Source organism: Balaenoptera borealis, assembly GCF_965194805.1.
Source record: "Balaenoptera borealis genome assembly, contig: HAP1_SCAFFOLD_2136, whole genome shotgun sequence".
Lineage (NCBI taxonomy): Eukaryota > Metazoa > Chordata > Mammalia > Artiodactyla > Balaenopteridae > Balaenoptera > Balaenoptera borealis.
The window spans coordinates 1-55,241 of NW_028122140.1; the positions used below are offsets into that span (position 1 = coordinate 1).

Genomic DNA, 55,241 nt, shown 5'->3' on the forward strand with positions numbered 1-55,241 from the left:
GCTAATGATCTATGTGTGAGGTAAGCTGGTTTGAGGGAGGAAATCTATGGACCTAGTCATTTTCCTTGGTGGTAAGCTTTCAGGGGTGCAGAGATGGATCTTCCTGGGGCCTTTTCTGGTCCCAGGAAGATATCGCATAGATGGGACCTCCCAAGACACACATTGAATCTTTAGGCCTGTTTTTCCTATTATGAGGTACGAACGAGTTTCTTCACTGATGGGGATGATGCTTATCTGAGAAGAAATTGTGAAAGGTGGTGTAGTGTAGAGGTGTGGCTTAAGCTTTTAAGTTTTCCTCCAGGTTTTTCCCCTAAGCTTCCTACTTCGGACGGCCTACTTACATGATACTAGTAGGTGATGTCCGGCTAACAGCTTCCTAAATATACCTGCAAGCCAGATCAGTGTCTCTTTTCTCTGTATTCCCATGGAAATCAAGAGTCCCGCCGAATTTTCCATCGAAACAGTTGATTTGTGTTGTCTCTAGGAATTCTAAAGGGCGTACCGTTGCTTCCTAACCGGTGTCATTTGGGAGATCCGCCTCTGTACGTTCAAATGATTAATTTTGAGACTTTGCTCATGTGTGCAGTAAACCCTTGAATTCCCTAAGACCTTCCTTTCCTCCATCTCCTACCCCATTAAGCCCGCTTCAGTTCATCTCCTGAATTTCTTTGGAATCTGTCAGCCAGCTCTTCCTCAACTTCCTAATACTGAACTTGCCTGTCTGTTGCGATTAGGTCCTAACTAGTGTCCATATATCTTGTTTCCTTCCAATCCACTCTTCACACAAGAAACCTTCAAAGCAAGTTGGAACGTTGCTCATAAACATCGCTCACAAACATTGTTTTGAGAATAGAAAACACACTGTTGGCCTTTAAGACTCTGCGTGGTCTAGAATCCTCTCTGCTTCTCTAGCCCCATCTTGTGCCACTTTTGCCCTCACTTTCTATGCTTCAGATACACTGAATTAACCTTAGTTCTCACTCATCTGACAGAAGTCAGTTCAGATACTATTTTTCACTGTGATTCCTAGCATTAAGGAATTTGATTATCAGGTTTTGTATGAGGACTATTTCATCAGGGGTACAGAAGTTCTGGCCATCTCTGGTTTTGGATATCCCTTATTTGTTGAGACCTTTGCGTTGTTTGGTTGCCTTTTGTCTGTTTTCCAGATGGGAAAACAGGAACAAGGGAAGTATAGGTTATTACTAGGTGGGGTTGAACAAGTGGAGCAGCAAACTGCAAAGCAGAAAGAAGAGGGACGTACTATAGAGGGATATGACTTCCATTCTCAAGGCGCCTGCATCCTGTGCAGGGAGACAGCCTAACATAAAATGTGCCTAACAACAAATATATTGACTTCTTACTAAAAATCTCCAGTTCATAGAACCGAGGGGTTTGTACCTTCTCCTTTAAAAGTGATAGTCCTGGGACTTCCCCGGTGGTCCCGTGGTGAAGACTCTGCGCTTCCAACGCAGCAGGCGTGGGTTCAATCCCTGGTTGGGGAGCTAAGATCCCACATGCTGCGCAGCCAAAGAAATTTTTGTCGAACGTTATACTCCTGTATTGTTGGCTTTAGTGGTTTAGATTTTGTTGTACTGTTAAGAAGATTTCAGTTTATTTACCGGGAACAAACAACACATAATGTAAAAATAGTTTCCCAGAAACGATTTCCATCATTCTCTTCCTCCCTTTCTCCCGCAGACTGGTGTTTCACCTTGACAAGTTCTCTGTCATTCCATAGGAAAGCTGTCTGGCTTGGAGGTTGCAATCCCAGGGAATTTTTCATCAGCGGGGAAGTCTCCATCACTACAGAGGAATCAAGGGAGAAGTCAGTCCCTGGTAAGTGAGATGCTCCCCCTAAACACCAACACAGCAGTCGTGTACCTTTCAAGGGGTTCAGGGGCAAGATGGGCAAGGCATTTCTACTAACTCTTCTTAAGGATCACGGACAGTGCCCTATGCTACGAGGTAAGCGGTGACTGCTGTAGTTCTTACTGGTGATCCTTTCCTGTCACTGATTCTCGGCTTTCTTTGTATTTCATAGGACTGTTGTCAGTCCAATACAAAATGAGTCTTATTTTTAAAAACCTGAAATGTTTTACAGAGCCTAGCATTCTCATATAGGGTCCTTTCCATTCTCCCCACTTTCCCGAGAGGCCAAGAACACGTCACACCATGAACTAGGAGAGGGGGTAGAGCCCTTTGTGATGAAATACATCAACAAAGACAGAGCCTTAGCCTGCTTGCTCTCTGGACAGGATCTCGGACCACAAGGTCTTCAATCCTGGTATAAATGAAGGAAGTGAGGACAGTTCAACTGGCACTCTCATAACAAGAGTTCGGAAACACCTTCCGAAGAGACTATAGCAGTAGATGAGGGAAGGGAGTGCTACAGTGTGGCAGTACAGGGGGAACGATCGGCTACAGCAGTGAAAAGTGTGGTACCGATTGGTGTGCTCTCGGGGTTCTTGTACATGTAGCATAGATGACCTCTACGGTGGCCCTCCCACCTTCCCACCTGCATTAGGTGTTCTTTTTTTTTGTAATTTATGTTTATGTATTTATTTACTGTTTGAACTTATTTATTCTACGTATTTATGTTTTTGGCTGCACTGGGTCTCTCATTGCTGTGCACGGGCTTTCTCTAGTTGGCGGCTAGCGGGGGCTACTCTCGGTTGCGGTGTGCGGGCATCTCATCGCGGTGGCTTCTCTTGTTGCGGAGCATGGGCTGTAGGCACGTGGGCTTCGGTAGTTGAGGCTCACGGGCTCTAGAATGCAGGCTCCGTCGTCGTGGCACATGCGCTTAGTTGCTGCACGGCATGTGGGATCTTCGCAGACCAGGGCTCGAACCCGTGTCCCCTGCATTGGCAGGCGCCACCAGGGAAGCCCTAGGTGTTCTCATATAGAGTCTAAAAACAGAGAGCACTGAGAGAAGGTAGTGGTTATTAAAGGCTCAGGATCTAAATTCTACCTGTCTCTACACCCCTTCCCAGCTGTCGATTTGACCCCATTTTTGAATGCTGACCTCATTGTTCAACTTTTCTCTGCCGTCTGTATACTCACCTTGAAAACTTGTTTCTGTGATGCGTTGAGCAGACACAGGGTGGCAGACTGCAGAGGTGGAAGCTGGTGGTCGGATATTTGTGGGCTGAATCTCCTTCAGTCCCATTCCCATTTCTGGTTGCCCAGAGGCCCTACTTCCTGTGTGTGACGCCGAGCCGTAGGATTGCGGGCAGGAGCCAAGTTCTCCATACAGTAAAGACCCCAGTGTGCCTTGGTTACAGTAATATACCTGGCTTCCTTCCTGGCAGGGAAGTGACAGGCGGCTATGCCCCTGCTTTGTTCGTGGGCCTCCTGATCCAGCAGTTCCCTTGGCTCTGCCCCTGTCGTCAGCTGCCCCTAGGATAACTCTGAGCCCTAGCCACTTCTCTGGTAGATTTCCCTATTCCCCCACTACAGTCACACCTGAATAAGGCAACTCAGACCTTTCAGAGATGTGTCCTGAACCTCTTGTTTTCTGAAATACCTATCTGGTGGTTGTGAGACTTAAGGCCAGCGTCCCCGAGAGACTTTTTCTATTTCTCCTAGTAAACCTAGACTCATCTTCTGTCACCTTCAACTCTACTCCAATTGTGTTCTTTCAACCCAGACCTCTGACCCTGCTTTTTACTTCTGCCATTTCATCCTCGCTCCTGCTTCCTTTCCTAAATCCATACGTCTCTTTTGGCCTTCCTAGCCCTGGGCCAAGTTCCTTCCTCTTTGCTCAGTTTTTACCCCTTTCCTTCATTCTCCCATCCAACTTTCAGTCCTTCCTTTCTCACGCCCCAGTTAGCAGCATCTGAAAATTCGAAAGGTTTGTTACTCGTCTATTAATTGTATTCCATTTACTTATTCAGTTCTATACCTGTCTTACCTGTGTATGGAAGAACAGCTGGTAGCCAAGGTGGCACCAAGAATCCTAGCAGCTCTCACTTGACGTATCCGTAGTAGTCGGCAATTTCCATTTCGTTTTCCCTCTCGGTGAAAAATTGCAGCTTGCCCGAAGAGGTGTATCTGGCAGCATTCTCCCGTTGTTGTTGAGCCCGCCTCTTCATGGCCTCTCGCTCTGGCCTCTGCTCTTGTTCGATGGGCTTTGACATGACTGGCTCAGGCACGTTGGGTTCCCTCCATGGAACTCGTTGCTTGCTGAAGTCTTGGAGTAGAAAGTGGGTTTGGAGCTTGGGTGGGGACTGGCGCTTATTCACAGCAGGGGGAACAGGCTCCCGCTGGAGAGGAGCGCCAGATGAAGTTTTGGAGGGTGCAGGCCTAGGAGCAGCAGACTGAGGGACACGAGGCTGGGTATGGTTGGGCCAAGCCGGTTGGGTTGGGTTGGTCACAGTTGGCTGAGCTGGTTTGGCGGGGCCTGGCAAAGAGGCAGGAGCTGGCTGGGATGAATTGGCTGCAGCAGGTTGAGCTGAGTCAGTAGAACCAGGCTGGGCACGGTAAGCCCCAGCAGGCCGATGTGAGGCCAGAGACTGTGGCCTCCGAGGAGCGGGTCGAGCTTGAGGCTTGTCCCAGGCAGAAAAAGGCAGAGGTATCAACTTGACCTTCCCAGGAGGAGGCCGCTCATACTGGGCTGGAGACGGACACTCTGTTTCAGCACTGCTGTCTGGTTTCTGGGCTTGGACTTGCGTTTTCTCAGGACCCTTCCCCTCACGTGGGGTATGCCGCCATGGCTGGATAGCTGGGGGTGGCTGGGGGTCTTTGGGGTTGCTTGACTTTCCCAAGAGCCGACAGGAAGAGAGCCCAGTTTTCGTCTCATTCTTCTTCCCCAGCGCATGAAGAACCTTCACAGACTCCAGCATGCGCACGCCAAGGGAGGTTCGAGGCTTTTGAAAGCTCTGTTGGAGAAGCTCAGTTTGGTGTTCCTTTCGCTTCGTGTGGGGGATTGCTGGCTTCTCTTCTGCCTTGACTTTGTTCCCTGACTGCTTGTTCTCCTCAGCCTTGTTTCTCCCTCTGGTCCTTTTGGTCTTTTCCTGCCCGTGGCTCTTAGTTTTGCTGATCTTTCTGGATGCAGCTTTCTGAGGTTTGCCTTGAGAGTGCTTGGCCGTGTTCACAGGAGCCCTGTCACTGACTGCAGCGTGGCATGTAACCACTTCTCCCCCTAACAGGCACTCTGGATTCTTTGGCTGGATTTTGGCCTTGGGAGCGCCACTGATAGGCTCAGAGGCTTTCTGTTTGTTCTTCCTGGGTTGATCAGAGGGAACCTTTATGACACTTGGCTTTTCCTGCACCTGATTCACCTTAATGGCTCTGGTGTCTTTAGCTTTGATCACGTTGGGACCTTGGGATTGATCAAGATCTTTCAAAGGATTAAAGAGCTGGGGAAGGTGAATATCCTCCGCCAGTGTAGTAATGTCTGCAAGACCACTGCTAGGTTCAATCCCATTTTCAAGTGTCCCTAGGTCCTGACGACTCCGGCTGTTCTCTCCCAGATCAGCATTTTCAGAACCAGGCTGCTCCTCTTGGCTGAGGGGATCGGTGCAGGCCAGCGGCTGGTGAATATCAGGGATTCCTAAAGGGAGTAGTGGAGGATCTTGGTTCTCTGTTGGGATCTGGTAGGCATCCAGAGGCTTTGAAAGCTTGGTTTTGATATCATCCACGTGCTTACTCTCTATTTGTCCCTGGCTTGGAGCTGGAGGCAGGGCCAGGAGACGCCTGGCACTCTGGACTGGAGCTGTCACTGAAATGTCCCCAAGTTCAGATGGTGGGTTACTCTCAAGTATGTGGCTGTTTCTGCTACTGCAGGACTTGGGGAGTTCTTGACTTTGTGTCACACAAAACGTCTGGCTTGGAGGTTGCAATCCCAGGGAATTTTTCATCACCAGGGGGGAGGTCTCCATCCCTACAAAGGGATCAAGGGAGAAGTCAGTCCCTGGTAAGTGAGATGCTCCCCCTAAACACCAACACAGCAGTCGTGTACCTTTCAAGGGGTTCAGGGGCAAGATGGGCAAGGCATTTCTACTAACTCTTCTTAAGGATCATGGACAGTGCCCTATGCTACGAGGTAAGCGGTGACTGTTGTAAGTCTTACTGGTGAGCCTTTCCTGTCGCTGATTCTCGGCTCGCTTTGTATTTCATAGGACTGTTATAAGTCCAATACAAAATGAGTCTTATTTTTAAAAACCTGAAATGTTTTACAAAGCCTAGCATTCTCATATAGGGTCCTTTCCATTCTCCCCACTTTCCCGAGAGGCCAAGAACACGTCACACCATGAACTAGGAGAGGGGGTAGAGCCCTTGCTGATGAAATACATCAACAAAGACAGAGTCTTAGCCTGCTTGCTCTCTGGACAGGATCTCGGACCACAAGGTCTTCAATCCTGGTATAAATGAAGGAAGTGAGGACAGTTCAACTGGCACTCACATAACAAGAGTTCTGAAACACCTTCCGAAGAGACTATAGCAGTAGATGAGGGAAGGGAGTGCTACAGTGTGGCAGTACAGGGGGAACGATCGGCTACAGCAGTGAAAAGTGTGGTACCGATTGGTGTGCTCTCGGCGTTCTTGTACATGTAGCATAGATGACCTCTACAGTGGCCCTCCCACCTTCCCACCTGCATTAGGTGTTCTTTTTTTTGTAATTTATGTTTATGTATTTATTTACTGTTTGAACTTATTTATTCTACGTATTTATTTTTTTGGCTGCACTGGGTCTCTCATTGCTGTGCACGGGCTTTCTCTAGTTGGCGGCTAGCGGGGGCTACTCTCGGTTGCGGTGTGCGGGCTTCTCATCGCGGTGGCTTCTCTTGTTGCGGAGCATGGGCTGTAGGCACGTGGGCTTCGGTAGTTGAGGCTCACGGGCTCTAGAATGCAGGCTCCGTCGTTGTGGCACATGCGCTTAGTTGCTGCACGGCATGTGGGATCTTCGCAGACCAGGGCTCGAACCCGTGTCCCCCGCATTGCATTGGCAGGCGGATTCTTAACCACGGCGCCACCAGGGAAGCCCTAGGTGTTCTCATATAGAGTCTAAAAACAGAGGGCACTGAGCGAAGGTAGTGGTTATTAAAGGCTCAGGATCTAAATTCTACCTGCCTCTACACCCCTTCCCAGCTGTCGATTTGACCCCATTTTTGAATGCCGACCTCATTCTTCAACTTTCTCTGGCGTTTGTTATACTCACCTTGAAAACTTGTTTCTGTGATGCGTTGAGCAGACACAGGGTGGCAGACTGCAGAGGTGGAAGCTGGTGGTCGGATATTTGTGGGCTGAATCTCCTTCAGTCCCATTCCCATTTCTGGTTGCCCAGAGGCCCGACTTCCTGTGTATGACGCCGAGCCGTAGGATTGCGGGCAGGAGCCAAGTTCTCCATACAGTAAAGACCCCAGTGTGCCTTGGTTATAGTAATATACCTGGCTTCCGTCCTGGCAGGGAAGTGACAGGCGGCTCTGCCCCTGATTTGGAATCTGAGATGGTGTTCCCTGAGCAAGGCTGGCAGAAAGCGATGGATGTAGAGGGACCATGTTCTTGGCGTCTGAAGTTTTATCATACTGGGCTGCCAGAAACATGGAGGAGGCAGCTGTGTGGCGGTCAGTGAGTGCCAGAGTAAAGTCTCCGAGTGAAGAAGAATTCTTTTCAGTGCTTGCTGTGATGTCCCACTCAAGAACACCTGGATAGGAAGCAGCTGAAGTGGAGATCTGGCTGTGGTCAGTAACTCCAGATAACATAGTCGTGCTAGAATGTTGGTAAAGGTAGGCACTACCCATGAGTGTCTGGAAAGGGGTACCAGTAGCCGATGCCGAACTGACGGCAGGGGCAGAGACTCTGGAGAAGTTGCAGACACTTCGTGTTAGGGAAGTTGCATTGCTCACCACAGGAGGAGAATGCTGCAGAGAATTTAGAGTTCCAAGTAGAGATGGATGTTGGAAATTTTCTGTAAGAACAAGAGGGTCATGAAAAACTCAGGGAGGTTGAGAAATTCTCACTACGTTTGAGGAACGGCATCATCTGAAGGTTCTTGCTATCAGGACACCTCTACTATCACTACTTCCTGAGAAACCCAAAATCAGACAGTTAATGATGGCTGTAAGGACTGAGCAGTTTTCCACTCTTCTCTATTAACTGCCTGTGCTCCCATCTTGGGCACAGACGGGCAGAAGAGCCAAGTGGTGTGGTTCAGAGATTGTTCTCTAGGCTGGAAGCAACCTTCTCCCTGCCCTGTCTTTCCCTTCAGCCTGCACTCGTATTGACTTCTATGCTATTTCCTAGACTGGAAGCATTTTAGAACTAGGAGGCCCTTAGAGAACTTCGATGTTCTCAGTCTCATTTCGTGAGTAAGGAAACTGAGGCTCAGAGAGGTCGGGTTGACTTGTTCAAGTTCTCTCATTATGTTAGTATCATTACCAGGTTTCAGAACCTAAGTATCCTGACTTCCTTGCCAGGACTCCACTCTGAGCATGATACTGCCAGAAAGCAGGAGAAATAGAACTTATAATATAGGCATTTTTTTTGTCCATTAGAAAACAGTACGGCTGTTACCATTGTCGTCTTCAGTGTCTCCCTTTGCTTGTGCAGTTCCCACGCTATTACCTAGAGGTGACGTACAGCTCAGTCCAACTGGTGAATTGAAAGAGTCATTTTTGCCCTCTTCAAGCCTGGTTTCTCATCCTACCTCAAAATGATTACCCGAAAGTGGATTTCTTAAGTGCTTTTGGAAAGGGAAGAGTTATCTGATTACTTCAGATTCCTCACCTGTAAAGTGGTTATAACACCACCACCAATAATAATAGCAGTAATAATTAATAGATGAATAAGCTGATCTATTGCGTATGATTTATATGGAGGAAGATACAATAAGTTCTAGAAAGACAAAGAAAAATCATGACAAGCATATTACGTTAACGAAAAAGAAATCCATAGATATTAATGAAAACTGGGGTATGTGGCAAGTATCGAAGCCTAATGAATTTACTAACAAATGGCATTCTGTACTATCCATGCAATATTATGAAAGTGAATTTTGCCCACTCTATTTTAGTGAATACTATTAACCAGAAGACACGATGGAGGTGATAGAGGTGAATGAATTCCTAGCCAATGCATACAGACAGAGAAGGTATGTCAGTAAAAAATGCATAACAAGCAACAGAATGCAATAAATGTGCATGTATAGGTAGCCACAACACATATAGACAAGTATTTCAATGAAAACCGGTACGAAGCAGACAGCAAAATAATAAGTGTAAAAGAGTTTCATTATTGTGCTCCTTCATATTTTTACCCAGCAAGTAAGAGGTATTAAGCCTAGGAGAAATATATATTTCAATGAATATAGCTTATATAATAAGCAGAAAGGAAGCTTAAAATGTATCAGGAAGGTTTTTGGATTTATCCTAGAACTTAGATTAGAATCATCTTCAGCATCCAAGAAGATGGCATCCCAAAACCTCAAAAAACCATCATGCCTAGAATCCAATTAAAAAAGATTTTCAAATGTAAGAAAATCCACAGGACTCCACAATATGGTTTTCGATAAATGTGGATGTTTGTTTGTTTTGTTTCTTTGGCCGCGCCGCGTGGCCCTGGCCGTGAAAGCACCGAGTCCTAAGCACTGGACCGCCAGGGAATTCCCTAAGTGGGGGGAATTAGAGATGTGGGGCTTGACTTTTTCTTCTTCTTCTTCTTCTTCTTCGGTAGCTAAGCTCTACAAGCGAACGATGGCTGTTGATCAATGTGCTCTCTGTGTTAGGAAGGAAATAACTGTAAAAATGAAAAGCAGCCTTGCCTTAGAACCTACATATCACACCAAGGAAAATAGTCCTTCTGATTCAATTTAGAAGATATCACTTAAAATGTTGAATTGGTGAAATGTCTACCTAGTTTAAAAATTAGAAAGAATAAAACACTGAAAAGCAGCCCCCTAGATAACCACTGTGGTTGCTTGTTTATAGGAGGCATCATTTCTAAAACGTATTTCTAAAATGTTTATATTCAAAACTGTCAAGTGGCCAACTGTATTCAGAGAGGCAATAAAAGAAAGAAAACGGAGTATGACTTTTCTGATAAGCTGCCTTTCCTGGTGATCCCCTGTTCTGGCCTTACTTTCCTTCTTAGTCTGTTAATGTAAGGGTTTGCTACCATCAACTTGGTTTTGCCCTGCTCTGAGCAGGTTTCCCTCTGTGCTGTTTCTGCTTTAATTGAAAATCTTTGGTTCCCATCAGCATTCCATTGCAAACTCCGTTTTTCTTGAGAGCTCCTCTATGCTTTCCCTCTTCATTCTTACATTTTCTCCCATCTCTTGGTGCCTGTTGGCCTGTGCTAATGAAAACCATCCTAAACTTCCTTACGCTCGACTCTGTGCCTCCCTGTAGAGCCCAGTACTCTCCATCCTCTCTCCCTATTCTCTCTTTTCAACTAGTCGAAATCCTAGTGGAGGGAGACCATTAGAGATGAAACATCTTGGTATATATTGCTAGTTTTCTATGTCCCCTGGCTTTTCTATGTTTCTGTTGAAACACTCTTGAGAAGTGTCTGATTTCGTTTTCTACATGGGTACCCTTTAAGGCTCAATACTGGAAAAGAAGGGGATCAGAGTGATCAACCCAACGTGGTATCCTAACGTAACAGTTAAGGAAAGCAACAGGCTTTGTGAGACAGCCAGTGATTTGTCCAAAGTCACACAGATAGTAAACGTCAAAGTCAAAACTGAAATTAGGTCTCCAGACGTGTAGTTCAATACTTTCCCTCATTATTCCATGCTATTTTGAATCTCCTACTTACTCAATTTAGGGGCAAAAGAAATCGAACGCAAAACTTTCCAAAGTTTCTTTTCTTACCTGACATGGTCAGAGAAGAGGAAGCATCCACTGCAGGTACAAGGGATGAGGAGACAACACTAGAGGATGTCCGAGTGGCTGCAGCTGAACGGCGCACGTGTCCAGTACAGAGGTCACTGGTTACTGGTCCAAACAGCTCCACGGAAACCCCAAGACTCTACCAAGTGGTAGTAGGTTTGGTAGGAGAGTGATGTCACAAAGCAGGCAGTTGAAAGGTATGAGAGAGCCAATAGGGAGGTCCGATCCCCAACAGGAAGGCGGGCTTGGGTGAAGAGAGTGTAGGAGAGCTAAAACAACACCTGAGTTTCTGAGCTCTGGGGAGGAAATCCTAGAAGACAGATTTACCTCCCCCAGGCTCTTCCATTAGGGAAATCATTGCCACATTTCTTACAGACGTTCATTAATACACTGAACTAAGAGTTACTTATATTCTACAGAGTATTCTATTTTATGTATCATATACTTAGAGCTATATAGATCTTCTTTAATTAATAATCCTTAGGAAGGAAAGAGCCATCTAGTTTGAACTATTACAGTTGTTCTGAAATCATATGTGTCTAATGAGTGAACTGATAGCAGCTTTTAAGGAGCCAAAGTAGGGATTAAGAAGCTCTCTTTGTAACTTGGTTCAAGAGTAGGGTGAAGTTTGTTGAGTGTACCTTGTGGAGAATGTTGTGGTCCAAGGCTCTTCTCTTTTAGTTTCTTCTCCTTGACTCCTACCTTCCTTGGGCTGGGCTAGGCTGGGGGCCAGGTTGGACTTGCGACTTAACGTTTCTCTTCCGCTTTCTCTTTTTTTTTTTTCTTCCATTATGGGCATTGCTTCGAGGACAAGCCTTGATCTTGCATTGGACGTTACTTCCTGTCACCTTCCAGCAGCAGGAGTCTTCTTTTCAGTGCTTGATGCTTCACGAAATAGACTCTGCCCGTTGGCAGCAAATACCAGAGAGCTAGGAGACAGAGCTGGTTGCAGACCTTTCCTCTTCCAGCCTTTGGTTGCAATTGTTTGGCCCATAATTTGCTAGCTCTAGTTCCTTGGGCCACACAGGTATCCTGCCATCTCCAGCTCTTGTTATATGTGAGAGACATTCTGAACACTGTCCCTTTTTCTTTGCACAGAAGTATATACAGTGTGGCAGTTACTGTAATCTCCTCCGCCTTGCAAACAGCCACTCTAGAATCTTGGACCTCTAGGACTCTCTGTCTTGCATGCTTGGGGGCAAGGCCAAGCAAAATGAAGAGGAGAATAATTAGAGAAAGAGGAGGACGTTGGTGGAGAATTGGGAGCAGGTAAGGTGAAAGGGCACAGGAGAAAAGAGATGCATGTAGACTTTTTGGTTTCTGTGGGAAACAGGTTGACACACTTGGGCCTCATTTGGTATTAACAGAACAGAGAGTTAAAGATCTAAGTAGCTAGATAGTGTGCAGCAACTGCCATGAAGTCTGTACACTGAAGAGAAGAGTCTCACATCTAGTTTTCATTTTGTTTTATGTCATAGTACCTTATTTATAGCATTCACTGGTGTGTTTGTAGAATACAGATGTTTTCAAATGCTCTGGTTTTGTCTACATGGTTATCTCCTTGTCCTGTTTGTAAGGAATCCAACATTGTAAGACATATTGCATGTTTTTCTCTTGACGATTGTTGACCTTGAAGCGTCATGAACTAACTTGAGCTGTTGGATTCTGTGGAGAAACGTTCAAAAGGGTCTGTGAAAAAGGCACTGTGGTGAGTCGCATTATGCACCCGAGCGTAAGGAGCAAGATATCTGCCACCAGCCCAGCTTGGCCTGGATTGCCTCTGTTTTAGTTCCCCTGGTTAGTGCTTTTCTCCCTAACCACTCTTGTGACTGTGATAATGTGAGTAAGGGCGGAGTTGCTAATGATCTATGTGTGAGGTAAGCTGGTTTGAGGGAGGAAATCTATGGACCTAGTCATTTTCCTTGGTGGTAAGCTTTCAGGGGTGCAGAGATGGATCTTCCTGGGGCCTTTTCTGGTCCCAGGAAGATATCGCATAGATGGGACCTCCCAAGACACACATTGAATCTTTAGGCCTGTTTTTCCTATTATGAGGTACGAGTTTCTTCACTGATGGGGATGATGCTTATCTGAGAAGAAATTGTGAAAGGTGGTGTAGTGTAGAGGTGTGGCTTAAGCTTTTAAGTTTTCCTCCAGGTTTTTCCCCTAAGCTTCCTACTTCGGACGGCCTACTTACATGATACTAGTAGGTGATGTCCGGCTAACAGCTTCCTAAATATACCTGCAAGCCAGATCAGTGTCTCTTTTCTCTGTATTCCCATGGAAATCAAGAGTCCCGCCGAATTTTCCATCGAAACAGTTGATTTGTGTTGTCTCTAGGAATTCTAAAGGGCGTACCGTTGCTTCCTAACCGGTGTCATTTGGGAGATCCGCCTCTGTACGTTCAAATGATTAATTTTGAGACTTTGCTCATGTGTGCAGTAAACCCTTGAATTCCCTAAGACCTTCCTTTCCTCCATCTCCTACCCCATTAAGCCCGCTTCAGTTCATCTCCTGAATTTCTTTGGAATCTGTCAGCCAGCTCTTCCTCAACTTCCTAATACTGAACTTGCCTGTCTGTTGCGATTAGGTCCTAACTAGTGTCCATATATCTTGTTTCCTTCCAATCCACTCTTCACACAAGAAACCTTCAAAGCAAGTTGGAACGTTGCTCATAAACATCGCTCACAAACATTGTTTTGAGAATAGAAAACACACTGTTGGCCTTTAAGACTCTGCGTGGTCTAGAATCCTCTCTGCTTCTCTAGCCCCATCTTGTGCCACTTTTGCCCTCACTTTCTATGCTTCAGATACACTGAATTAACCTTAGTTCTCACTCATCTGACAGAAGTCAGTTCAGATACTATTTTTCACTGTGATTCCTAGCATTAAGGAATTTGATTATCAGGTTTTGTATGAGGACTATTTCATCAGGGGTACAGAAGTTCTGGCCATCTCTGGTTTTGGATATCCCTTATTTGTTGAGACCTTTGCGTTGTTTGGTTGCCTTTTGTCTGTTTTCCAGATGGGAAAACAGGAACAAGGGAAGTATAGGTTATTACTAGGTGGGGTTGAACAAGTGGAGCAGCAAACTGCAAAGCAGAAAGAAGAGGGACGTACTATAGAGGGATATGACTTCCATTCTCAAGGCGCCTGCATCCTGTGCAGGGAGACAGCCTAACATAAAATGTGCCTAACAACAAATATATTGACTTCTTACTAAAAATCTCCAGTTCATAGAACCGAGGGGTTTGTACCTTCTCCTTTAAAAGTGATAGTCCTGGGACTTCCCCGGTGGTCCCGTGGTGAAGACTCTGCGCTTCCAACGCAGCAGGCGTGGGTTCAATCCCTGGTTGGGGAGCTAAGATCCCACATGCTGCGCAGCCAAAGAAATTTTTGTCGAACGTTATACTCCTGTATTGTTGGCTTTAGTGGTTTAGATTTTGTTGTACTGTTAAGAAGATTTCAGTTTATTTACCGGGAACAAACAACACATAATGTAAAAATAGTTTCCCAGAAACGATTTCCATCATTCTCTTCCTCCCTTTCTCCCGCAGACTGGTGTTTCACCTTGACAAGTTCTCTGTCATTCCATAGGAAAGCTGTCTGGCTTGGAGGTTGCAATCCCAGGGAATTTTTCATCAGCGGGGAAGTCTCCATCACTACAGAGGAATCAAGGGAGAAGTCAGTCCCTGGTAAGTGAGATGCTCCCCCTAAACACCAACACAGCAGTCGTGTACCTTTCAAGGGGTTCAGGGGCAAGATGGGCAAGGCATTTCTACTAACTCTTCTTAAGGATCACGGACAGTGCCCTATGCTATGAGGTAAGCGGTGACTGCTGTAGTTCTTACTGGTGATCCTTTCCTGTCACTGATTCTCGGCTTTCTTTGTATTTCATAGGACTGTTGTCAGTCCAATACAAAATGAGTCTTATTTTTAAAAACCTGAAATGTTTTACAGAGCCTAGCATTCTCATATAGGGTCCTTTCCATTCTCCCCACTTTCCCGAGAGGCCAAGAACACGTCACACCATGAACTAGGAGAGGGGGTAGAGCCCTTTGTGATGAAATACATCAACAAAGACAGAGCCTTAGCCTGCTTGCTCTCTGGACAGGATCTCGGACCACAAGGTCTTCAATCCTGGTATAAATGAAGGAAGTGAGGACAGTTCAACTGGCACTCTCATAACAAGAGTTCGGAAACACCTTCCGAAGAGACTATAGCAGTAGATGAGGGAAGGGAGTGCTACAGTGTGGCAGTACAGGGGGAACGATCGGCTACAGCAGTGAAAAGTGTGGTACCGATTGGTGTGCTCTCGGGGTTCTTGTACATGTAGCATAGATGACCTCTACGGTGGCCCTCCCACCTTCCCACCTGCATTAGGTGTTCTTTTTTTTTGTAATTTATGTTTATGTATTTATTTACTGTTTGAACTTATTTATTCTACGTATTTATGTTTTTGGCTGCACTGGGTCTCTCATTGCTGTGCACGGGCTTTCTCTAGTTGGCGGCTAGCGGGGGCTACTCTCGGTTGCGGTGTGCGGGCATCTCATCGCGGTGGCTTCTCTTGTTGCGGAGCATGGGCTGTAGGCACGTGGGCTTCGGTAGTTGAGGCTCACGGGCTCTAGAATGCAGGCTCCGTCGTCGTGGCACATGCGCTTAGTTGCTGCACGGCATGTGGGATCTTCGCAGACCAGGGCTCGAACCCGTGTCCCCTGCATTGGCAGGCGCCACCAGGGAAGCCCTAGGTGTTCTCATATAGAGTCTAAAAACAGAGAGCACTGAGAGAAGGTAGTGGTTATTAAAGGCTCAGGATCTAAATTCTACCTGTCTCTACACCCCTTCCCAGCTGTCGATTTGACCCCATTTTTGAATGCTGACCTCATTGTTCAACTTTTCTCTGCCGTCTGTATACTCACCTTGAAAACTTGTTTCTGTGATGCGTTGAGCAGACACAGGGTGGCAGACTGCAGAGGTGGAAGCTGGTGGTCGGATATTTGTGGGCTGAATCTCCTTCAGTCCCATTCCCATTTCTGGTTGCCCAGAGGCCCTACTTCCTGTGTGTGACGCCGAGCCGTAGGATTGCGGGCAGGAGCCAAGTTCTCCATACAGTAAAGACCCCAGTGTGCCTTGGTTACAGTAATATACCTGGCTTCCTTCCTGGCAGGGAAGTGACAGGCGGCTATGCCCCTGCTTTGTTCGTGGGCCTCCTGATCCAGCAGTTCCCTTGGCTCTGCCCCTGTCGTCAGCTGCCCCTAGGATAACTCTGAGCCCTAGCCACTTCTCTGGTAGATTTCCCTATTCCCCCACTACAGTCACACCTGAATAAGGCAACTCAGACCTTTCAGAGATGTGTCCTGAACCTCTTGTTTTCTGAAATACCTATCTGGTGGTTGTGAGACTTAAGGCCAGCGTCCCCGAGAGACTTTTTCTATTTCTCCTAGTAAACCTAGACTCATCTTCTGTCACCTTCAACTCTACTCCAATTGTGTTCTTTCAACCCAGACCTCTGACCCTGCTTTTTACTTCTGCCATTTCATCCTCGCTCCTGCTTCCTTTCCTAAATCCATACGTCTCTTTTGGCCTTCCTAGCCCTGGGCCAAGTTCCTTCCTCTTTGCTCAGTTTTTACCCCTTTCCTTCATTCTCCCATCCAACTTTCAGTCCTTCCTTTCTCACGCCCCAGTTAGCAGCATCTGAAAATTCGAAAGGTTTGTTACTCGTCTATTAATTGTATTCCATTTACTTATTCAGTTCTATACCTGTCTTACCTGTGTATGGAAGAACAGCTGGTAGCCAAGGTGGCACCAAGAATCCTAGCAGCTCTCACTTGACGTATCCGTAGTAGTCGGCAATTTCCATTTCGTTTTCCCTCTCGGTGAAAAATTGCAGCTTGCCCGAAGAGGTGTATCTGGCAGCATTCTCCCGTTGTTGTTGAGCCCGCCTCTTCATGGCCTCTCGCTCTGGCCTCTGCTCTTGTTCGATGGGCTTTGACATGACTGGCTCAGGCACGTTGGGTTCCCTCCATGGAACTCGTTGCTTGCTGAAGTCTTGGAGTAGAAAGTGGGTTTGGAGCTTGGGTGGGGACTGGCGCTTATTCACAGCAGGGGGAACAGGCTCCCGCTGGAGAGGAGCGCCAGATGAAGTTTTGGAGGGTGCAGGCCTAGGAGCAGCAGACTGAGGGACACGAGGCTGGGTATGGTTGGGCCAAGCCGGTTGGGTTGGGTTGGTCACAGTTGGCTGAGCTGGTTTGGCGGGGCCTGGCAAAGAGGCAGGAGCTGGCTGGGATGAATTGGCTGCAGCAGGTTGAGCTGAGTCAGTAGAACCAGGCTGGGCACGGTAAGCCCCAGCAGGCCGATGTGAGGCCAGAGACTGTGGCCTCCGAGGAGCGGGTCGAGCTTGAGGCTTGTCCCAGGCAGAAAAAGGCAGAGGTATCAACTTGACCTTCCCAGGAGGAGGCCGCTCATACTGGGCTGGAGACGGACACTCTGTTTCAGCACTGCTGTCTGGTTTCTGGGCTTGGACTTGCGTTTTCTCAGGACCCTTCCCCTCACGTGGGGTATGCCGCCATGGCTGGATAGCTGGGGGTGGCTGGGGGTCTTTGGGGTTGCTTGACTTTCCCAAGAGCCGACAGGAAGAGAGCCCAGTTTTCGTCTCATTCTTCTTCCCCAGCGCATGAAGAACCTTCACAGACTCCAGCATGCGCACGCCAAGGGAGGTTCGAGGCTTTTGAAAGCTCTGTTGGAGAAGCTCAGTTTGGTGTTCCTTTCGCTTCGTGTGGGGGATTGCTGGCTTCTCTTCTGCCTTGACTTTGTTCCCTGACTGCTTGTTCTCCTCAGCCTTGTTTCTCCCTCTGGTCCTTTTGGTCTTTTCCTGCCCGTGGCTCTTAGTTTTGCTGATCTTTCTGGATGCAGCTTTCTGAGGTTTGCCTTGAGAGTGCTTGGCCGTGTTCACAGGAGCCCTGTCACTGACTGCAGCGTGGCATGTAACCACTTCTCCCCCTAACAGGCACTCTGGATTCTTTGGCTGGATTTTGGCCTTGGGAGCGCCACTGATAGGCTCAGAGGCTTTCTGTTTGTTCTTCCTGGGTTGATCAGAGGGAACCTTTATGACACTTGGCTTTTCCTGCACCTGATTCACCTTAATGGCTCTGGTGTCTTTAGCTTTGATCACGTTGGGACCTTGGGATTGATCAAGATCTTTCAAAGGATTAAAGAGCTGGGGAAGGTGAATATCCTCCGCCAGTGTAGTAATGTCTGCAAGACCACTGCTAGGTTCAATCCCATTTTCAAGTGTCCCTAGGTCCTGACGACTCCGGCTGTTCTCTCCCAGATCAGCATTTTCAGAACCAGGCTGCTCCTCTTGGCTGAGGGGATCGGTGCAGGCCAGCGGCTGGTGAATATCAGGGATTCCTAAAGGGAGTAGTGGAGGATCTTGGTTCTCTGTTGGGATCTGGTAGGCATCCAGAGGCTTTGAAAGCTTGGTTTTGATATCATCCACGTGCTTACTCTCTATTTGTCCCTGGCTTGGAGCTGGAGGCAGGGCCAGGAGACGCCTGGCACTCTGGACTGGAGCTGTCACTGAAATGTCCCCAAGTTCAGATGGTGGGTTACTCTCAAGTATGTGGCTGTTTCTGCTACTGCAGGACTTGGGGAGTTCTTGACTTTGTGTCACACAAAACGTCTGGCTTGGAGGTTGCAATCCCAGGGAATTTTTCATCACCAGGGGGGAGGTCTCCATCCCTACAAAGGGATCAAGGGAGAAGTCAGTCCCTGGTAAGTGAGATGCTCCCCCTAAACACCAACACAGCAGTCGTGTACCTTTCAAGGGGTTCAGGGGCAAGATGGGCAAGGCATTTCTACTAACTCTTCTTAAGGATCACGGACAGTGCCCTATGCTACGAGGTAAGCGGTGACTGTTGTAATTCTTACTGGTGAGCCTTTCCTGTCACTGATTCTCGGCTCGCTTTGTATTTCATAGGACTGTTTATAAGTCCAATACAAAATGAGTCTTATTTTTAAAAACCTGAAATGTTTTACAAAGCCTAGCATTCTCATATAGGGTCCTTTCCATTCTCCCCACTTTCCCGAGAGGCCAAGAACACGTCACACCATGAACTAGGAGAGGGGGTAGAGCCCTTGCTGATGAAATACATCAACAAAGACAGAGTCTTAGCCTGCTTGCTCTCTGGACAGGATCTCGGACCACAAGGTCTTCAATCCTGGTATAAATGAAGGAAGTGAGGACAGTTCAACTGGCACTCTCATAACAAGAGTTCTGAAACACCTTCCGAAGAGACTATAGCAGTAGATGAGGGAAGGGAGTGCTACAGTGTGGCAGTACAGGGGGAACGATCGGCTACAGCAGTGAAAAGTGTGGTACCGATTGGTGTGCTCTCGGGGTTCTTGTACATGTAGCATAGATGACCTCTACAGTGGCCCTCCCACCTTCCCACCTGCATTAGGTGTTCTTTTTTTTGTAATTTATGTTTATGTATTTATTTACTGTTTGAACTTATTTATTCTACGTATTTATTTTTTTGGCTGCACTGGGTCTCTCATTGCTGTGCACGGGCTTTCTCTAGTTGGCGGCTAGCGGGGGCTACTCTTGGTTGCGGTGTGCGGGCTTCTCATCGCGGTGGCTTCTCTTTGTTGCGGAGCATGGGCTGTAGGCACGTGGGCTTCGGTAGTTGAGGCTCACGGGCTCTAGAATGCAGGCTCCGTCGTTGTGGCACATGCGCTTAGTTGCTGCACGGCATGTGGGATCTTCGCAGACCAGGGCTCGAACCCGTGTCCCCCGCATTGCATTGGCAGGCGGATTCTTAACCACGGCGCCACCAGGGAAGCCCTAGGTGTTCTCATAGAGAGTCTAAAAACAGAGGGCACTGAGCGAAGGTAGTGGTTATTAAAGGCTCAGGATCTAAATTCTACCTGCCTCTACACCCCTTCCCAGCTGTCGATTTGACCCCATTTTTGAGTGCCGACCTCATTCTTCAACTTTCTCTGGCGTTTGTTATACTCACCTTGAAAACTTGTTTCTGTGGTGCGTTGAGCAGACACAGGGTGGCAGACTGCAGAGGTGGAAGCTGGTGGTCGGATATTTGTGGGCTGAATCTCCTTCAGTCCCATTCCCATTTCTGGTTGCCCAGAGGCCCGACTTCCTGTGTATGACGCCGAGCCGTAGGATTGCGGGCAGGAGCCAAGTTCTCCATACAGTAAAGACTCCAGTGTGCCTTGGTTATAGTAATATACCTGGCTTCCTTCCTGGCAGGGAAGTGGCAGGCGGCTCTCCCCCTGATTTGGAATCTGAGATGGTGTTCCCTGAGCAAGGCTGGCAGAAAGCGATGGATGTAGAGGGACCATGTTCTTGGCGTCTGAAGTTTTATCATACTGGGCTGCCAGAAACATGGAGGAGGCAGCTGTGTGGCGGTCAGTGAGTGCCAGAGTAAAGTCTCCGAGTGAAGAAGAATTCTTTTCAGTGCTTGCTGTGATGTCCCACTCAAGAACACCTGGATAGGAAGCAGCTGAAGTGGAGATCTGGCTGTGGTCAGTAACTCCAGATAACATAGTCGTGCTAGAATGTTGGTAAAGGTAGGCACTACCCATGAGTGTCTGGAAAGGGGTACCGGTAGCCGATGCCGAACTGACGGCAGGGGCAGAGACTCTGGAGAAGTTGCAGACACTTCGTGTTAGGGAAGTTGCATTGCTCACCACAGGAGGAGAATGCTGCAGAGAATCTAGAGTTCCAAGTAGAGATGGATGTTGGAAATTTTCTGTAAGAACAAGAGGGTCATGAAAAACTCAGGGAGGTTGAGAAATTCTCACTACGTTTGAGGAACGGCATCATCTGAAGGTTCTTGCTATCAGGACACCTCTACTATCACTACTTCCTGAGAAACCCAAAATCAGACAGTTAATGATGGCTGTAAGGACTGAGCAGTTTTCCACTCTTCTCTATTAACTGCCTGTGCTCCCATCTTGGGCACAGACGGGCAGAAGAGCCAAGTGGTGTGGTTCAGAGATTGTTCTCTAGGCTGGAAGCAACCTTCTCCCTGCCCTGTCTTTCCCTTCAGCCTGCACTCGTATTGACTTCTATGCTATTTCCTAGACTGGAAGCATTTTAGAACTAGGAGGCCCTTAGAGAACTTCGATGTTCTCAGTCTCATTTCGTGAGTAAGGAAACTGAGGCTCAGAGAGGTCGGGTTGACTTGTTCAAGTTCTCTCATTATGTTAGTATCATTACCAGGTTTCAGAACCTAAGTATCCTGACTTCCTTGCCAGGACTCCACTCTGAGCATGATACTGCCAGAAAGCAGGAGAAATAGAACTTATAATATAGGCATTTTTTTTGTCCATTAGAAAACAGTACGGCTATTACCATGGTCGTCTTCAGTGTCTCCCTTTGCTTGTGCAGTTCCCACGCTATTACCTAGAGGTGACGTACAGCTCAGTCCAACTGGTGAATTGAAAGAGTCATTTTTGCCCTCTTCAAGCCTGGTTTCTCATCCTACCTCAAAATGATTACCCGAAAGTGGATTTCTTAAGTGCTTTTGGAAAGGGAAAAGTTATCTGATTACTTCAGATTCCTCACCTATAAAGTGGTTATAACACCACCACCAATAATAATAGCAGTAATAATTAATAGATGAATAAGCTGATCTATTGCGTATGATTTATATGGAGGAAGATACAATAAGTTCTAGAAAGACAAAGAAAAATCATGACAAGCATATTACGTTAACGAAAAAGAAATCCATAGATATTAATGAAAACTGAGGTATGTGGCAAGTATCGAAGCCTAATGAATTTACTAACAAATGGCATTCTGTACTATCCATGCAATATTATGAAAGTGAATTTTGCCCACTCTATTTTAGTGAATACTATTAACCAGAAGACACGATGGAGGTGATAGAGGTGAATGAATTCCTAGCCAATGCATACAGACAGAGAAGGTATGTCAGTAAAAAATGCATAACAAGCAACAGAATGCAATAAATGTGCATGTATAGGTAGCCACAACACATATAGACAAGTATTTCAATGAAAACCGGTACGAAGCAGACAGCAAAATAATAAGTGTAAAAGAGTTTCATTATTGTGCTCCTTCATATTTTTACCCAGCAAGTAAGAGGTATTAAGCCTAGGAGAAATATATATTTCAATGAATATAGCTTATATAATAAGCAGAAAGGAAGCTTAAAATGTATCAGGAAGGTTTTTGGATTTATCCTAGAACTTAGATTAGAATCATCTTCAGCATCCAAGAAGATGGCATCCCAAAACCTCAAAAAACCATCATGCCTAGAATCCAATTAAAAAAGATTTTCAAATGTAAGAAAATCCACAGGACTCCACAATATGGTTTTCGATAAACGTGGATGTTTGTTTGTTTTGTTTCTTTGGCCGCGCCGCGTGGCCCTGGCCGTGAAAGCACCGAGTCCTAAGCACTGGACCGCCAGGGAATTCCCTAAGTGGGGGGGGGAATTAGAGATGTGGGGCTTGACTTTTTCTTCTTCTTCTTCGGTAGCTAAGCTCTACAAGCGAACGATGGCTGTTGATCAATGTGCTCTCTGTGTTAGGAAGGAAATAACTGTAAAAATGAAAAGCAGCCTTGCCTTAGAACCTACATATCACACCAAGGAAAATAGTCCTTCTGATTCAATTTAGAAGATATCACTTAAAATGTTGAATTGGTGAAATGTCTACCTAGTTTAAAAATTAGAAAGAATAAAACACTGAAAAGCAGCCCCCTAGATAACCACTGTGGTTGCTTGTTTATAGGAGGCATCATTTCTAAAACGTATTTCTAAAATGTTTATATTCAAAACTGTCAAGTGGCCAACTGTATTCAGAGAGGCAATAAAAGAAAGAAAACGGAGTATGACTTTTCTGATAAGCTGCCTTTCCTGGTGATCCCCTGTTCTGGCCTTACTTTCCTTCTTAGTCTGTTAATGTAAGGGTTTGCTACCATCAACTTGGTTTTGCCCTGCTCTGAGCAGGTTTCCCTCTGTGCTGTTTCTGCTTTAATTGAAAATCTTTGGTTCCCATCAGCATTCCATTGCAAACTCCGTTTTTCTTGAGAGCTCCTCTATGCTTTCCCTCTTCATTCTTACATTTTCTCCCATCTCTTGGTGCCTGTTGGCCTGTGCTAATGAAAACCATCCTAAACTTCCTTACGCTCGACTCTGTGCCTCCCTGTAGAGCCCAGTACTCTCCATCCTCTCTCCCTATTCTCTCTTTTCAACTAGTCGAAATCCTAGTGGAGGGAGACCATTAGAGATGAAACATCTTGGTATATATTGCTAGTTTTCTATGTCCCCTGACTTTTCTATGTTTCTGTTGAAACACTCTTGAGAAGTGTCTGATTTCGTTTTCTACATGGGTACCCTTTAAGGCTCAATACTGGAAAAGAAGGGGATCAGAGTGATCAACCCAACGTGGTATCCTAACGTAACAGTTAAGGAAAGCAACAGGCTTTGTGAGACAGCCAGTGATTTGTCCAAAGTCACACAGATAGTAAACGTCAAAGTCAAAACTGAAATTAGGTCTCCAGACGTGTAGTTCAATACTTTCCCTCATTATTCCATGCTATTTTGAATCTCCTACTCAATTTAGGGGCAAAAGAAATCGAACGCAAAACTTTCCAAAGTTTCTTTTCTTACCTGACATGGTCAGAGAAGAGGAAGCATCCACTGCAGGTACCAGGGATGAGGAGACAACACTAGAGGATGTCCGAGTGGCTGCAGCTGAACGGCGCACGTGTCCAGTACAGAGGTCACTGGTTACTGGTCCAAACAGCTCCACGGAAACCCCAAGACTCTACCAAGTGGTAGTAGGTTTGGTAGGAGAGTGATGTCACAAAGCAGGCAGTTGAAAGGTATGAGAGAGCCAATAGGGAGGTCCGATCCCCAACAGGAAGGCGGGCTTGGGTGAAGAGAGTGTAGGAGAGCTAAAACAACACCTGAGTTTCTGAGCTCTGGGGAGGAAATCCTAGAAGACAGATTTACCTCCCCCAGGCTCTTCCATTAGGGAAATCATTGCAACATTTCTTACAGACGTTCATTAATACACTGAACTAAGAGTTACTTATATTCTACAGAGTATTCTATTTTATGTATCATATACTTAGAGCTATATAGATCTTCTTTAATTAATAATCCTTAGGAAGGAAAGAGCCATCTAGTTTGAACTATTACAGTTGTTCTGAAATCATATGTGTCTAATGAGTGAACTGATAGCAGCTTTTAAGGAGCCAAAGTAGGGATTAAGAAGCTCTTTTTGTAACTTGGTTCAAGAGTAGGGTGAAGTTTGTTGAGTGTACCTTGTGGAGAATGTTGTGGTCCAAGGCTCTTCTCTTTTAGTTTCTTCTCCTTGACTCCTACCTTCCTTGGGCTGGGCTAGGCTGGGGGCCAGGTTGGACTTGCGACTTAACATTTCTCTTCCGCTTTCTCTTTTTTTTTTTTCTTCCATTATGGGCATTGCTTCGAGGACAAGCCTTGATCTTGCATTGGACGTTACTTCCTGTCACCTTCCAGCAGCAGGAGTCTTCTTTTCAGTGCTTGATGCTTCACGAAATAGACTCTGCCCGTTGGCAGCAAATACCAGAGAGCTAGGAGACAGAGCTGGTTGCAGACCTTTCCTCTTCCAGCCTTTGGTTGCAATTGTTTGGCCCATAATTTGCTAGCTCTAGTTCCTTGGGCCACACAGGTATCCTGCCATCTCCAGCTCTTGTTATATGTGAGAGACATTCTGAACACTGTCCCTTTTTCTTTGCACAGAAGTATATACAGTGTGGCAGTTACTGTAATCTCCTCCGCCTTGCAAACAGCCACTCTAGAATCTTGGACCTCTAGGACTCTCTGTCTTGCATGCTTGGGGGCAAGGCCAAGCAAAATGAAGAGGAGAATAATTAGAGAAAGAGGAGGACGTTGGTGGAGAATTGGGAGCAGGTAAGGTGAAAGGGCACAGGAGAAAAGAGATGCATGTAGACTTTTTGGTTTCTGTGGGAAACAGGTTGACACACTTGGGCCTCATTTGGTATTAACAGAACAGAGAGTTAAAGATCTAAGTAGCTAGATAGTGTGCAGCAACTGCCATGAAGTCTGTACACTGAAGAGAACAGTCTCACATCTAGTTTTCATTTTGTTTTATGTCATAGTACCTTATTTATAGCATTCACTGGTGTGTTTGTAGAATACAGATGTTTTCAAATGCTCTGGTTTTGTCTACATGGTTATCTCCTTGTCCTGTTTGTAAGGAATCCAACATTGTAAGACATATTGCATGTTTTTCTCTTGACGATTGTTGACCTTGAAGCGTCATGAACTAACTTGAGCTGTTGGATTCTGTGGAGAAACGTTCAAAAGGGTCTGTGAAAAAGGCACTGTGGTGAGTCGCATTATGCACCCGAGCGTAAGGAGCAAGATATCTGCCACCAGCCCAGCTTGGCCTGGATTGCCTCTGTTTTAGTTCCCCTGGTTAGTGCTTTTCTCCCTAACCACTCTTGTGACTGTGATAATGTGAGTAAGGGCGGAGTTGCTAATGATCTATGTGTGAGGTAAGCTGGTTTGAGGGAGGCAATCTATGGACCTAGTCATTTTCCTTGGTGGTAAGCTTTCAGGGGTGCAGAGATGGATCTTCCTGGGGCCTTTTCTGGTCCCAGGAAGATATCGCATAGATGGGACCTCCCAAGACACACATTGAATCTTTAGGCCTGTTTTTCCTATTATGAGGTACGAACGAGTTTCTTCACTGATGGGGATGATGCTTATCTGAGAAGAAATTGTGAAAGGTGGTGTAGTGTAGAGGTGTGGCTTAAGCTTTTAAGTTTTCCTCCAGGTTTTTCCCCTAAGCTTCCTACTTCGGACGGCCTACTTACATGATACTAGTAGGTGATGTCCGGCTAACAACTTCCTAAATATACCTGCAAGCCAGATCAGTGTCTCTTTTCTCTGTATTCCCATGGAAATCAAGAGTCCCGCCGAATTTTCCATCGAAACAGTTGATTTGTGTTGTCTCTAGGAATTCTAAAGGGCGTACCGTTGCTTCCTAACCGGTGTCATTTGGGAGATCCGCCTCTGTACGTTCAAATGATTAATTTTGAGACTTTGCTCATGTGTGCAGTAAACCCTTGAATTCCCTAAGACCTTCCTTTCCTCCATCTCCTACCCCATTAAGCCCGCTTCAGTTCATCTCCTGAATTTCTTTGGAATCTGTCAGCCAGCTCTTCCTCAACTTCCTAATACTGAACTTGCCTGTCTGTTGCGATTAGGTCCTAACTGGTGTCCATATATCTTGTTTCCTTCCAATCCACTCTTCACACAAGAAACCTTCAAAGCAAGTTGGAACGTTGCTCATAAACATCGCTCACAAGCATTGTTTTGAGAATAGAAAACACACTGTTGGCCTTTAAGACTCTGCGTGGTCTAGAATCCTCTCTGCTTCTCTAGCCCCATCTTGTGCCACTTTTGCCCTCACTTTCTATGCTTCAGATACACTGAATTAACCTTAGTTCTCACTCATCTGACAGAAGTCAGTTCAGATACTATTTTTCACTGTGATTCCTAGCATTAAGGAATTTGATTATCAGGTTTTGTATGAGGACTATTTCATCAGGGGTACAGAAGTTCTGGCCATCTCTGGTTTTGGATATCCCTTATTTGTTGAGACCTTTGCGTTGTTTGGTTGCCTTTTGTCTGTTTTCCAGATGGGAAAACAGGAACAAGGGAAGTATAGGTTATTACTAGGTGGGGTTGAACAAGTGGAGCAGCAAACTGCAAAGCAGAAAGAAGAGGGACGTACTATAGAGGGATATGACTTCCATTCTCAAGGCGCCTGCATCCTGTGCAGGGAGACAGCCTAACATAAAATGTGCCTAACAACAAATATATTGACTTCTTACTAAAAATCTCCAGTTCATAGAACCGAGGGGTTTGTACCTTCTCCTTTAAAAGTGATAGTCCTGGGACTTCCCCGGTGGTCCCGTGGTGAAGACTCTGCGCTTCCAACGCAGCAGGCGTGGGTTCAATCCCTGGTTGGGGAGCTAAGATCCCACATGCTGCGCAGCCAAAGAAATTTTTGTCGAACGTTATACTCCTGTATTGTTGGCTTTAGTGGTTTAGATTTTGTTGTACTGTTAAGAAGATTTCAGTTTATTTACCGGGAACAAACAACACATAATGTAAAAATAGTTTCCCAGAAACGATTTCCATCATTCTCTTCCTCCCTTTCTCCCGCAGACTGGTGTTTCACCTTGACAAGTTCTCTGTCATTCCATAGGAAAGCTGTCTGGCTTGGAGGTTGCAATCCCAGGGAATTTTTCATCAGCGGGGAAGTCTCCATCACTACAGAGGAATCAAGGGAGAAGTCAGTCCCTGGTAAGTGAGATGCTCCCCCTAAACACCAACACAGCAGTCGTGTACCTTTCAAGGGGTTCAGGGGCAAGATGGGCAAGGCATTTCTACTAACTCTTCTTAAGGATCACGGACAGTGCCCTATGCTACGAGGTAAGCGGTGACTGCTGTAGTTCTTACTGGTGATCCTTTCCTATCACTGATTCTCGGCCTTCTTTGTATTTCATAGGACTGTTGTCAGTCCAATACAAAATGAGTCTTATTTTTAAAAACCTGAAATGTTTTACAGAGCCTAGCATTCTCATATAGGGTCCTTTCCATTCTCCCCACTTTCCCGAGAGGCCAAGAACACTTCACACCATGAACTAGGAGAGGGGGTAGAGCCCTTTCTGATGAAATACATCAACAAAGACAGAGCCTTAGCCTGCTTGCTCTCTGGACAGGATCTCGGACCACAAGGTCTTCAATCCTGGTATAAATGAAGGAAGTGAGGACAGTTCAACTGGCACTCTCATAACAAGAGTTCTGAAACACCTTCCGAAGAGACTATAGCAGTAGATGAGGGAAGGGAGTGCTACAGTGTGGCAGTACAGGGGGAACGATCGGCTACAGCAGTGAAAAGTGTGGTACCGATTGGTGTGCTCTCGGGATTCTTGTACATGTAGCATAGATGACCTCTACGGTGGCCCTCCCACCTTCCCACCTGCATTAGGTGTTCTTTTTTTTTGTAATTTATGTTTATGTATTTATTTACTGTTTGAACTTATTTATTCTACGTATTTATGTTTTTGGCTGCACTGGGTCTCTCATTGCTGTGCACGGGCTTTCTCTAGTTGGCGGCTAGCGGGGGCTACTCTCGGTTGCGGTGTGCGGGCATCTCATCGCGGTGGCTTCTCTTGTTGCGGAGCATGGGCTGTAGGCACGTGGGCTTCGGTAGTTGAGGCTCACGGGCTCTAGAATGCAGGCTCCGTCGTCGTGGCACATGCGCTTAGTTGCTGCACGGCATGTGGGATCTTCGCAGACCAGGGCTCGAACCCGTGTCCCCTGCATTGGCAGGCGCCACCAGGGAAGCCCTAGGTGTTCTCATATAGAGTCTAAAAACAGAGAGCACTGAGAGAAGGTAGTGGTTATTAAAGGCTCAGGATCTAAATTCTACCTGTCTCTACACCCCTTCCCAGCTGTCGATTTGACCCCATTTTTGAATGCTGACCTCATTGTTCAACTTTTCTCTGCCGTCTGTATACTCACCTTGAAAACTTGTTTCTGTGATGCGTTGAGCAGACACAGGGTGGCAGACTGCAGAGGTGGAAGCTGGTGGTCGGATATTTGTGGGCTGAATCTCCTTCAGTCCCATTCCCATTTCTGGTTGCCCAGAGGCCCTACTTCCTGTGTGTGACGCCGAGCCGTAGGATTGCGGGCAGGAGCCAAGTTCTCCATACAGTAAAGACCCCAGTGTGCCTTGGTTACAGTAATATACCTGGCTTCCTTCCTGGCAGGGAAGTGACAGGCGGCTATGCCCCTGCTTTGTTCGTGGGCCTCCTGATCCAGCAGTTCCCTTGGCTCTGCCCCTGTCGTCAGCTGCCCCTAGGATAACTCTGAGCCCTAGCCACTTCTCTGGTAGATTTCCCTATTCCCCCACTACAGTCACACCTGAATAAGGCAACTCAGACCTTTCAGAGATGTGTCCTGAACCTCTTGTTTTCTGAAATACCTATCTGGTGGTTGTGAGACTTAAGGCCAGCGTCCCCGAGAGACTTTTTCTATTTCTCCTAGTAAACCTAGACTCATCTTCTGTCACCTTCAACTCTACTCCAATTGTGTTCTTTCAACCCAGACCTCTGACCCTGCTTTTTACTTCTGCCATTTCATCCTCGCTCCTGCTTCCTTTCCTAAATCCATACGTCTCTTTTGGCCTTCCTAGCCCTGGGCCAAGTTCCTTCCTCTTTGCTCAGTTTTTACCCCTTTCCTTCATTCTCCCATCCAACTTTCAGTCCTTCCTTTCTCACGCCCCAGTTAGCAGCATCTGAAAATTCGAAAGGTTTGTTACTCGTCTATTAATTGTATTCCATTTACTTATTCAGTTCTATACCTGTCTTACCTGTGTATGGAAGAACAGCTGGTAGCCAAGGTGGCACCAAGAATCCTAGCAGCTCTCACTTGACGTATCCGTAGTAGTCGGCAATTTCCATTTCGTTTTCCCTCTCGGTGAAAAATTGCAGCTTGCCCGAAGAGGTGTATCTGGCAGCATTCTCCCGTTGTTGTTGAGCCCGCCTCTTCATGGCCTCTCGCTCTGGCCTCTGCTCTTGTTCGATGGGCTTTGACATGACTGGCTCAGGCACGTTGGGTTCCCTCCATGGAACTCGTTGCTTGCTGAAGTCTTGGAGTAGAAAGTGGGTTTGGAGCTTGGGTGGGGACTGGCGCTTATTCACAGCAGGGGGAACAGGCTCCCGCTGGAGAGGAGCGCCAGATGAAGTTTTGGAGGGTGCAGGCCTAGGAGCAGCAGACTGAGGGACACGAGGCTGGGTATGGTTGGGCCAAGCCGGTTGGGTTGGGTTGGTCACAGTTGGCTGAGCTGGTTTGGCGGGGCCTGGCAAAGAGGCAGGAGCTGGCTGGGATGAATTGGCTGCAGCAGGTTGAGCTGAGTCAGTAGAACCAGGCTGGGCACGGTAAGCCCCAGCAGGCCGATGTGAGGCCAGAGACTGTGGCCTCCGAGGAGCGGGTCGAGCTTGAGGCTTGTCCCAGGCAGAAAAAGGCAGAGGTATCAACTTGACCTTCCCAGGAGGAGGCCGCTCATACTGGGCTGGAGACGGACACTCTGTTTCAGCACTGCTGTCTGGTTTCTGGGCTTGGACTTGCGTTTTCTCAGGACCCTTCCCCTCACGTGGGGTATGCCGCCATGGCTGGATAGCTGGGGGTGGCTGGGGGTCTTTGGGGTTGCTTGACTTTCCCAAGAGCCGACAGGAAGAGAGCCCAGTTTTCGTCTCATTCTTCTTCCCCAGCGCATGAAGAACCTTCACAGACTCCAGCATGCACACGCCAAGGGAGGTTCGAGGCTTTTGAAAGCTCTGTTGGAGAAGCTCAGTTTGGTGTTCCTTTCGCTTCGTGTGGGGGATTGCTGGCTTCTCTTCTGCCTTGACTTTGTTCCCTGACTGCTTGTTCTCCTCAGCCTTGTTTCTCCCTCTGGTCCTTTTGGTCTTTTCCTGCCCGTGGCTCTTAGTTTTGCTGATCTTTCTGGATGCAGCTTTCTGAGGTTTGCCTTGAGAGTGCTTGGCCGTGTTCACAGGAGCCCTGTCACTGACTGCAGCGTGGCATGTAACCACTTCTCCCCCTAACAGGCACTCTGGATTCTTTGGCTGGATTTTGGCCTTGGGAGCGCCACTGATAGGCTCAGAGGCTTTCTGTTTGTTCTTCCTGGGTTGATCAGAGGGAACCTTTATGACACTTGGCTTTTCCTGCACCTGATTCACCTTAATGGCTCTGGTGTCTTTAGCTTTGATCACGTTGGGACCTTGGGATTGATCAAGATCTTTCAAAGGATTAAAGAGCTGGGGAAGGTGAATATCCTCCGCCAGTGTAGTAATGTCTGCAAGACCACTGCTAGGTTCAATCCCATTTTCAAGTGTCCCTAGGTCCTGACGACTCCGGCTGTTCTCTCCCAGATCAGCATTTTCAGAACCAGGCTGCTCCTCTTGGCTGAGGGGATCGGTGCAGGCCAGCGGCTGGTGAATATCAGGGATTCCTAAAGGGAGTAGTGGAGGATCTTGGTTCTCTGTTGGGATCTGGTAGGCATCCAGAGGCTTTGAAAGCTTGGTTTTGATATCATCCACGTGCTTACTCTCTATTTGTCCCTGGCTTGGAGCTGGAGGCAGGGCCAGGAGACGCCTGGCACTCTGGACTGGAGCTGTCACTGAAATGTCCCCAAGTTCAGATGGTGGGTTACTCTCAAGTATGTGGCTGTTTCTGCTACTGCAGGACTTGGGGAGTTCTTGACTTTGTGTCACACAAAACGTCTGGCTTGGAGGTTGCAATCCCAGGGAATTTTTCATCACCAGGGGGGAGGTCTCCATCCCTACAAAGGGATCAAGGGAGAAGTCAGTCCCTGGTAAGTGAGATGCTCCCCCTAAACACCAACACAGCAGTCGTGTACCTTTCAAGGGGTTCAGGGGCAAGATGGGCAAGGCATTTCTACTAACTCTTCTTAAGGATCACGGACAGTGCCCTATGCTACGAGGTAAGCGGTGACTGTTGTAATTCTTACTGGTGAGCCTTTCCTGTCGCTGATTCTCGGCTCGCTTTGTATTTCATAGGACTGTTTATAAGTCCAATACAAAATGAGTCTTATTTTTAAAAACCTGAAATGTTTTACAAAGCCTAGCATTCTCATATAGGGTCCTTTCCATTCTCCCCACTTTCCCGAGAGGCCAAGAACACGTCACACCATGAACTAGGAGAGGGGGTAGAGCCCTTGCTGATGAAATACATCAACAAAGACAGAGTCTTAGCCTGCTTGCTCTCTGGACAGGATCTCGGACCACAAGGTCTTCAATCCTGGTATAAATGAAGGAAGTGAGGACAGTTCAACTGGCACTCACATAACAAGAGTTCTGAAACACCTTCCGAAGAGACTATAGCAGTAGATGAGGGAAGGGAGTGCTACAGTGTGGCAGTACAGGGGGAACGATCGGCTACAGCAGTGAAAAGTGTGGTACCGATTGGTGTGCTCTCGGCGTTCTTGTACATGTAGCATAGATGACCTCTACAGTGGCCCTCCCACCTTCCCACCTGCATTAGGTGTTCTTTTTTTTGTAATTTATGTTTATGTATTTATTTACTGTTTGAACTTATTTATTCTACGTATTTATTTTTTTGGCTGCACTGGGTCTCTCATTGCTGTGCACGGGCTTTCTCTAGTTGGCGGCTAGCGGGGGCTACTCTCGGTTGCGGTGTGCGGGCTTCTCATCGCGGTGGCTTCTCTTGTTGCGGAGCATGGGCTGTAGGCACGTGGGCTTCGGTAGTTGAGGCTCACGGGCTCTAGAATGCAGGCTCCGTCGTTGTGGCACATGCGCTTAGTTGCTGCACGGCATGTGGGATCTTCGCAGACCAGGGCTCGAACCCGTGTCCCCCGCATTGCATTGGCAGGCGGATTCTTAACCACGGCGCCACCAGGGAAGCCCTAGGTGTTCTCATATAGAGTCTAAAAACAGAGGGCACTGAGCGAAGGTAGTGGTTATTAAAGGCTCAGGATCTAAATTCTACCTGCCTCTACACCCCTTCCCAGCTGTCGATTTGACCCCATTTTTGAATGCCGACCTCATTCTTCAACTTTCTCTGGCGTTTGTTATACTCACCTTGAAAACTTGTTTCTGTGATGCGTTGAGCAGACACAGGGTGGCAGACTGCAGAGGTGGAAGCTGGTGGTCGGATATTTGTGGGCTGAATCTCCTTCAGTCCCATTCCCATTTCTGGTTGCCCAGAGGCCCGACTTCCTGTGTATGACGCCGAGCCGTAGGATTGCGGGCAGGAGCCAAGTTCTCCATACAGTAAAGACCCCAGTGTGCCTTGGTTATAGTAATATACCTGGCTTCCGTCCTGGCAGGGAAGTGACAGGCGGCTCTGCCCCTGATTTGGAATCTGAGATGGTGTTCCCTGAGCAAGGCTGGCAGAAAGCGATGGATGTAGAGGGACCATGTTCTTGGCGTCTGAAGTTTTATCATACTGGGCTGCCAGAAACATGGAGGAGGCAGCTGTGTGGCGGTCAGTGAGTGCCAGAGTAAAGTCTCCGAGTGAAGAAGAATTCTTTTCAGTGCTTGCTGTGATGTCCCACTCAAGAACACCTGGATAGGAAGCAGCTGAAGTGGAGATCTGGCTGTGGTCAGTAACTCCAGATAACATAGTCGTGCTAGAATGTTGGTAAAGGTAGGCACTACCCATGAGTGTCTGGAAAGGGGTACCAGTAGCCGATGCCGAACTGACGGCAGGGGCAGAGACTCTGGAGAAGTTGCAGACACTTCGTGTTAGGGAAGTTGCATTGCTCACCACAGGAGGAGAATGCTGCAGAGAATTTAGAGTTCCAAGTAGAGATGGATGTTGGAAATTTTCTGTAAGAACAAGAGGGTCATGAAAAACTCAGGGAGGTTGAGAAATTCTCACTACGTTTGAGGAACGGCATCATCTGAAGGTTCTTGCTATCAGGACACCTCTACTATCACTACTTCCTGAGAAACCCAAAATCAGACAGTTAATGATGGCTGTAAGGACTGAGCAGTTTTCCACTCTTCTCTATTAACTGCCTGTGCTCCCATCTTGGGCACAGACGGGCAGAAGAGCCAAGTGGTGTGGTTCAGAGATTGTTCTCTAGGCTGGAAGCAACCTTCTCCCTGCCCTGTCTTTCCCTTCAGCCTGCACTCGTATTGACTTCTATGCTATTTCCTAGACTGGAAGCATTTTAGAACTAGGAGGCCCTTAGAGAACTTCGATGTTCTCAGTCTCATTTCGTGAGTAAGGAAACTGAGGCTCAGAGAGGTCGGGTTGACTTGTTCAAGTTCTCTCATTATGTTAGTATCATTACCAGGTTTCAGAACCTAAGTATCCTGACTTCCTTGCCAGGACTCCACTCTGAGCATGATACTGCCAGAAAGCAGGAGAAATAGAACTTATAATATAGGCATTTTTTTTGTCCATTAGAAAACAGTACGGCTGTTACCATTGTCGTCTTCAGTGTCTCCCTTTGCTTGTGCAGTTCCCACGCTATTACCTAGAGGTGACGTACAGCTCAGTCCAACTGGTGAATTGAAAGAGTCATTTTTGCCCTCTTCAAGCCTGGTTTCTCATCCTACCTCAAAATGATTACCCGAAAGTGGATTTCTTAAGTGCTTTTGGAAAGGGAAGAGTTATCTGATTACTTCAGATTCCTCACCTGTAAAGTGGTTATAACACCACCACCAATAATAATAGCAGTAATAATTAATAGATGAATAAGCTGATCTATTGCGTATGATTTATATGGAGGAAGATACAATAAGTTCTAGAAAGACAAAGAAAAATCATGACAAGCATATTACGTTAACGAAAAAGAAATCCATAGATATTAATGAAAACTGGGGTATGTGGCAAGTATCGAAGCCTAATGAATTTACTAACAAATGGCATTCTGTACTATCCATGCAATATTATGAAAGTGAATTTTGCCCACTCTATTTTAGTGAATACTATTAACCAGAAGACACGATGGAGGTGATAGAGGTGAATGAATTCCTAGCCAATGCATACAGACAGAGAAGGTATGTCAGTAAAAAATGCATAACAAGCAACAGAATGCAATAAATGTGCATGTATAGGTAGCCACAACACATATAGACAAGTATTTCAATGAAAACCGGTACGAAGCAGACAGCAAAATAATAAGTGTAAAAGAGTTTCATTATTGTGCTCCTTCATATTTTTACCCAGCAAGTAAGAGGTATTAAGCCTAGGAGAAATATATATTTCAATGAATATAGCTTATATAATAAGCAGAAAGGAAGCTTAAAATGTATCAGGAAGGTTTTTGGATTTATCCTAGAACTTAGATTAGAATCATCTTCAGCATCCAAGAAGATGGCATCCCAAAACCTCAAAAAACCATCATGCCTAGAATCCAATTAAAAAAGATTTTCAAATGTAAGAAAATCCACAGGACTCCACAATATGGTTTTCGATAAATGTGGATGTTTGTTTGTTTTGTTTCTTTGGCCGCGCCGCGTGGCCCTGGCCGTGAAAGCACCGAGTCCTAAGCACTGGACCGCCAGGGAATTCCCTAAGTGGGGGGAATTAGAGATGTGGGGCTTGACTTTTTCTTCTTCTTCTTCTTCTTCTTCGGTAGCTAAGCTCTACAAGCGAACGATGGCTGTTGATCAATGTGCTCTCTGTGTTAGGAAGGAAATAACTGTAAAAATGAAAAGCAGCCTTGCCTTAGAACCTACATATCACACCAAGGAAAATAGTCCTTCTGATTCAATTTAGAAGATATCACTTAAAATGTTGAATTGGTGAAATGTCTACCTAGTTTAAAAATTAGAAAGAATAAAACACTGAAAAGCAGCCCCCTAGATAACCACTGTGGTTGCTTGTTTATAGGAGGCATCATTTCTAAAACGTATTTCTAAAATGTTTATATTCAAAACTGTCAAGTGGCCAACTGTATTCAGAGAGGCAATAAAAGAAAGAAAACGGAGTATGACTTTTCTGATAAGCTGCCTTTCCTGGTGATCCCCTGTTCTGGCCTTACTTTCCTTCTTAGTCTGTTAATGTAAGGGTTTGCTACCATCAACTTGGTTTTGCCCTGCTCTGAGCAGGTTTCCCTCTGTGCTGTTTCTGCTTTAATTGAAAATCTTTGGTTCCCATCAGCATTCCATTGCAAACTCCGTTTTTCTTGAGAGCTCCTCTATGCTTTCCCTCTTCATTCTTACATTTTCTCCCATCTCTTGGTGCCTGTTGGCCTGTGCTAATGAAAACCATCCTAAACTTCCTTACGCTCGACTCTGTGCCTCCCTGTAGAGCCCAGTACTCTCCATCCTCTCTCCCTATTCTCTCTTTTCAACTAGTCGAAATCCTAGTGGAGGGAGACCATTAGAGATGAAACATCTTGGTATATATTGCTAGTTTTCTATGTCCCCTGGCTTTTCTATGTTTCTGTTGAAACACTCTTGAGAAGTGTCTGATTTCGTTTTCTACATGGGTACCCTTTAAGGCTCAATACTGGAAAAGAAGGGGATCAGAGTGATCAACCCAACGTGGTATCCTAACGTAACAGTTAAGGAAAGCAACAGGCTTTGTGAGACAGCCAGTGATTTGTCCAAAGTCACACAGATAGTAAACGTCAAAGTCAAAACTGAAATTAGGTCTCCAGACTTGTAGTTCAATACTTTCCCTCATTATTCCATGCTATTTTGAATCTCCTACTTACTCAATTTAGGGGCAAAAGAAATCGAACGCAAAACTTTCCAAAGTTTCTTTTCTTACCTGACATGGTCAGAGAAGAGGAAGCATCCACTGCAGGTACAAGGGATGAGGAGACAACACTAGAGGATGTCCGAGTGGCTGCAGCTGAACGGCGCACGTGTCCAGTACAGAGGTCACTGGTTACTGGTCCAAACAGCTCCACGGAAACCCCAAGACTCTACCAAGTGGTAGTAGGTTTGGTAGGAGAGTGATGTCACAAAGCAGGCAGTTGAAAGGTATGAGAGAGCCAATAGGGAGGTCCGATCCCCAACAGGAAGGCGGGCTTGGGTGAAGAGAGTGTAGGAGAGCTAAAACAACACCTGAGTTTCTGAGCTCTGGGGAGGAAATCCTAGAAGACAGATTTACCTCCCCCAGGCTCTTCCATTAGGGAAATCATTGCCACATTTCTTACAGACGTTCATTAATACACTGAACTAAGAGTTACTTATATTCTACAGAGTATTCTATTTTATGTATCATATACTTAGAGCTATATAGATCTTCTTTAATTAATAATCCTTAGGAAGGAAAGAGCCATCTAGTTTGAACTATTACAGTTGTTCTGAAATCATATGTGTCTAATGAGTGAACTGATAGCAGCTTTTAAGGAGCCAAAGTAGGGATTAAGAAGCTCTCTTTGTAACTTGGTTCAAGAGTAGGGTGAAGTTTGTTGAGTGTACCTTGTGGAGAATGTTGTGGTCCAAGGCTCTTCTCTTTTAGTTTCTTCTCCTTGACTCCTACCTTCCTTGGGCTGGGCTAGGCTGGGGGCCAGGTTGGACTTGCGACTTAACGTTTCTCTTCCGCTTTCTCTTTTTTTTTTTTCTTCCATTATGGGCATTGCTTCGAGGACAAGCCTTGATCTTGCATTGGACGTTACTTCCTGTCACCTTCCAGCAGCAGGAGTCTTCTTTTCAGTGCTTGATGCTTCACGAAATAGACTCTGCCCGTTGGCAGCAAATACCAGAGAGCTAGGAGACAGAGCTGGTTGCAGACCTTTCCTCTTCCAGCCTTTGGTTGCAATTGTTTGGCCCATAATTTGCTAGCTCTAGTTCCTTGGGCCACACAGGTATCCTGCCATCTCCAGCTCTTGTTATATGTGAGAGACATTCTGAACACTGTCCCTTTTTCTTTGCACAGAAGTATATACAGTGTGGCAGTTACTGTAATCTCCTCCGCCTTGCAAACAGCCACTCTAGAATCTTGGACCTCTAGGACTCTCTGTCTTGCATGCTTGGGGGCAAGGCCAAGCAAAATGAAGAGGAGAATAATTAGAGAAAGAGGAGGACGTTGGTGGAGAATTGGGAGCAGGTAAGGTGAAAGGGCACAGGAGAAAAGAGATGCATGTAGACTTTTTGGTTTCTGTGGGAAACAGGTTGACACACTTGGGCCTCATTTGGTATTAACAGAACAGAGAGTTAAAGATCTAAGTAGCTAGATAGTGTGCAGCAACTGCCATGAAGTCTGTACACTGAAGAGAAGAGTCTCACATCTAGTTTTCATTTTGTTTTATGTCATAGTACCTTATTTATAGCATTCACTGGTGTGTTTGTAGAATACAGATGTTTTCAAATGCTCTGGTTTTGTCTACATGGTTATCTCCTTGTCCTGTTTGTAAGGAATCCAACATTGTAAGACATATTGCATGTTTTTCTCTTGACGATTGTTGACCTTGAAGCGTCATGAACTAACTTGAGCTGTTGGATTCTGTGGAGAAACGTTCAAAAGGGTCTGTGAAAAAGGCACTGTGGTGAGTCGCATTATGCACCCGAGCGTAAGGAGCAAGATATCTGCCACCAGCCCAGCTTGGCCTGGATTGCCTCTGTTTTAGTTCCCCTGGTTAGTGCTTTTCTCCCTAACCACTCTTGTGACTGTGATAATGTGAGTAAGGGCGGAGTTGCTAATGATCTATGTGTGAGGTAAGCTGGTTTGAGGGAGGAAATCTATGGACCTAGTCATTTTCCTTGGTGGTAAGCTTTCAGGGGTGCAGAGATGGATCTTCCTGGGGCCTTTTCTGGTCCCAGGAAGATATCGCATAGATGGGACCTCCCAAGACACACATTGAATCTTTAGGCCTGTTTTTCCTATTATGAGGTACGAGTTTCTTCACTGATGGGGATGATGCTTATCTGAGAAGAAATTGTGAAAGGTGGTGTAGTGTAGAGGTGTGGCTTAAGCTTTTAAGTTTTCCTCCAGGTTTTTCCCCTAAGCTTCCTACTTCGGACGGCCTACTTACATGATACTAGTAGGTGATGTCCGGCTAACAGCTTCCTAAATATACCTGCAAGCCAGATCAGTGTCTCTTTTCTCTGTATTCCCATGGAAATCAAGAGTCCCGCCGAATTTTCCATCGAAACAGTTGATTTGTGTTGTCTCTAGGAATTCTAAAGGGCGTACCGTTGCTTCCTAACCGGTGTCATTTGGGAGATCCGCCTCTGTACGTTCAAATGATTAATTTTGAGACTTTGCTCATGTGTGCAGTAAACCCTTGAATTCCCTAAGACCTTCCTTTCCTCCATCTCCTACCCCATTAAGCCCGCTTCAGTTCATCTCCTGAATTTCTTTGGAATCTGTCAGCCAGCTCTTCCTCAACTTCCTAATACTGAACTTGCCTGTCTGTTGCGATTAGGTCCTAACTAGTATCCATATATCTTGTTTCCTTCCAATCCACTCTTCACACAAGAAACCTTCAAAGCAAGTTGGAACGTTGCTCATAAACATCGCTCACAAACATTGTTTTGAGAATAGAAAACACACTGTTGGCCTTTAAGACTCTGCGTGGTCTAGAATCCTCTCTGCTTCTCTAGCCCCATCTTGTGCCACTTTTGCCCTCACTTTCTATGCTTCAGATACACTGAATTAACCTTAGTTCTCACTCATCTGACAGAAGTCAGTTCAGATACTATTTTTCACTGTGATTCCTAGCATTAAGGAATTTGATTATCAGGTTTTGTATGAGGACTATTTCATCAGGGGTACAGAAGTTCTGGCCATCTCTGGTTTTGGATATCCCTTATTTGTTGAGACCTTTGCGTTGTTTGGTTGCCTTTTGTCTGTTTTCCAGATGGGAAAACAGGAACAAGGGAAGTATAGGTTATTACTAGGTGGGGTTGAACAAGTGGAGCAGCAAACTGCAAAGCAGAAAGAAGAGGGACGTACTATAGAGGGATATGACTTCCATTCTCAAGGCGCCTGCATCCTGTGCAGGGAGACAGCCTAACATAAAATGTGCCTAACAACAAATATATTGACTTCTTACTAAAAATCTCCAGTTCATAGAACCGAGGGGTTTGTACCTTCTCCTTTAAAAGTGATAGTCCTGGGACTTCCCCGGTGGTCCCGTGGTGAAGACTCTGCGCTTCCAACGCAGCAGGCGTGGGTTCAATCCCTGGTTGGGGAGCTAAGATCCCACATGCTGCGCAGCCAAAGAAATTTTTGTCGAACGTTATACTCCTGTATTGTTGGCTTTAGTGGTTTAGATTTTGTTGTACTGTTAAGAAGATTTCAGTTTATTTACCGGGAACAAACAACACATAATGTAAAAATAGTTTCCCAGAAACGATTTCCATCATTCTCTTCCTCCCTTTCTCCCGCAGACTGGTGTTTCACCTTGACAAGTTCTCTGTCATTCCATAGGAAAGCTGTCTGGCTTGGAGGTTGCAATCCCAGGGAATTTTTCATCAGCGGGGAAGTCTCCATCACTACAGAGGAATCAAGGGAGAAGTCAGTCCCTGGTAAGTGAGATGCTCCCCCTAAACACCAACACAGCAGTCGTGTACCTTTCAAGGGGTTCAGGGGCAAGATGGGCAAGGCATTTCTACTAACTCTTCTTAAGGATCACGGACAGTGCCCTATGCTACGAGGTAAGCGGTGACTGCTGTAGTTCTTACTGGTGATCCTTTCCTGTCACTGATTCTCGGCTTTCTTTGTATTTCATAGGACTGTTGTCAGTCCAATACAAAATGAGTCTTATTTTTAAAAACCTGAAATGTTTTACAGAGCCTAGCATTCTCATATAGGGTCCTTTCCATTCTCCCCACTTTCCCGAGAGGCCAAGAACACGTCACACCATGAACTAGGAGAGGGGGTAGAGCCCTTTGTGATGAAATACATCAACAAAGACAGAGCCTTAGCCTGCTTGCTCTCTGGACAGGATCTCGGACCACAAGGTCTTCAATCCTGGTATAAATGAAGGAAGTGAGGACAGTTCAACTGGCACTCTCATAACAAGAGTTCGGAAACACCTTCCGAAGAGACTATAGCAGTAGATGAGGGAAGGGAGTGCTACAGTGTGGCAGTACAGGGGGAACGATCGGCTACAGCAGTGAAAAGTGTGGTACCGATTGGTGTGCTCTCGGGGTTCTTGTACATGTAGCATAGATGACCTCTACGGTGGCCCTCCCACCTTCCCACCTGCATTAGGTGTTCTTTTTTTTTGTAATTTATGTTTATGTATTTATTTACTGTTTGAACTTATTTATTCTACGTATTTATGTTTTTGGCTGCACTGGGTCTCTCATTGCTGTGCACGGGCTTTCTCTAGTTGGCGGCTAGCGGGGGCTACTCTCGGTTGCGGTGTGCGGGCATCTCATCGCGGTGGCTTCTCTTGTTGCGGAGCATGGGCTGTAGGCACGTGGGCTTCGGTAGTTGAGGCTCACGGGCTCTAGAATGCAGGCTCCGTCGTCGTGGCACATGCGCTTAGTTGCTGCACGGCATGTGGGATCTTCGCAGACCAGGGCTCGAACCCGTGTCCCCTGCATTGGCAGGCGCCACCAGGGAAGCCCTAGGTGTTCTCATATAGAGTCTAAAAACAGAGAGCACTGAGAGAAGGTAGTGGTTATTAAAGGCTCAGGATCTAAATTCTACCTGTCTCTACACCCCTTCCCAGCTGTCGATTTGACCCCATTTTTGAATGCTGACCTCATTGTTCAACTTTTCTCTGCCGTCTGTATACTCACCTTGAAAACTTGTTTCTGTGATGCGTTGAGCAGACACAGGGTGGCAGACTGCAGAGGTGGAAGCTGGTGGTCGGATATTTGTGGGCTGAATCTCCTTCAGTCCCATTCCCATTTCTGGTTGCCCAGAGGCCCTACTTCCTGTGTGTGACGCCGAGCCGTAGGATTGCGGGCAGGAGCCAAGTTCTCCATACAGTAAAGACCCCAGTGTGCCTTGGTTACAGTAATATACCTGGCTTCCTTCCTGGCAGGGAAGTGACAGGCGGCTATGCCCCTGCTTTGTTCGTGGGCCTCCTGATCCAGCAGTTCCCTTGGCTCTGCCCCTGTCGTCAGCTGCCCCTAGGATAACTCTGAGCCCTAGCCACTTCTCTGGTAGATTTCCCTATTCCCCCACTACAGTCACACCTGAATAAGGCAACTCAGACCTTTCAGAGATGTGTCCTGAACCTCTTGTTTTCTGAAATACCTATCTGGTGGTTGTGAGACTTAAGGCCAGCGTCCCCGAGAGACTTTTTCTATTTCTCCTAGTAAACCTAGACTCATCTTCTGTCACCTTCAACTCTACTCCAATTGTGTTCTTTCAACCCAGACCTCTGACCCTGCTTTTTACTTCTGCCATTTCATCCTCGCTCCTGCTTCCTTTCCTAAATCCATACGTCTCTTTTGGCCTTCCTAGCCCTGGGCCAAGTTCCTTCCTCTTTGCTCAGTTTTTACCCCTTTCCTTCATTCTCCCATCCAACTTTCAGTCCTTCCTTTCTCACGCCCCAGTTAGCAGCATCTGAAAATTCGAAAGGTTTGTTACTCGTCTATTAATTGTATTCCATTTACTTATTCAGTTCTATACCTGTCTTACCTGTGTATGGAAGAACAGCTGGTAGCCAAGGTGGCACCAAGAATCCTAGCAGCTCTCACTTGACGTATCCGTAGTAGTCGGCAATTTCCATTTCGTTTTCCCTCTCGGTGAAAAATTGCAGCTTGCCCGAAGAGGTGTATCTGGCAGCATTCTCCCGTTGTTGTTGAGCCCGCCTCTTCATGGCCTCTCGCTCTGGCCTCTGCTCTTGTTCGATGGGCTTTGACATGACTGGCTCAGGCACGTTGGGTTCCCTCCATGGAACTCGTTGCTTGCTGAAGTCTTGGAGTAGAAAGTGGGTTTGGAGCTTGGGTGGGGACTGGCGCTTATTCACAGCAGGGGGAACAGGCTCCCGCTGGAGAGGAGCGCCAGATGAAGTTTTGGAGGGTGCAGGCCTAGGAGCAGCAGACTGAGGGACACGAGGCTGGGTATGGTTGGGCCAAGCCGGTTGGGTTGGGTTGGTCACAGTTGGCTGAGCTGGTTTGGCGGGGCCTGGCAAAGAGGCAGGAGCTGGCTGGGATGAATTGGCTGCAGCAGGTTGAGCTGAGTCAGTAGAACCAGGCTGGGCACGGTAAGCCCCAGCAGGCCGATGTGAGGCCAGAGACTGTGGCCTCCGAGGAGCGGGTCGAGCTTGAGGCTTGTCCCAGGCAGAAAAAGGCAGAGGTATCAACTTGACCTTCCCAGGAGGAGGCCGCTCATACTGGGCTGGAGACGGACACTCTGTTTCAGCACTGCTGTCTGGTTTCTGGGCTTGGACTTGCGTTTTCTCAGGACCCTTCCCCTCACGTGGGGTATGCCGCCATGGCTGGATAGCTGGGGGTGGCTGGGGGTCTTTGGGGTTGCTTGACTTTCCCAAGAGCCGACAGGAAGAGAGCCCAGTTTTCGTCTCATTCTTCTTCCCCAGCGCATGAAGAACCTTCACAGACTCCAGCATGCGCACGCCAAGGGAGGTTCGAGGCTTTTGAAAGCTCTGTTGGAGAAGCTCAGTTTGGTGTTCCTTTCGCTTCGTGTGGGGGATTGCTGGCTTCTCTTCTGCCTTGACTTTGTTCCCTGACTGCTTGTTCTCCTCAGCCTTGTTTCTCCCTCTGGTCCTTTTGGTCTTTTCCTGCCCGTGGCTCTTAGTTTTGCTGATCTTTCTGGATGCAGCTTTCTGAGGTTTGCCTTGAGAGTGCTTGGCCGTGTTCACAGGAGCCCTGTCACTGACTGCAGCGTGGCATGTAACCACTTCTCCCCCTAACAGGCACTCTGGATTCTTTGGCTGGATTTTGGCCTTGGGAGCGCCACTGATAGGCTCAGAGGCTTTCTGTTTGTTCTTCCTGGGTTGATCAGAGGGAACCTTTATGACACTTGGCTTTTCCTGCACCTGATTCACCTTAATGGCTCTGGTGTCTTTAGCTTTGATCACGTTGGGACCTTGGGATTGATCAAGATCTTTCAAAGGATTAAAGAGCTGGGGAAGGTGAATATCCTCCGCCAGTGTAGTAATGTCTGCAAGACCACTGCTAGGTTCAATCCCATTTTCAAGTGTCCCTAGGTCCTGACGACTCCGGCTGTTCTCTCCCAGATCAGCATTTTCAGAACCAGGCTGCTCCTCTTGGCTGAGGGGATCGGTGCAGGCCAGCGGCTGGTGAATATCAGGGATTCCTAAAGGGAGTAGTGGAGGATCTTGGTTCTCTGTTGGGATCTGGTAGGCATCCAGAGGCTTTGAAAGCTTGGTTTTGATATCATCCACGTGCTTACTCTCTATTTGTCCCTGGCTTGGAGCTGGAGGCAGGGCCAGGAGACGCCTGGCACTCTGGACTGGAGCTGTCACTGAAATGTCCCCAAGTTCAGATGGTGGGTTACTCTCAAGTATGTGGCTGTTTCTGCTACTGCAGGACTTGGGGAGTTCTTGACTTTGTGTCACACAAAACGTCTGGCTTGGAGGTTGCAATCCCAGGGAATTTTTCATCACCAGGGGGGAGGTCTCCATCCCTACAAAGGGATCAAGGGAGAAGTCAGTCCCTGGTAAGTGAGATGCTCCCCCTAAACACCAACACAGCAGTCGTGTACCTTTCAAGGGGTTCAGGGGCAAGATGGGCAAGGCATTTCTACTAACTCTTCTTAAGGATCACGGACAGTGCCCTATGCTACGAGGTAAGCGGTGACTGTTGTAATTCTTACTGGTGAGCCTTTCCTGTCGCTGATTCTCGGCTCGCTTTGTATTTCATAGGACTGTTTATAAGTCCAATACAAAATGAGTCTTATTTTTAAAAACCTGAAATGTTTTACAAAGCCTAGCATTCTCATATAGGGTCCTTTCCATTCTCCCCACTTTCCCGAGAGGCCAAGAACACGTCACACCATGAACTAGGAGAGGGGGTAGAGCCCTTGCTGATGAAATACATCAACAAAGACAGAGTCTTAGCCTGCTTGCTCTCTGGACAGGATCTCGGACCACAAGGTCTTCAATCCTGGTATAAATGAAGGAAGTGAGGACAGTTCAACTGGCACTCTCATAACAAGAGTTCTGAAACACCTTCCGAAGAGACTATAGCAGTAGATGAGGGAAGGGAGTGCTACAGTGTGGCAGTACAGGGGGAACGATCGGCTACAGCAGTGAAAAGTGTGGTACCGATTGGTGTGCTCTCGGGGTTCTTGTACATGTAGCATAGATGACCTCTACAGTGGCCCTCCCACCTTCCCACCTGCATTAGGTGTTCTTTTTTTTGTAATTTATGTTTATGTATTTATTTACTGTTTGAACTTATTTATTCTACGTATTTATTTTTTTGGCTGCACTGGGTCTCTCATTGCTGTGCACGGGCTTTCTCTAGTTGGCGGCTAGCGGGGGCTACTCTTGGTTGCGGTGTGCGGGCTTCTCATCGCGGTGGCTTCTCTTTGTTGCGGAGCATGGGCTGTAGGCACGTGGGCTTCGGTAGTTGAGGCTCACGGGCTCTAGAATGCAGGCTCCGTCGTTGTGGCACATGCGCTTAGTTGCTGCACGGCATGTGGGATCTTCGCAGACCAGGGCTCGAACCCGTGTCCCCCGCATTGCATTGGCAGGCGGATTCTTAACCACGGCGCCACCAGGGAAGCCCTAGGTGTTCTCATAGAGAGTCTAAAAACAGAGGGCACTGAGCGAAGGTAGTGGTTATTAAAGGCTCAGGATCTAAATTCTACCTGCCTCTACACCCCTTCCCAGGTGTCGATTTGACCCCATTTTTGAGTGCCGACCTCATTCTTCAACTTTCTCTGGCGTTTGTTATACTCACCTTGAAAACTTGTTTCTGTGATGCGTTGAGCAGACACAGGGTGGCAGACTGCAGAGGTGGAAGCTGGTGGTCGGATATTTGTGGGCTGAATCTCCTTCAGTCCCATTCCCATTTCTGGTTGCCCAGAGGCCCGACTTCCTGTGTATGACGCCGAGCCGTAGGATTGCGGGCAGGAGCCAAGTTCTCCATACAGTAAAGACTCCAGTGTGCCTTGGTTATAGTAATATACCTGGCTTCCTTCCTGGCAGGGAAGTGGCAGGCGGCTCTCCCCCTGATTTGGAATCTGAGATGGTGTTCCCTGAGCAAGGCTGGCAGAAAGCGATGGATGTAGAGGGACCATGTTCTTGGCGTCTGAAGTTTTATCATACTGGGCTGCCAGAAACATGGAGGAGGCAGCTGTGTGGCGGTCAGTGAGTGCCAGAGTAAAGTCTCCGAGTGAAGAAGAATTCTTTTCAGTGCTTGCTGTGATGTCCCACTCAAGAACACCTGGATAGGAAGCAGCTGAAGTGGAGATCTGGCTGTGGTCAGTAACTCCAGATAACATAGTCGTGCTAGAATGTTGGTAAAGGTAGGCACTACCCATGAGTGTCTGGAAAGGGGTACCGGTAGCCGATGCCGAACTGACGGCAGGGGCAGAGACTCTGGAGAAGTTGCAGACACTTCGTGTTAGGGAAGTTGCATTGCTCACCACAGGAGGAGAATGCTGCAGAGAATCTAGAGTTCCAAGTAGAGATGGATGTTGGAAATTTTCTGTAAGAACAAGAGGGTCATGAAAAACTCAGGGAGGTTGAGAAATTCTCACTACGTTTGAGGAACGGCATCATCTGAAGGTTCTTGCTATCAGGACACCTCTACTATCACTACTTCCTGAGAAACCCAAAATGAGACAGTTAATGATGGCTGTAAGGACTGAGCAGTTTTCCACTCTTCTCTATTAACTGCCTGTGCTCCCATCTTGGGCACAGACGGGCAGAAGAGCCAAGTGGTGTGGTTCAGAGATTGTTCTCTAGGCTGGAAGCAACCTTCTCCCTGCCCTGTCTTTCCCTTCAGCCTGCACTCGTATTGACTTCTATGCTATTTCCTAGACTGGAAGCATTTTAGAACTAGGAGGCCCTTAGAGAACTTCGATGTTCTCAGTCTCATTTCGTGAGTAAGGAAACTGAGGCTCAGAGAGGTCGGGTTGACTTGTTCAAGTTCTCTCATTATGTTAGTATCATTACCAGGTTTCAGAACCTAAGTATCCTGACTTCCTTGCCAGGACTCCACTCTGAGCATGATACTGCCAGAAAGCAGGAGAAATAGAACTTATAATATAGGCATTTTTTTTGTCCATTAGAAAACAGTACGGCTATTACCATGGTCGTCTTCAGTGTCTCCCTTTGCTTGTGCAGTTCCCACGCTATTACCTAGAGGTGACGTACAGCTCAGTCCAACTGGTGAATTGAAAGAGTCATTTTTGCCCTCTTCAAGCCTGGTTTCTCATCCTACCTCAAAATGATTACCCGAAAGTGGATTTCTTAAGTGCTTTTGGAAAGGGAAAAGTTATCTGATTACTTCAGATTCCTCACCTATAAAGTGGTTATAACACCACCACCAATAATAATAGCAGTAATAATTAATAGATGAATAAGCTGATCTATTGCGTATGATTTATATGGAGGAAGATACAATAAGTTCTAGAAAGACAAAGAAAAATCATGACAAGCATATTACGTTAACGAAAAAGAAATCCATAGATATTAATGAAAACTGAGGTATGTGGCAAGTATCGAAGCCTAATGAATTTACTAACAAATGGCATTCTGTACCATCCATGCAATATTATGAAAGTGAATTTTGCCCACTCTATTTTAGTGAATACTATTAACCAGAAGACACGATGGAGGTGATAGAGGTGAATGAATTCCTAGCCAATGCATACAGACAGAGAAGGTATGTCAGTAAAAAATGCATAACAAGCAACAGAATGCAATAAATGTGCATGTATAGGTAGCCACAACACATATAGACAAGTATTTCAATGAAAACCGGTACGAAGCAGACAGCAAAATAATAAGTGTAAAAGAGTTTCATTATTGTGCTCCTTCATATTTTTACCCAGCAAGTAAGAGGTATTAAGCCTAGGAGAAATATATATTTCAATGAATATAGCTTATATAATAAGCAGAAAGGAAGCTTAAAATGTATCAGGAAGGTTTTTGGATTTATCCTAGAACTTAGATTAGAATCATCTTCAGCATCCAAGAAGATGGCATCCCAAAACCTCAAAAAACCATCATGCCTAGAATCCAATTAAAAAAGATTTTCAAATGTAAGAAAATCCACAGGACTCCACAATATGGTTTTCGATAAACGTGGATGTTTGTTTGTTTTGTTTCTTTGGCCGCGCCGCGTGGCCCTGGCCGTGAAAGCACCGAGTCCTAAGCACTGGACCGCCAGGGAATTCCCTAAGTGGGGGGGGGAATTAGAGATGTGGGGCTTGACTTTTTCTTCTTCTTCTTCGGTAGCTAAGCTCTACAAGCGAACGATGGCTGTTGATCAATGTGCTCTCTGTGTTAGGAAGGAAATAACTGTAAAAATGAAAAGCAGCCTTGCCTTAGAACCTACATATCACACCAAGGAAAATAGTCCTTCTGATTCAATTTAGAAGATATCACTTAAAATGTTGAATTGGTGAAATGTCTACCTAGTTTAAAAATTAGAAAGAATAAAACACTGAAAAGCAGCCCCCTAGATAACCACTGTGGTTGCTTGTTTATAGGAGGCATCATTTCTAAAACGTATTTCTAAAATGTTTATATTCAAAACTGTCAAGTGGCCAACTGTATTCAGAGAGGCAATAAAAGAAAGAAAACGGAGTATGACTTTTCTGATAAGCTGCCTTTCCTGGTGATCCCCTGTTCTGGCCTTACTTTCCTTCTTAGTCTGTTAATGTAAGGGTTTGCTACCATCAACTTGGTTTTGCCCTGCTCTGAGCAGGTTTCCCTCTGTGCTGTTTCTGCTTTAATTGAAAATCTTTGGTTCCCATCAGCATTCCATTGCAAACTCCGTTTTTCTTGAGAGCTCCTCTATGCTTTCCCTCTTCATTCTTACATTTTCTCCCATCTCTTGGTGCCTGTTGGCCTGTGCTAATGAAAACCATCCTAAACTTCCTTACGCTCGACTCTGTGCCTCCCTGTAGAGCCCAGTACTCTCCATCCTCTCTCCCTATTCTCTCTTTTCAACTAGTCGAAATCCTAGTGGAGGGAGACCATTAGAGATGAAACATCTTGGTATATATTGCTAGTTTTCTATGTCCCCTGACTTTTCTATGTTTCTGTTGAAACACTCTTGAGAAGTGTCTGATTTCGTTTTCTACATGGGTACCCTTTAAGGCTCAATACTGGAAAAGAAGGGGATCAGAGTGATCAACCCAACGTGGTATCCTAACGTAACAGTTAAGGAAAGCAACAGGCTTTGTGAGACAGCCAGTGATTTGTCCAAAGTCACACAGATAGTAAACGTCAAAGTCAAAACTGAAATTAGGTCTCCAGACGTGTAGTTCAATACTTTCCCTCATTATTCCATGCTATTTTGAATCTCCTACTCAATTTAGGGGCAAAAGAAATCGAACGCAAAACTTTCCAAAGTTTCTTTTCTTACCTGACATGGTCAGAGAAGAGGAAGCATCCACTGCAGGTACCAGGGATGAGGAGACAACACTAGAGGATGTCCGAGTGGCTGCAGCTGAACGGCGCACGTGTCCAGTACAGAGGTCACTGGTTACTGGTCCAAACAGCTCCACGGAAACCCCAAGACTCTACCAAGTGGTAGTAGGTTTGGTAGGAGAGTGATGTCACAAAGCAGGCAGTTGAAAGGTATGAGAGAGCCAATAGGGAGGTCCGATCCCCAACAGGAAGGCGGGCTTGGGTGAAGAGAGTGTAGGAGAGCTAAAACAACACCTGAGTTTCTGAGCTCTGGGGAGGAAATCCTAGAAGACAGATTTACCTCCCCCAGGCTCTTCCATTAGGGAAATCATTGCAACATTTCTTACAGACGTTCATTAATACACTGAACTAAGAGTTACTTATATTCTACAGAGTATTCTATTTTATGTATCATATACTTAGAGCTATATAGATCTTCTTTAATTAATAATCCTTAGGAAGGAAAGAGCCATCTAGTTTGAACTATTACAGTTGTTCTGAAATCATATGTGTCTAATGAGTGAACTGATAGCAGCTTTTAAGGAGCCAAAGTAGGGATTAAGAAGCTCTTTTTGTAACTTGGTTCAAGAGTAGGGTGAAGTTTGTTGAGTGTACCTTGTGGAGAATGTTGTGGTCCAAGGCTCTTCTCTTTTAGTTTCTTCTCCTTGACTCCTACCTTCCTTGGGCTGGGCTAGGCTGGGGGCCAGGTTGGACTTGCGACTTAACATTTCTCTTCCGCTTTCTCTTTTTTTTTTTTCTTCCATTATGGGCATTGCTTCGAGGACAAGCCTTGATCTTGCATTGGACGTTACTTCCTGTCACCTTCCAGCAGCAGGAGTCTTCTTTTCAGTGCTTGATGCTTCACGAAATAGACTCTGCCCGTTGGCAGCAAATACCAGAGAGCTAGGAGACAGAGCTGGTTGCAGACCTTTCCTCTTCCAGCCTTTGGTTGCAATTGTTTGGCCCATAATTTGCTAGCTCTAGTTCCTTGGGCCACACAGGTATCCTGCCATCTCCAGCTCTTGTTATATGTGAGAGACATTCTGAACACTGTCCCTTTTTCTTTGCACAGAAGTATATACAGTGTGGCAGTTACTGTAATCTCCTCCGCCTTGCAAACAGCCACTCTAGAATCTTGGACCTCTAGGACTCTCTGTCTTGCATGCTTGGGGGCAAGGCCAAGCAAAATGAAGAGGAGAATAATTAGAGAAAGAGGAGGACGTTGGTGGAGAATTGGGAGCAGGTAAGGTGAAAGGGCACAGGAGAAAAGAGATGCATGTAGACTTTTTGGTTTCTGTGGGAAACAGGTTGACACACTTGGGCCTCATTTGGTATTAACAGAACAGAGAGTTAAAGATCTAAGTAGCTAGATAGTGTGCAGCAACTGCCATGAAGTCTGTACACTGAAGAGAACAGTCTCACATCTAGTTTTCATTTTGTTTTATGTCATAGTACCTTATTTATAGCATTCACTGGTGTGTTTGTAGAATACAGATGTTTTCAAATGCTCTGGTTTTGTCTACATGGTTATCTCCTTGTCCTGTTTGTAAGGAATCCAACATTGTAAGACATATTGCATGTTTTTCTCTTGACGATTGTTGACCTTGAAGCGTCATGAACTAACTTGAGCTGTTGGATTCTGTGGAGAAACGTTCAAAAGGGTCTGTGAAAAAGGCACTGTGGTGAGTCGCATTATGCACCCGAGCGTAAGGAGCAAGATATCTGCCACCAGCCCAGCTTGGCCTGGATTGCCTCTGTTTTAGTTCCCCTGGTTAGTGCTTTTCTCCCTAACCACTCTTGTGACTGTGATAATGTGAGTAAGGGCGGAGTTGCTAATGATCTATGTGTGAGGTAAGCTGGTTTGAGGGAGGAAATCTATGGACCTAGTCATTTTCCTTGGTGGTAAGCTTTCAGGGGTGCAGAGATGGATCTTCCTGGGGCCTTTTCTGGTCCCAGGAAGATATCGCATAGATGGGACCTCCCAAGACACACATTGAATCTTTAGGCCTGTTTTTCCTATTATGAGGTACGAACGAGTTTCTTCACTGATGGGGATGATGCTTATCTGAGAAGAAATTGTGAAAGGTGGTGTAGTGTAGAGGTGTGGCTTAAGCTTTTAAGTTTTCCTCCAGGTTTTTCCCCTAAGCTTCCTACTTCGGACGGCCTACTTACATGATACTAGTAGGTGATGTCCGGCTAACAGCTTCCTAAATATACCTGCAAGCCAGATCAGTGTCTCTTTTCTCTGTATTCCCATGGAAATCAAGAGTCCCGCCGAATTTTCCATCGAAACAGTTGATTTGTGTTGTCTCTAGGAATTCTAAAGGGCGTACCGTTGCTTCCTAACCGGTGTCATTTGGGAGATCCGCCTCTGTACGTTCAAATGATTAATTTTGAGACTTTGCTCATGTGTGCAGTAAACCCTTGAATTCCCTAAGACCTTCCTTTCCTCCATCTCCTACCCCATTAAGCCCGCTTCAGTTCATCTCCTGAATTTCTTTGGAATCTGTCAGCCAGCTCTTCCTCAACTTCCTAATACTGAACTTGCCTGTCTGTTGCGATTAGGTCCTAACTAGTGTCCATATATCTTGTTTCCTTCCAATCCACTCTTCACACAAGAAACCTTCAAAGCAAGTTGGAACGTTGCTCATAAACATCGCTCACAAACATTGTTTTGAGAATAGAAAACACACTGTTGGCCTTTAAGACTCTGCGTGGTCTAGAATCCTCTCTGCTTCTCTAGCCCCATCTTGTGCCACTTTTGCCCTCACTTTCTATGCTTCAGATACACTGAATTAACCTTAGTTCTCACTCATCTGACAGAAGTCAGTTCAGATACTATTTTTCACTGTGATTCCTAGCATTAAGGAATTTGATTATCAGGTTTTGTATGAGGACTATTTCATCAGGGGTACAGAAGTTCTGGCCATCTCTGGTTTTGGATATCCCTTATTTGTTGAGACCTTTGCGTTGTTTGGTTGCCTTTTGTCTGTTTTCCAGATGGGAAAACAGGAACAAGGGAAGTATAGGTTATTACTAGGTGGGGTTGAACAAGTGGAGCAGCAAACTGCAAAGCAGAAAGAAGAGGGACGTACTATAGAGGGATATGACTTCCATTCTCAAGGCGCCTGCATCCTGTGCAGGGAGACAGCCTAACATAAAATGTGCCTAACAACAAATATATTGACTTCTTACTAAAAATCTCCAGTTCATAGAACCGAGGGGTTTGTACCTTCTCCTTTAAAAGTGATAGTCCTGGGACTTCCCCGGTGGTCCCGTGGTGAAGACTCTGCGCTTCCAACGCAGCAGGCGTGGGTTCAATCCCTGGTTGGGGAGCTAAGATCCCACATGCTGCGCAGCCAAAGAAATTTTTGTCGAACGTTATACTCCTGTATTGTTGGCTTTAGTGGTTTAGATTTTGTTGTACTGTTAAGAAGATTTCAGTTTATTTACCGGGAACAAACAACACATAATGTAAAAATAGTTTCCCAGAAACGATTTCCATCATTCTCTTCTTCCCTTTCTCCCGCAGACTGGTGTTTCACCTTGACAAGTTCTCTGTCATTCCATAGGAAAGCTGTCTGGCTTGGAGGTTGCAATCCCAGGGAATTTTTCATCAGCGGGGAAGTCTCCATCACTACAGAGGAATCAAGGGAGAAGTCAGGCCCTGGTAAGTGAGATGCTCCCCCTAAACACCAACACAGCAGTCGTGTACCTTTCAAGGGGTTCAGGGGCAAGATGGGCAAGGCATTTCTACTAACTCTTCTTAAGGATCACGGACAGTGCCCTATGCTACGAGGTAAGCGGTGACTGCTGTAGTTCTTACTGGTGATCCTTTCCTGTCACTGATTCTCGGCCTTCTTTGTATTTCATAGGACTGTTGTCAGTCCAATACAAAATGAGTCTTATTTTTAAAAACCTGAAATGTTTTACAGAGCCTAGCATTCTCATATAGGGTCCTTTCCATTCTCCCCACTTTCCCGAGAGGCCAAGAACACTTCACACCATGAACTAGGAGAGGGGGTAGAGCCCTTTCTGATGAAATACATCAACAAAGACAGAGCCTTAGCCTGCTTGCTCTCTGGACAGGATCTCGGACCACAAGGTCTTCAATCCTGGTATAAATGAAGGAAGTGAGGACAGTTCAACTGGCACTCTGATAACAAGAGTTCGGAAACACCTTCCAAAGAGACTATAGCAGTAGATGAGGGAAGGGAGTGCTACAGTGTGGCAGTACAGGGGGAATGATCGGCTACAGCAGTGAAAAGTGTGGTACCGATTGGTGTGCGCTCGGGGTTCTTGTACATGTAGCATAGATGACCTCTACAGTGGCCCTCCCACCTTCCCACCTGCATTAGGTGTTGTTTTTTTTTGTAATTTATGTTTATGTATTTATTTACTGTTTGAACTTATTTATTCTACGTATTTATTTTTTTGGCTGCACTGGGTCTCTCATTGCTGTGCACGGGCTTTCTCTAGTTGGCGGCTAGCGGGGGCTACTCTCGGTTGCGGTGTGCGGGCATCTCATCGCGGTGGCTTCTCTTGTTGCGGAGCATGGGCTGTAGGCACGTGGGCTTCGGTAGTTGAGGCTCACGGGCTCTAGAATGCAGGCTCCGTCGTTGTGGCACATGCGCTTAGTTGCTGCACGGCATGTGGGATCTTCGCAGACCAGGGCTCGAACCCGTGTCCCCTGCATTGGCAGGCGCCACCAGGGAAGCCCTAGGTGTTCTCATATAGAGTCTAAAAACAGAGAGCACTGAGAGAAGGTAGTGGTTATTAAAGGCTCAGGATCTAAATTCTACCTGTCTCTACACCCCTTCCCAGCTGTCGATTTGACCCCATTTTTGAATGCTGACCTCATTGTTCAACTTTTCTCTGCCGTCTGTATACTCACCTTGAAAACTTGTTTCTGTGATGCGTTGAGCAGACACAGGGTGGCAGATTGCAGAGGTGGAAGCTGGTGGTCGGATATTTGTGGGCTGAATCTCCTTCAGTCCCATTCCCATTTCTGGTTGCCCAGAGGCCCTACTTCCTGTGTGTGACGCCGAGCCGTAGGATTGCGGGCAGGAGCCAAGTTCTCCATACAGTAAAGACCCCAGTGTGCCTTGGTTACAGTAATATACCTGGCTTCCTTCCTGGCAGGGAAGTGACAGGCGGCTATGCCCCTGCTTTGTTCGTGGGCCTCCTGATCCAGCAGTTCCCTTGGCTCTGCCCCTGTCGTCAGCTGCCCCTAGGATAACTCTGAGCCCTAGCCACTTCTCTGGTAGATTTCCCTATTCCCCCACTACAGTCACACCTGAATAAGGCAACTCAGACCTTTCAGAGATGTGTCCTGAACCTCTTGTTTTCTGAAATACCTATCTGGTGGTTGTGAGACTTAAGGCCAGCGTCCCCGAGAGACTTTTTCTATTTCTCCTAGTAAACCTAGACTCATCTTCTGTCACCTTCAACTCTACTCCAATTGTGTTCTTTCAACCCAGACCTCTGACCCTGCTTTTTACTTCTGCCATTTCATCCTCGCTCCTGCTTCCTTTCCTAAATCCATACGTCTCTTTTGGCCTTCCTAGCCCTGGGCCAAGTTCCTTCCTCTTTGCTCAGTTTTTACCCCTTTCCTTCATTCTCCCATCCAACTTTCAGTCCTTCCTTTCTCACGCCCCAGTTAGCAGCATCTGAAAATTCGAAAGGTTTGTTACTCGTCTATTAATTGTATTCCATTTACTTATTCAGTTCTATACCTGTCTTACCTGTGTATGGAAGAACAGCTGGTAGCCAAGGTGGCACCAAGAATCCTAGCAGCTCTCACTTGACGTATCCGTAGTAGTCGGCAATTTCCATTTCGTTTTCCCTCTCGGTGAAAAATTGCAGCTTGCCCGAAGAGGTGTATCTGGCAGCATTCTCCCGTTGTTGTTGAGCCCGCCTCTTCATGGCCTCTCGCTCTGGCCTCTGCTCTTGTTCGATGGGCTTTGACATGACTGGCTCAGGCACGTTGGGTTCCCTCCATGGAACTCGTTGCTTGCTGAAGTCTTGGAGTAGAAAGTGGGTTTGGAGCTTGGGTGGGGACTGGCGCTTATTCACAGCAGGGGGAACAGGCTCCCGCTGGAGAGGAGCGCCAGATGAAGTTTTGGAGGGTGCAGGCCTAGGAGCAGCAGACTGAGGGACACGAGGCTGGGTATGGTTGGGCCAAGCCGGTTGGGTTGGGTTGGTCACAGTTGGCTGAGCTGGTTTGGCGGGGCCTGGCAAAGAGGCAGGAGCTGGCTGGGATGAATTGGCTGCAGCAGGTTGAGCTGAGTCAGTAGAACCAGGCTGGGCACGGTAAGCCCCAGCAGGCCGATGTGAGGC

At 46.5% G+C, this 55,241-nt stretch overlaps 1 long non-coding RNA gene and 1 pseudogene across 2 annotated transcripts; one reads left to right on the forward strand and one right to left on the reverse strand.

Annotated features, from left to right (window-relative positions):
• Positions 1-1,754: 1,754 nt before the first annotated feature.
• Positions 1,755-27,199, forward strand: LOC309622325. Its single transcript, XR_014240715.1, has 3 exons — positions 1,755-1,839; positions 14,387-14,653; positions 27,068-27,199. It is a non-coding gene; the product is annotated as an uncharacterized lncRNA (long non-coding RNA).
• On the reverse strand, positions 3,969-10,902 carry LOC309622326 (uncharacterized protein C2orf78 pseudogene; annotated as a pseudogene). The gene is made up of 3 exons: positions 10,815-10,902; positions 7,163-7,912; positions 3,969-5,884 (listed from the first exon to the last, which is right to left on the reverse strand). The product of its transcript is annotated as an uncharacterized protein C2orf78 pseudogene (transcript).
• Positions 27,200-55,241: the final 28,042 nt, after the last annotated feature.